The 71,611-nt window shown below is 46.5% G+C and overlaps 3 protein-coding genes and 1 pseudogene across 4 annotated transcripts; 3 read left to right on the top strand and 1 right to left on the bottom strand.

The window, feature by feature from the left end:
- Window positions 1-32,895: 32,895 nt before the first annotated feature.
- LOC127303149 (uncharacterized) lies at window positions 32,896-36,434 on the bottom strand. The gene is made up of 4 exons (XM_071820711.1): window positions 36,426-36,434; window positions 34,001-36,336; window positions 33,805-33,919; window positions 32,896-33,723 (listed from the first exon to the last, which is right to left on the bottom strand). The coding sequence occupies exons 1-4, from the start codon at window positions 36,432-36,434 to the stop codon at window positions 32,896-32,898; spliced, it is 3,288 nt and encodes a 1,095-aa protein (XP_071676812.1).
- An 8,028-nt stretch (window positions 36,435-44,462) lies between these two features.
- On the top strand, window positions 44,463-48,311 carry LOC127298716 (uncharacterized). Of its 2 annotated transcripts, none has more exons than XM_051328565.2 (3): window positions 44,463-45,469; window positions 46,696-47,272; window positions 47,420-48,311. In XM_051328565.2, exons 1-3 carry the CDS (start codon window positions 44,620-44,622, stop codon window positions 48,048-48,050), a joined length of 2,058 nt encoding a protein of 685 aa, XP_051184525.1. In that variant the 5' UTR covers window positions 44,463-44,619; the 3' UTR covers window positions 48,051-48,311. The 2 variants fall into 2 exon arrangements, with proteins under 2 accessions (XP_051184525.1, XP_051184524.1); XM_051328564.2 differs by having other exon boundaries at window positions 46,693-47,272.
- On the top strand, window positions 48,167-50,073 carry LOC127303150 (L-type lectin-domain containing receptor kinase IX.1-like; annotated as a pseudogene).
- A 4,694-nt stretch (window positions 50,074-54,767) lies between these two features.
- On the top strand, window positions 54,768-57,909 carry LOC127298717 (L-type lectin-domain containing receptor kinase IX.1-like). Its single transcript, XM_051328566.2, has 3 exons — window positions 54,768-55,808; window positions 56,465-57,020; window positions 57,133-57,909. The coding sequence occupies exons 1-3, from the start codon at window positions 54,953-54,955 to the stop codon at window positions 57,764-57,766; spliced, it is 2,046 nt and encodes a 681-aa protein (XP_051184526.1). The 5' UTR covers window positions 54,768-54,952; the 3' UTR covers window positions 57,767-57,909.
- Window positions 57,910-71,611: the final 13,702 nt, after the last annotated feature.

The following is a 71,611-nucleotide window of genomic DNA, read 5'->3' as shown; positions in this document are numbered from 1 at the left end:
CACGGCGAGGTGGCGGCGCGTCGGGGCGAGGGAGAGTGTCGATGTGTGTTTGATGAATGGGTACGCGTTGTCGGGATCCCGATTCAGCTTGATCTAGGGTTCTGTGCTTTGCCGTGCGAATCCTCTTTGCCGAGCGCCACGTAGACATTGCCGAGCGAATCCCCTTTGCCGGGCGCCACGTAGGCTTTGCCGAGCGTAACTTTTTTGCCGTGCGCCGGAAGTTCTTTGCCGTGCGAAATATCCCTTTGATGTGCACCCCTACACGGCCAAGTGCTTTTTTTTGGTCATTTTGGCATTCAGTTTTATTTAGCAATTTTTCAGTTTTACAGTCCATCTGAGATCAGAAGTACCCATGTTGTATACCCATCTGAGACCTCTTTGCCGTGCAAATCCAACTTTGCCGTGCGCTTTGGCAGGATAATTTCCCTCTTCACCATTTTATACTTATTGTTAAGATTCAAATATATTTCAAAATTATATTAAACATGTATTTTAGCATGTGTATTATTTAATAATGTCATTATCATGATATTTTAAAACTACACGGATGAAGCCTCGCGTGGTGAAATCTAGGGGGTAGTGACCACTGGGGCACGCAGACCGTCGTTTTCGGGAGAGAACGACCGCCGGTGGCTACAATGTGCCAAAGTGTGCCAAAGCTAGCTTTCCATGTGTATATGGCCTAATCAAAACTAAACCTATCAAAAAGTATGTTGGTGGATCCTCGCGCGGTGAAATCTAGGGGGGTAGACCCCCGAGGCACGCAAACCGCCGTTTTCGGGAGAGAACGACCGCCGGTGGCTACAATGTGCAAAAGTGTGCCAAACCTAGCTTTCCATGTGCATATTACCTAATAAAAACCAAACCTATCAAAAAGTATGTTGGTGGAACCTCGCGCGGAGAAATCTAGGGGGGTAGACCCCCCGAGGCACGCAGACCGCCGTTTTCGGGGGGGGGGGGGTGGGAACGACCGCCGGAGCACCGGAATGCCACCAAAACGTGCATGTAGACCTAGGATATGTGTGAAAGTGTGGTGGAAGGTGTGATTCACTAAATGGTGCAAGGCATTGCTCCCATGTGTGATATTCCTCTCTTTCAGGTGATAACACTTGGAAGATTCCTCGACTTGTAGGCTGAAGTGTCCCGCTGCGGGTATACCGGTGGCTACAATGTGCCAAAGTGTGCCAAACCTAGCTTTCCATGTGTATATTACCTAATCAAAACCAAACCTATCAAAAAGTATGTTGGTGGAACCTCGCGCGGAGAAATCTAGGGGGGTAGACCCCCCGAGGCACGCAGACCGCCGTTTTCGGGAGAGAACGACCGCCGGAGCACCGGAATGCCACCAACACTTGCATGTGGACCTAGGATATGTGTGAAAGTGTGGTGGAAGGTGTGATTCACCAAATGGTGCAAGGCATTGCTCCCATGTGTGAGATTCCTCTCTTTCAGGCGATAACACTTCGAAGATTCCTCGACTTGTAGGCTGAAGTGTCCCGCTGCGGGTATACCGGTGGCTACAATGTGCCAAAGTGTGCAAAACCTAGCTTTCCATGTGTATATTACCTAATCAAAACTAAACCTATCAAAAAGTATGTTGGTGGAACCTCGCCCGGAGAAATCTAGGGGGGTAGACCCCCCGAGGCACGCAGACCGCCGTTTTCGGGAGAGAACGAACGCCGGAGCACCGGAATGCCATCAACACTTGCATGTGGACCTAGGATATGTGTGAAAGTGTGGTGGAATGTGTGATTCACCAAATGGTGCAAGGCATTGCTCCCATGTGTGAGATTCCTCTCTTTCAGGCGATAGCACTTGGAAGATTCCTCGACTTGTAGGCTGAAGTGTCCCGCTGCGGGTATACCGGTGGCTACAATGTTCCAAAGTGTGCCAAACCTAGCTTTCCATGTGTATATGACCTAATAAAAACTAAACCTATAAAAAAGTATGTTGGTGGAACCTCACCCGGAGAAATCTAGGGGGGTAGACCCCTCGAGGCACGCAGACTGCCGTTTTCGGGAGAGAACGACCGCCGGAGCACCAAAATGCCACCAACACTTGTATGTGGACCTAGGATATGTGTGAAAGTGTGGTGTAAGGTGTGATTCACCAAATGATGCAAGGAATTGCTCCCATGTGTGAGATTCCACTCTTTCAGGCGATAACACTAGGAACATTCCTCGACTTGTAGGCTGAAGTGTCCCGCTGCGGGTATACCGGTGGCTACAATGTGCCAAAGTGTGCCAAACCTAGCTTTCCATGTGCATATGTACTAAACAAAACCAAACCTATCAAAAAGTATGTTGGTGGAACCTCGCGCGGAGAAATCTAGGGGGGTAGACCCCCCAAGGCACGCAGACCGCCGTTGTCGGGGGGGAACGACCGCCAGAGCACCGAAATGCCACCAAAACTTGCATGTGGACCTAGGATATGTGTGAAAGTGTGGTGGAAGGTGTGATTCACCAAATGGTGCAAGGCATTGCTCCCATGTGTGACATTCCTCTCTTTCAGACGATAACACTTGGAAGATTCCTCGACTTGTAGGCTGAAGTGTCCCGCTGCGGGTATATCGGTGGCTACAATGTGCCAAAGTGTGCCAAACCTAGCTTTCCATGTATACATGGACTAACCAAAACCAAACCTATCAAAAAGTATGTTGGTAGAACCTCGCGCGGAGAAATCTAGGGGGGTAGACCCCCCGAGGCACGCAGACCGCCGTTTTCGGGAGAGAACGACCGCCGGAGCACCGGAATGCCACCAACACTTGCATGTGGACCTAGGATATGTGTGAAAGTCTGGTGGAAGGTGTGATTCACCAAATGGTGCAAGGCATTGCTCCCATGTGTGAGATTCCTCTCTTGCAGGCGATAGCACTTGGAAGATTTCTCGACTTGTAGGCTGAAGTGTCCCGCTGCGGGTATACCGGTGACTACAATGTGCCAAAGTGTGCCAAACCTAGCTTTCCATGTGTATATGACCTAATCAAAGCTAAACCTATCAAAAAGTATGTTGGTGGATGATACGTCTCCAACGTATCTATAATTTCTGATGTTCCATGCTTGTTTTATGACAATACCGACATGTTTTGTTCACACTTTATGTCATTATTATGCGTTTTCCGGAACTAACCTATTGACGAGATGCCGAAAGGCCAGTTGCTGTTTTCTGCTGTTTTTGGTTCCAGAAAGGCTGTTCGGGCAATATTCTCGGAATTGGACGAAATCAACGCCAAACCTCCTATTTTTCCCGGAAGGCTCCAGAACACCGAAGAAGAGTCGGAGAGGAGCCAGGGGGGCCCCACACCATAGGGCCGCGCGGGCCAGACCCTGGCCGCGCCGGCCTAGGGTGAGGCCACCCTGTCAGCCCTCCTGCGCCGCCTCTTCGCCTATATAACCCCTTTCGACCTAAAAACGCAGTACCAATTGACGAAACTCCAGAAAGACTCCAGGGGCGCCGCCGCCATCGCGAAACTTCAATTCGGGGGACAGAAGTCGCTGTTCCGGCACCTTGCCGGGACGGGGAATTGCCCCCGGAGCCATCTCCACCGCCGTCTTCACCGCCATCTTCACCGCCATCGCTGCCTCCATGATGAGGAGGGAGTAATCCACCCCCGTGATACGTCTTCGACGTATCGATAATTTCTTATGTTCCATGCCACATTATTGATGATATCTACATGTTTTATGCACACTTTATGTCATATTCATGCATTTTCTGGAACTAACCTATTAACAAGATGCCGAAGTGCCAGTTCCTGTTTTCTGCTGTTTTTGGTTTCAGAAATCCTAGTAACGAAATATTCTCGGAATCGGACGAAATCAACGCCCAGGTTCCTATTTTGCCCGGAAGCATCCAGAACACACGAGAACCGCCAGAGAGGGGGCACAGGGCCACCAAACCCTAGGCCGGCGCGGCCAAGGGGGGCCCGCGCCCCCCTATAGTGTGGCCACCCTGTCAGCCCTCCTGCGCCGCCTCTTCGCCTATTTAAAGCCTCCGTCACGAAAACCCTGATACGTTCGACGAAACCCACAGAAACCTTCCAGAGCCGCCGCCATCGCGAAGCCAAGATCTGGGGGACAGGAGTCTCTGTTCCGGCACGCCGCCGGAACGGGGAAGTGCCCCCGGAAGGCTTCTCCATCAACACCGCTGCCATCTCCACCGCCATCTTCATCACCGCTGCTGCTCCCATGAGGAGGGAGTAGTTCTCCATCGAGGCTCGGGGCTGTACCGGTAGCTATGTGGTTCATCTCTCTCATATGTGCTTCAATACAATAATCTCATGAGCTGCCTTACATGATTGAGATTCATATGATGATGCTTGTAATCTAGATGTCATTATGCTAGTCAAGTGAATTTTACTCATGTGATCTCCGGAGACTCCTTGTCCCACGTGTGTAAAGGTGACAGTGTGTGCACCGTGTGGGTCTCTTAGGCTATATTTCACAGAATACTTATTCACTGTTATGAGTGGCATAGTGAAGTGCTTATTTATATCTCTTTATGATTGCAATGTGTTTTGTATCACAATTTATCTATGTGCTACTCTAGCAATGTTATTAAAGTAGTTTTATTCCTCCTGCACGGTGTAATGGTGACAGTGTGTGCATCCGTGTTAGTACTTGGTTTATGCTATGATTATGATCTCTTGTAGATTATGAAGTTAACTATTGCTATGATAGTATTGATGTGTATTATTCCTCCTACATAGCATGAAGGTGACAGTGTGCATGCTATGCTAGTACTTGGTTTAGTCGAATTGATCTTTCATGCACTCTAAGGTTATTTAAATATGAACATTGAATTGTGGAGCTTGTTAACTCTGGCATTGAGGGTTCGTGTAATCCTACGCAATGTGTTCATCATCCAACAAGAGTGTAGAGTATGCATTTATCTATTCTGTTATGTGATCAATGTTGAGAGTGTCCACTAGTGAAAGTCTGATCCCTAGGCCTTGTTCCTAAATACTGCTATTGCTGCTTGTTTACTGTTTCACTGCGTTACTACTGCTGCAATACTACCACCATCAACTACACGCCATCAAGCTATTTTCTGGCACCGTTGCTACTGCTACTATTTATTCATACCACCTGTATTTCACTATCTCTTCGCCGAACTAGTACACCTATTTGGTGTGTTGGGGACACAAGAGACTTCTTGCTTTGTGGTTGCAGGGTTGCATGAGAGGGATATCTTTGACCTCTTCCTCCCTGAGTTCGATAAACCTTGGGTGATCCACTTAAGGGAAACTTGCTGCTGTTCTACAAACCTCTGCTCTTGGAGGCCCAACACTGTCTACAGGAAAAGGAGGGGGCATAGACATCAAGCTATTTTCTGGCGCCGTTGCCGGGGATGAAAGGTAAAAGGTACTCACACTCCGGATCTCGGCTACTAAGCTATTTTCGCCGTCGTAAGTACTCGAAGCTATTTCCTTTAGATCCTGCAATTGCATCTTTTTGTTTCTTGTTTTACACTAGTTAGGCATAATGGAAAACAACAAAAATATGAGAGATCTTTATGAACTTTATCTTGAATTAGGACATGATGTGTTTGAAGAGAGAATTAAAAAACCCATGGAACTTTATATGCATGCTAATGGGAATGTTATTAATATGAATGCTTTGAACACTATTGTTGCTAATGCTATGGAAAATTCTAAGCTTGGGGAAGCTGGTTTTGATGAGCATGATCTTTTTAGTCCCCCAAGCATTGAGGAGAAAATTTACTTTGATGATACTTTGCCTCCTATATTTGATGATGATAATAATAATGATAGCTACTTTGTTGAATTTGCTCCCATTACAACTAATAAAATTAGTTATGCTTATGTGGAGAGTAATAATTTTATGCATGAGACTCATGATAAGAATGTTTTATGTGATAGTTATATTGTTGAGTTTGCTCATGATGCTACTGAAAGTTATTATGAGAGAGGAAAATATGGTTGTAGAAATTTTCATGTTACTAAAACACCTCTCTATGTGCTGAAATTTTTGAAGCTACACTTGTTTTATCTTCCTATGCTTGTTACTTTGCTATTAATGAATTTGTTTATTTACAAGATTCCTATGCATAGGAAGCATGTTATACTTAAATGTGTTTCTAATTTGCCTCTTGATGCTCTCTTTTGCTTCAACTACTATTTCTTGCGAGTGCATCATTAAAACTGCTGAGCCCATCTTAATGGCTATAAAGAAAGAACTTCTTGGGAGATAACCCATGTGTTATTTTGCTACAGTACTTTGTTTTATATTTGTGTCTTGGAAGTTGTTTACTACTGTAGCAACCTCTCCTTATCTTAGTTTTGTGTTTTGTTGTGCCAAGTAAAGTCGTTGATAGTAAGGTTCATACTAGATTTGGATTACTGCGCAGAAACAGATTTCTTTGCTGTCACGAATCTGGGCAAAATTCTCTGTAGGTAACTCAGAAAATTATGCCAATTTACGTGAGTGATCCTCAGATATGTACGCAACTTTCATTCAATTTGAGCATTTTCATTTGAGCAAGTCTGGTGCCATTTTTAAATTCGTCTTTACGGACTGTTCTGTTTTGACAGATTCTGCCTTTTATTTCGCATTGCTTCTTTTGCTATGTGGGATGGATTTCTTTGTTCCATTGACTTCCAGTAGCTTTGAGCAATGTCCAGAAGTGTTAAGAATGATTGTGTCACCTCTGAACATGTGAGTTTTTGATTATGCACTAACCCTCTAATGAGTTGTTTTGAGTTTAGTGTGAAGGAAGTTTTCAAGGGTCAAGAGAGGAGGATGATATACTATGATCAAGGAGAGTGAAAGCTCTAAGCTTGGGGATGCCCCGGTGGTTCACCCCTGCATATATCAAGAAGACTCAAGTGTCTAAGCTTGGGGATGCCCAAGGCATCCCCTTCTTCATCGACAAATTATCAGGTTCCTTCTCTTGAAACTATATTTTTATTCGGTCACATCTTATGTACTTTACTTGGAGCATCTGTGTGCTTTTGTTTTTGTTTGTGTTTGAATAAATTGGATTACATCATTCTTGTGTGGGAAAGAGACACGCTCCGCTGGTTCGTATGAACACATGTGTTCTTAGCTCATAATATTCATGGCGAAGTTTCTTCTTCGTTAAATTGTTATATGGTTGGAATTGGAAAATGATACATGTAGTAATTGCTAAAATGTCTTGGGTAATGTGATACTTGGCAATTGTTGTGCTCATGTTTAAGCTCTTGCATCATATACTTTGCACCCATTAATGAAGAAATACATAGAGCATGCTAAAATTTGGTTTGCATATTTGGTCTCTCTAAGGTCTAGATAATTTCTAGTATTGAGTTTGAACAACAAGGAAGACGGTGTAGAGTCTTATAATGTTTTCAATATGTCTTTTATGTGAGTTTTGCTGCACCGTTCATCCTTGTGTTTGTTTCAAATAACCTTGCTAGCCTAAACCTTGTATCGAGAGGGAATACTTCTCATACATCCAAAATACTTGAGCCAACCACTATGCCATTTGTGTCCACCATACCTACCTACTACATGGTATTTCTCCGCCATTCCAAAGTAAATTGCTTGAGTGCTACCTTTAAAATTCCATCATTCACCTTTGCAATATATAGCTCATGGGACAAATAGCTTAAAAACTATTGTGGTATTGAATATGTACTTATGCACTTTATCTCTTATTAAGTTGCTTGTTGTGCGATAACCATGTTCACTGGGGATGCCATCAACTACTCTTTGTTGAATTTCATGTGAGTTGCTATGCATGTTCGTCTTGCCTGAAGTAAGAGAGATCTACCACCTTATGGTTAAGCATGCATATTGTTAGAGAAGAACATTGGGCCGCTAACTAAAGCCATGATCCATGGTGGAAGTTTCAGTTTTGGACATATATCCTCAATCTCATATGAGAAAATTATTAATTGTTGTTACATGCTTATGCATAAAAGAGGAGTCCATTATCTGTTGTCTATGTTGTCCCGGTATGGATGTCTAAGTTGAGAATAATCAATAGCGAGAAATCCAATGCGAGCTTTCTCCTTAGACCTTTGTACAAAGGCATAGAGGTACCCCTTTGTGACACTTGGTTAAAACATGTGCATTGCGATGATCCGGTAGTCCAAGCTAATTAGGACAAGGTGCGGGCACTATTAGTATACTATGCATGAGGCTTGCAACTTGTAAGATATAATTTACATGATACATATGCTTTATTACTACCATTGACAAAATTGTTTCGTGTTTTCAAAATCAAAGCTCTAGCACAAATATAGCAATCGATGCTTTTCCTCTTTGGAGGACCATTCTTCTACTTTTATTGTTGAGTCAGTTCACCTATCTCTCTCCACCTCAAGAAGCAAACACTTGTGTGAACTGTGCATTGATTCCTACATATTTGCATATTGCACTTGTTATATTACTCTATGTTGACAATTATCCATGAGGTATACATGTTATAAGTTGACAGCAACCGCTGAAACTTAATCTTCCTTTGTGTTGCTTCAATGCCTTTACTTTGAATTATTGCTTTATGAGTTAACTCTTATGCAAGACTTATTGATGCTTGTCTTGAAGTGCTATTCATGAAAAGTCTTTGCTATATGATTCACTTGTTTACTCATGTCATATACATTGTTTTGATCGATGCATTCACTACATATGCTTTACAAATAGTATGATCAAGGTTATGATGGCATGTCACTCCAGAAATTATCTTTGTTATCGTTTAACCTGCTCGGGACGAGCAGAACTAAGCTTGGGGATGCTGATACGTCTCCGACGTATCGATAATTTCTTATGTTCCATGCCACATTATTGATGATATCTACATGTTTTATGCACACTTTATGTCATATTCGTTCATTTTCTGGAACTAACCTATCAACAAGATGCCAAAGTGCCAGTTCCTGTTTTCTGCTGTTTTTGGTTTCAGAAATCCTAGTAACGAAATATTCTCGGAATCGGACGAAATCAACGCCCAGGTTCCTATTTTGCCCGGAAGCATCCAGAACACACGAGAACCGCCAGAGAGGGGGCACAGGGCCACCAAACCCTAGGCCAGCGCGGCCAAGGGGGGGCCCGCGCCCCCCTATAGTGTGGCCACCCTGTCAGCCCTCCTGCGCCGCCTCTTCGCCTATTTAAAGCCTCCGTCGCGAAAACCCTGATACGTTCGACGAAACCCACAGAAACCTTCCAGAGCCGCCGCCATCGCGAAGCCAAGATCTGGGGGACAGGAGTCTCTGTTCCGGCACGCCGCCGGAATGGGGAAGTGCCCCCGGAAGGCTTCTCCATCGACACCGCTGCCATCTCCACCGCCATCTTCATCACCGCTGCTGCTCCCATGAGGAGGGAGTAGTTCTCCATCGAGGCTCGGGGCTGTACCGGTAGCTATGTGGTTCATCTCTCTCATATGTGCTTCAATACAATAATCTCATGAGCTGCCTTACATGATTGAGATTCATATGATGATGCTTGTAATCTAGATGTCATTATGCTAGTCAAGTGAATTTTACTCATGTGATCTCCGGAGACTCCTTGTCCCACGTGTGTAAAGGTGACAGTGTGTGCACCGTGTGGGTCTCTTAGGCTATATTTCACAGAATACTTATTCACTGTTATGAGTGGCATAGTGAAGTGCTTATTTATATCTCTTTATGATTGCAATGTGTTTTGTATCACAATTTATCTATGTGCTACTCTAGCAATGTTATTAAAGTAGTTTTATTCCTCCTGCACGGTGTAATGGTGGCAGTGTGTGCATCCGTGTTAGTACTTGGTTTATGCTATGATTATGATCTCTTGTAGATTATGAAGTTAACTATTGCTATGATAGTATTGATGTGTATTATTCCTCCTACATAGCATGAAGGTGACAGTGTGCATGCTATGCTAGTACTTGGTTTAGTCGAATTGATCTTTCATGCACTCTAAGGTTATTTAAATATGAACATTGAATTGTGGAGCTTGTTAACTCCGGCATTGAGGGTTCGTGTAATCCTACGCAATGTGTTCATCATCCAACAAGAGTGTAGAGTATGCATTTATCTATTCTGTTATGTGATCAATGTTGAGAGTGTCCACTAGTGAAAGTCTGATCCCTAGGCCTTGTTCCTAAATACTGCTATCGCTGCTTGTTTACTGTTTTACTGCGTTACTACTGCTGCAATACTACCACCATCCACTACACGCCATCAAGCTATTTTCTGGCACCGTTGCTACTGCTACTATTTATTCATACCACCTGTATTTCACTATCTCTTCGCCGAACTAGTACACCTATTTGGTGTGTTGGGGACACAAGAGACTTCTTGCTTTGTGGTTGCAGGGTTGCATGAGAGGGATATCTTTGACCTCTTCCTCCCTGAGTTCGATAAACCATGGGTGATCCACTTAAGGGAAACTTGCTGCTGTTCTACAAACCTCTGCTCTTGGAGGCCCAACACTGTCTACAGAAAAAGGAGGGGGCGTAGACATCACCCCGAGGCTGAGGGCTTCGCTGTAGCTATGTGGTTCATCTCTCTCCCATGTACCTCAATACAATAATCTCATGAGCTGCTTTACATGATTGAGATTCATATGAGATTTGTATCACAATTCATCTATGTGCTACTCTAGTGATGTTATTAAAGTATTCTATTCCTCCTGCATGATGTAAAGTGGACAGTGTGTGCATCATGTAGTTCTTGGCTTAGTTTATGATCGTGATCTCTTGTAGATTATGAAGTTAACTATTACTATGATGGTATTGATACGATCTATTCCTCCTTTCATAGTGTGAAGGTTACGGTGTGCATACTATGTTAGTACTTGGTTTAGTCGAATTGATCTTTCATGCACTCTAAGGTTATTTAAATATGAACATTGAATTGTGGAGCTTGTTAACTCCGGCATTGAGGGTTCGTGTAATCCTACGCAATGTGTTCATCATCCAACAAGAGTGTAGAGTATGCATTTATCTATTCTGTTATGTGATCAAAGTTGAGAGTGTCCACTAGTGAAAGTGTAATCCCTAGGCCTTGTTCCTAAATACTGCTATCGCTGCTTGTTTACTGTTTTACTGCGTTACTACTGCTGCGTTACTACTGCTTGTTTACTGTCCTAGGCAAAGCACTTTTCTGGTGCCGTTGCCACTGCTCATATATATATTCATACCACCTGTATTTCACTATCTCTTCGCCGAACTGGTACACCTATTAGGTGTGTTGGGGACACAAGAGACTTCTTGCTTTGTGGTTGCAGGGTTGCATGAGAGGGATATCTTTGACCTCTTCCTCCCTGACTTCGATAAACCTTGGGTGATCCACTTAAGGGAAAACTTGCTGCTGTTCTACAAACCTCTGCTCTTGGAGGCCCAACACTGTCTACAGGAAAAGGAGGGGGCGTAGACATCAAGCTATTTTCTGGCGCCGTTGCCGGGGAGGAAAGGTAAAAGCTACTCACACTCCGGATCTCGCCTACTAAGCTATTTTCGCCGTTGTAAGTACTCGAAGCTATTTCCTTTAGATCCTGCAATTGCATCTGTTTGTTTCTTGTTTACACTAGTTAGGCACAATGGAAAACAACAACAAAATTGGTGAGCTTTTTAATCTTTTTCCTGATTTAGAATTGTTTGATGCGAAAATTAAAAAACCTATGGAACCTTATTTGCATGTTAGTAGCGATGTTATTAGTATGAATGCAATTACTGCTAATGCTATGGAGAAGTCTAAGCTTGGGGAAACTAGTTTTTGTGATCTTTTTAGCTTCCCATCTTTAGGGGAGAAAATTTGCTCTGATAATACTTTATCTCCCATATGCAATAACTCTAATGATGCTTGTGATATTTTAAATGCACCTACTGAAAGTATTCCGTATAAAATACCTATGAAAATTATTAAACGTGTTATGGATAACCACTATAAAGGGGATGGAACTGTCCACCCTAGAGATCATTTACTGTTTTTGCATGAATTATGCGGGTTATTCAAGTGTGCAGGTATCTCTATGGATGAAGTGAGGAAGAAGCTATTCTCTGTTTCGCTGTCTGGTAAAGCGGCGCATTGGTATAAATTGTTGGAGAATAGTCATTCTCTTGGTTGGGAGGAAATTACATCTCTCTTTTATTCTAAATTTTATCCTCCTCATGAAGTGCATATTGATAGGAATTATATTTATAACTTTTATCCTCGTGATGGAGAGAGTATTTCTCAAGCGTGGGGGAGATTGAAATCACTAATGCTCAAATGTCCCATTCATGAGCTCCCCCGTAATGTTATTGTTAATAATTTTTATGCGAGGCTTTCAGGACAACACAAGGACTATCTGGACGCGTGTTCGGAGGGATCTTTCACAAGCAAGGAGGTTGAAGCTAGGTGGGATCTTCTTGATCGGATTGAGGAGAACGCTGAAGGATGGGAGAACAACAAAGGTAAAGAGTCAGGTATAAATTATGATTATGAATGCATTGAAGCTTTTATGGATACCGATAAATTTCGAAATATGAGTGCTACTTATGGTCATGACTCTCAAGTTGCTGCAAATCTTTATAAAGCCTTTGCTTCTCATTTTGAATTGCCTAAAAAGAATTCTGATAAGTATCATGAACCTTTTAAAGAGGCTTGCATGAAGAATGAAATTGTTATTAATTATTGTAATAAGCATGCTCAAACCCCTAAGAATGCTATTTCCTATAAGCATGTTAATTTTTGTGGAATACATAGACCTTGTGGAATTAATCAAATCAAAGATGAATATTGTATCCATCATGCTAATGAAAAAACTAGAAAGTGGCTTAGGGCTCTAGATGATCTTGGTAAAAAAGTTTGTGCCCTCTATCCTTTTATTTGTGAAGTTTGCCATGAAGTGGGTCATTTTAATTTTCAATGCTCCTCCAATGATAATTTGAACCCAATGAGTGCTGCAAATTTGTATTGTGATGATGAAATTACTCCTAATCAGCATGATGAACTTACTTTATTTTTGGGGTGTGAAGAACTGTCGAGAAAAATCTCTTTGTTACATATGAGTGATCTTGATATTGATGATGTCCTGCATGGGTGTTTTTCTTATTGCATTGATAATAGCCATACAAATACTTACATACAAAATATTTTAGAAGATGGCACCTTGCCAAAATATGATAGGACCGCTGTGTGTTTTCAACTAATTAATGAAAAGGAGGGATCCTCCCAAGTTTCTTCTATTGTTTCTGAAAGTAAATCAGGTTATGCGGACAAGCCACCCTTCAAGCCTCTTCCTCCTAAAGAAGGGAACGAGGAGAAGGAAGAGGAGAAGAATAAGAAGGGAACGAAGAAGAAGAAGAAGAAGAAGAAGAAGAAGAAGAAGAAGAAGAAGGAGAATAAAAAGAAAGAGGTAACGGCGTATCCCCGCGTGAATGAGATAACGCTAGGTAACCGTAAGTATGTTGCTCCTAATGATTATTTTGATAATGAATCTGAATACGATGATCTTCCTATGCCCTTTACATACATTAGCAATCATGATTTGAATGAGCACACTACTTTTGATATTGCAAATCTCTGGGAAACTAATTCTGAAAATGATAATGATAATAATTGCCATAGTGTCAGTGCTATCCATGCTTCCTCTCATAATGATATAGAAAGCTCTAAGCTTGGGGAAGAGGTGTTTGAAAATCCTTTAGCTACTGGTCATTATGTTCTTGATACATCTCCTTCTAATAACAATGATGGTGTGGACACAGATAAACCGACTGTGAAAGATAACTATTCTATTTCCTATGATGACACTGTGCCTCCGATCTCTGATGATTATTATAAAGAATGCTATGATATAGGTTCTAACTATCCTTATGAAACTTGTCATAGTCATGATTGGATTACCAAAAACAATTCCCTTAATATGCAACTTGTTTACCATGTTCAAATTCTTGATAATAATCTTGCTCCAATTACTATTAATGAGAATAACTCTTCTTATGCCAAATTTAATGATACTTCTATGCATATGAACCATGATAAGAATGTTTTAAGTGATGGGTATATTGTGGATTTCATCAATGATGCTACTGAAAGCTATTATGAGAGAGGGAAATATGGTTATATGCATCTTAATAATATTAAGTTTCCCCTCTTTAAGTTGAGAATCTTGAAGTTACTCGTGTTTTATCCTCTTATGCTTGTCACTTTGTTCTTCATGAATTCATTTGTGTACAAGATTCCTCTGCATAGGAAGCATGTTAGGCTTAAATGTGTTTTGAATTTTCCTCTTGAAGCTCTCTTTTGCTTCAAATATTATTTCTTGCGGGTGCATCACCAAAACTGCTGAGCCCATCTTAATGGCTATAAAGAAAGAACTTCTTGGGAGATAACCCATGTGTTATTTTGCTACAGTACTTTGTTTTATATTTGTGTCTTGGAAGTTGTTTACTACTGTAGCAACCTCTCCTTATCTTAGTTTTGTGTTTTGTTGTGCCAAGTAAAGTCGTTGATAGTAAGGTTCATACTAGATTTGGATTACTGCGCAGAAACAGATTTCTTTGCTGTCACGAATCTGGGCAAAATTCTCTGTAGGTAACTCAGAAAATTATGCCAATTTACGTGAGTGATCCTCAGATATGTACGCAACTTTCATTCAATTTGAGCATTTTCATTTGAGCAAGTCTGGTGCCCTTTTAAAATTCGTCTTTACGTACTGTTCTGTTTTGACAGATTCTGCCTTTTATTTCGCATTGCCTCTTTTGCTATGTGGGATGGATTTCTTTATTCCATTAACTTCCAGTAGCTTTGGGCAATGTCCAGAAGTGTTAAGAATGATTGTGTCACCTCTGAACATGTGAGTTTTTGATTATGCACTAACCCTCTAATGAGTTTGTTTCGAGTTTGGTGTGGAGGAAGTTTTCAAGGGTCAAGAGAGGAGGATGATATACTACGATCAAGAAGAGTGAAAAGGCTAAGCTTGGGGATGCCCCGGTGGTTCATCCCTGCATATTTCAAGAAGACTCAAGCATCTAAGCTTGGGGATGCCCAAGGCATCCCCTTTTTCATCGACAAATTATCAGGTTCCTTCTCTTGAAACTATATTTTTATTCGGTCACATCTTATGTACTTTACTTGGAGCGTCTGTGTGTTTCTATTTTTGTTCTTGTTTGAATAAATGCTTGTGTGGGAGAGAGACACGCTCCGCTGGTTCGTATGAACACATGTGTTCTTAGCTTTTAATTTTCATGGCGAAGGTTGAAATTGCTTCGTTAAATTGTTATATGGTTGGAATCGGAAAATGCTACATGTAGTAATTGGTATGATGTCTTGAATAACTTGATATTTGGAAATTGTTGTGCTCTTGTTTAAGCTCTTGCATCATATACCTTGCACCTATTAGTGAAGAAATACATAGAGCTTGTTAAAATTTGGTTTGCATGAGTGGTTTCTCTAGAGTCTAGATATTTTCTAGTGAGGTGTTTGAACAACAAGGAAGACGATGTATAGTCTTATAGTGCTTGTAATATGTCTTTTATGTGAGTTTTGCTGTACTAGTTCGTGCTTGTGTTTGCTTCAAACAACCTTGCTAGCCTAAACCTTGTATCGAGAGGGAATACTTCTCATGCATCCAAATCCTTGAGCCAAACAACACTATGCCATTTGTGTCCACCATACCTACCTACTACATGGTATTTCCTGCCATTCCAAAGTAAATTGCTTGAGTGCTACCTTTAAACAATTCAAAATTTATCACCTCTGATTTGTGTCAATGTTTTATAGCTCATGAGGAAGTATGTGGTGTTTATCTTTCAATCTTGTTGGGCAACTTTCACCAATGGACTAGTGGCTTCATCCGCTTATCCAATAATTTTGCAAAAAGAGCTGGCAATGGGATTCCCAGTCCCAAATTAAATAACAAAAATAGACACTCCTCCATGGTATGTGATTGTTGGACGGCACCCGAAGGATTCGGTTAGCCATGGCTTGTGTAAGCAAAGGTTGGGAGGAGTGTCATCATAATAAAACTAAAATAAAAAGGCACTCCTTCATGGTATGAGATTGTTGGCAGGCACCCGAGGATTCGGTTAGCCATGGTTTGTGAAAGAAAGGTTGGAAGGAGTGCCACACAAAAATAAAATAAAATGGGAGCCGCTCTTTGAAGGTTTGACTGGCAAGGGGGTTAGAGTACCCGCTACCATTCGTTGACAACAACATACACCTCTCAAAACTTTATTTTTATGCTCTCTTTATGTTTTCAAAATAAAAGCTCTAGCACAAATATAGCAATCGATGCTTTCCTCTTTGAAGGACCATTCTTTTACTTTTATTGTTGAGTCAGTTCACCTATCTCTTTCCACCTCAAGAAGCAAACACTTGTGTGAACTGTGCATTGATTCCTACATACTTGCTTATTGCACTCGTTATATTGCTTTGCATTGACAACTATCCATGAGATATGCATGTTATAAGTTGAAAGCAACCGCTGAAACTTAATCTTCCATTGTGTTGCTTCAATACCTTTACTAAGAATTTATTGCTTTATGAGTAACTCTTATGTAAGACTTATTGATGCTTGTCTTGAAAGTACTATTCATGAAAAGTCTTTGCTATATGATTCAATTGTTTACTCATTGCATTTACATTGTTTTGAATCGCTGCATTCGTCTCATATACTTTACAATAGTATGATTAAGATTATGTTGGTAGCATGTCACCTCAGAAATTATCTTTTATCGTTTACCTACTCGAGGACGAGTAGGAACTAAGCTTGGGGATGCTGATACGTCTCCAACGTATCTATAATTTCTGATGTTCCATGCTTGTTTTATGACAATACCGACATGTTTTGTTCACACTTTATGTCATTATTATGCGTTTTCCGGAACTAACCTATTGACGAGATGCCGAAAGGCCAGTTGCTGTTTTCTGCTGTTTTTGGTTCCATAAAGGCTGTTCGGGCAATATTCTCGGAATTGGACGAAATCAACGCCAAACCTCCTATTTTTCCCGGAAGGCTCCAGAACACCGAAGAAGAGTCGGAGAGGAGCCAGGGGGGCCCCACACCATAGGGCCGCGCGGGCCAGACCCTGGCCGCGCCGGCCTAGGGTGAGGCCACCCTGTCAGCCCTCCTGCGCCGCCTCTTCGCCTATATAACCCCTTTCGACCTAAAAACGCAGTACCAATTGACGAAACTCCAGAAAGACTCCAGGGGCGCCGCCGCCATCGCGAAACTCCAATTCGGGGGACAGAAGTCGCTGTTCCGGCACCCTGCCGGGACGGGGAATTGCCCCCGGAGCCATCTCCACCGCCGTCTTCACCGCCATCTTCACCGCCATCGCTGCCTCCATGATGAGGAGGGAGTAATCCACCCCCGAGGCTGAGGGCTTCGCTGTAGCTATGTGGTTCATCTCTCTCCCATGTACCTCAATACAATAATCTCATGAGCTGCTTTACATGATTGAGATTCATATGAGATTTGTATCACAATTCATCTATGTGCTACTCTAGTGATGTTATTAAAGTATTCTATTCCTCCTGCATGATGTAAAGTGGACAGTGTGTGCATCATGTAGTTCTTGGCTTAGTTTATGATCGTGATCTCTTGTAGATTATGAAGTTAACTATTACTATGATGGTATTGATACGATCTATTCCTCCTTTCATAGTGTGAAGGTTACGGTGTGCATACTATGTTAGTACTTGGTTTAGTCGAATTGATCTTTCATGCACTCTAAGGTTATTTAAATATGAACATTGAATTGTGGAGCTTGTTAACTCCGGCATTGAGGGTTCGTGTAATCCTACGCAATGTGTTCATCATCCAACAAGAGTGTAGAGTATGCATTTATCTATTCTGTTATGTGATCAAAGTTGAGAGTGTCCACTAGTGAAAGTGTAATCCCTAGGCCTTGTTCCTAAATACTGCTATCGCTGCTTGTTTACTATTTTACTGCGTTACTACTGCTACGTTACTACTGCTTGTTTACTGTCCTAGGCAAAGCACTTTTCTGGTGCCGTTGCCACTGCTCATATATATATTCATACCACCTGTATTTCACTATCTCTTCGCCGAACTAGTACACCTATTAGGTGTGTTGGGGACACAAGAGACTTCTTGCTTTGTGGTTGCAAGGTTGCATGAGAGGGATATCTTTGACCTCTTCCTCCCTGAGTTCGATAAACCTTGGGTGATCCACTTAAGGGAAAACTTGCTGCTGTTCTACAAACCTCTGCTCTTGGAGGCCCAACACTGTCTACAGGAAAAGGAGGGGGCGTAGACATCAGTGGATGATACGTCTCCGACGTATCGATAATTTCTTATGTTCCATGCCACATTATTGATGATATCTACATGTTTTATGCATACTTTATGTCATATTTATGCATTTTCTGGGACTAACCTATTAAAAAGATGCCGAAGAGCCAGTTGTTGTTTTCTGCTGTTTTTGGTTTCAGAAATCCTAGTAAGGAAATATTCTCGGAATTGGACGAAATCAACGCCCAGGGGCCTATTTTCACACAAAGCTTCCAAAAGACCGAAGAGTCAACGAAGTGGGGCCATGAGGTGGCCAGGAGGTAGGGCGGCGCGGCCCAGGTCTTGGCCGCGCCGGCCTGTCTCCTGGGCCCCTCGTGTGGCCCCCTGACCTGCCCTTCCGCCTACAAATAGCCTTCGTCGCGAAACCCCCAGTACCGAGAGCCACGATACGGAAAACCTTCCAGAGACGCCGCCGCCGCCAATCCCATCTCGGGGGATTCAGGAGATCGCCTCCGGCACCCTGCCGGAGAGGGGAATCATCTCCCGGAGGACTCTACGCCGCCATGGTCGCCTCCGGAGTGATGTGTGAGTAGTTCACCCCTGGACTATGGGTCCATAGCAGTAGCTAGATGGTTGTCTTCTCCTCATTGTGCTTCATTGTCGGATCTTGTGAGCTGCCTAACATGATCAAGATCATCTATCTGTAATGCTATATGTTGTGTTTGTTGGGATCCGATGGATAGAGAATACTATGTTATGTTGATTATCAATTTATATCTATGTGTTGTTTATGATCTTGCATGCTCTCCGTTATTAGTAGAGGCTCTGGCCAAGTTTTTACTCTTAACTCCAAGAGGGTGTATTTATGCTCGATAGTGGGTTCATGTCTCCGTGAATCTGGGGGAGTGACAGAAACCTCTAAGGTTATGGATGTGCTGTTGCCACTAGGGATAAAACATTGATGCTATGTCCGAGGATGTAGTTATTGATTACATTACGCGCAATACTTAATGCAATTGTCTGTTGTTAGCAACTTAATACTGGAAGGGGTTCGGATGATAACCTGAAGGTGGACTTTTTAGGCATAGATGCATGCTGGATAGCGGTCTATGTACTTTGTCGTAATGCCCAATTAAATCTCACAATACTCATCATAATATGTATGTGCATGGTCATGCCCTCTCTATTTGTCAATTGCCCAACTGTAATTTGTTCACCCAACATGCTATTTATCTTATGGGAGAGACACCTCTAGTGAACTGTGGACCCCGGTCCAATTCTCTATACTGCAATACAATCTACTGCAATACTTGTTCTACTGTTTTCTGCAAACAATCATCTTCCACACTATACATCTAATCCTTTGTTACAGCAAGCCGGTGAGATTGACAACCTCGCTGTTTCGTTGGGGCAAAGTACTTGGTTTGAGTTGTGCAGGTTCCACGTTGGCGCCGGAATCCCTGGTGTTGCGCCGCACTATGTCTCGCCGCCATCAACCTTCATGTGCTTCTTGACTCCTACTGGTTCGATAAACCTTGGTTTCTTACTGAGGGAAACTTGCCGCTGTGCGCATCACACCTTCCTCTTGGGGTTCCCAACGGACGCGTGTCGAACGGAAAGATAATACGTCAACCACGCGCATCAAGCAAATTTCTGGCGCCGTTGCCGGGGAGATCAAGACACGCTGCAAGGAGAGTCTCCACATCCCAATCTCTTTACTTTGTTTTTGTCTTGCTTTATTTTATTTACTACTTTGTTTGCTGCACTAAATCAAAATACAAAAAAAATTAGTTGCTAGTTTTACTTTATTTGCTATCTTGTTTGCTATATCAAAAACACAAAAAAATTAGTTACTTATATTTGCTTTACTTGTTTCAACATGTTTCCTTTTAATTTTACCGTAAAAGACATGCCGGTAGGACGTGGGTCTATAATTGGAAGAAATAATATAGAAGAATTTTTCAATCATGTTAGTACCGTTGAAGATTTTGAAGATAGACACTTGGTAGAACTTGCTCCTACTTATGAAATTGCTGCTGCTGCTTTAGTTCGCATGTTGGAAACTAAATTTGTTAATCTCAATCCTATAATCCAACACATGTTTCTTACACTCGGTGATATGGAAGAAGGGGAAAAGAAAGATTTTGTTTTAGAAACCCTTCTTAGGGAATTTGGTGGTATAGCAAGAGAGGCTAGAAAGGTCTTTATTAAATATAAGATGCTTGATTTTTATACCAATTTTGTTAGTCTCCTTGAAAACATGGACATGGAGAGAATAAGGTACACTAATAATATTAATGATGGTGGGGAGATCAAAGCACCAATACCATGTAAGCTCCTAGCGATGAATGACGCACTAGAAAATAACTATGCTTGGCTTGTTCCTGAAAATTTGTTTGATGAGAGTAGCAAGCCCAAGACTAATGAAAAGGGAGCCGCTAAAACTTATGTATCCAATATACTATGCATGGTTGAGAAAACTCCAAACCCCGCTGTAGATGCACCATCCTTCGATAATTCTTGATATACACTTTCTGCGCCTAGCTGAAAGGCGTTAAAGAAAAGCGCTTATGAGAGACAATCCATGTTTTTTTTACTACAGTACTTTGTTTTTATTTTGAGTCTTGGAAGTTGTTTACTACTGTAGCAACCTCTCCTTATCTTAGTTTAGTGTTTTGTTGTGCCAAGTAAAGTCGTTGATAGTAAGGTTCATACTAGATTTGGATTACTGCGCAGAAACAGATTTCTTTGCTGTCACGAATCTGGGCAAAATTCTCTGTAGGTAACTCAGAAAATTATGCCAATTTACGTGAGTGATCCTCAGATATGTACGCAACTTTCATTCAATTTGAGCATTTTCATTTGAGCAAGTATGGTGCCTCAATAAAATTCTTCATTACGAACTGTTCTGTTTTGACAGATTCTGCCTTTTATTTCGCATTGCCTGTTTTGATATGTTCGATGGATTTTTCGATTCCATTGACTTTCAGTAGCTTTGTGCAATATCCAGAAGTGTTAAGAATGATTATGTCACCTCTGAACATGTATATTTTGATTGTGCACTAACCCTCTAATGAGTTGTTTTGAGTTTGGTGTGGAGGAAGTTTTCAAGGATCAAGAGAGGGAGATGATACAACATGATCAAGGAGAGTGAAAGCTCTAAGCTTGGGGATGCCCCGGTGGTTCACCCCTGCATATATCAAGAAGACTCAAGCGTCTAAGCTTGGGGATGCCCAAGGCATCCCCTTCTTCATCGACAACATTATCAGGTTCCTCCCCTGAAACTATATTTTTATTCCGTCACATCTTACGTGCTTTGCTTGGAGCGTCGGTTTATTTTTGTTTTTGTTTTGTTTGAATAAAATGGATCCTAGCATTCTTTGTGTGGGAGAGAGACACGTTTCGCTGTTGCATATGGACAAGTATGTCCTTAGGCTTTACTCATAATATTCATGGCGAAGGTTGAATCTTCTTCGTTAAATTGTTGTATGGTTGGAAACGGGAAATGTTGCATGTGGTAGTGTATAATAAAATACTTGTAGAACATTGAGCTTTGATAACTTGATTCTTTGCAAATGTTTTGAGGTATTTAGATGATAAGGCTTGCTGGATAAATAAGTTAAAATTAGTAGTGGATTGTTGTCTTTAAGCTTGTGTCGTACTACAAACTCTATTTAAATAGTTGAAGGCGTAGTTGGACTTGATAGCTTTCCATGTCTGAGAGTTCATCGTAATAACTAAGTTGTGCTGAAGGTCGAGGGAGCTAGCGGGGTACTTGTGCCACCGTGAACGGCCCTCCTTGGAGTAAATTTTAATCATGCTCTTAATGATGAACCTGCTAGTTGTTTGCAATAAGCTTGTGAGTTCTTTTTGACTAATGTTAAGCTACGGTTTTTGGCACTTCCACCATCCAAATTTGCTAGCCTCTTCGGTACTGTGCATTGCCTTTTGCTCACATTGAGAATTGTGCATACTTCGCCGGTACATCCAAACCCGTGGGAGAACTTTCTCTTGTTCTCCTACACATAAGCTCATACATCTCCTCAAAACAGCCACCATACCTACCTACCACAGCATTTCCATAGCCGTTCCGAGATATATTGCCATGCAACATCCATTTTTACATTACATGCCATGTTGTCATTTATTATTTATATATTGCTTTGCATGATCGTATACAGCTGATGTGTGGTTTACCCATGTTACGCTAGATCATTGCACATCCTGCTACACTGGCAGAAGCATACAGTTTCATACATCATGTTTCATTCATTATGAGTTATTTGTACCAAAAAGTGTGTTGTCATAATTAGGATGTTGCCCCTAAAAATGAAAAGAGCCGTGGAGGCCATCAAAAAGAAAAAAAAAGAAAAAGAGAAAGAAAAAATGAAAAAAAAGAAAAAAAAAAGGAAAAAAGAGAATAAAGAAAAAGGGGGCAGCATTACTATCTTTTATCCATACTTGTGCTCATGTTTTAGCACCCACATTATTCATAGTCATCATTTGTGCTCATGTTTAGCACCTACATTCATATGAGAGAGTTTTCATGTTTTACTAGTATAACTATGTGGGGAATTTACACTATAGAACTTGGGTTGTATATTCCAATGATGAGCCTCCTCAAAAGTGCTCTAGGTCTTCGTGAGCAACCAAGTTGGATGCACCCCCACTAGTTCCATTGGAGAGCTTTCATATACATATAGCTCTATGTGCATCCGTTGCATAGCAATCACTACTCCTTGCATTAGCTTCGATCATAAGGCTTCCTCTTGTCTAATGGTCATTTACAGCTTTGCAAGCCTTTCTTCCATTTGGCCTTCCAAACCCCCATTAACGTTCTTTATACCATAACATCCTGGTGCTAATACCAAATGCTTGCGCTCACCGGTTGAGTAGACTTCAAAACAGTTGATTCATGACGTTCATGTTTATGTTTACTTGACTGAATCCTTCTTATGTTGTGAAAATTTACTTGATGCTTGGAATGAAGGATAGAACTTCTATGCTGAATACTTAATACATCTTTAATGAACTTTGTACGGTTGCATGTCTTTAAAGCAATAGTTCATGAAAACTTCTAGCTTGTCTAACTCTTGCATTATCATCTCTTATATCAATATAGATACTTGCTTTGAATGATTTGATCTCAGCTCATATGCTTTACAATAGTATGATCAAGGTTATGATGGCATGTCACTCCAGAAATTATCTTTTTTATCGTTTACCTGCTCGGGACGAGCAGAAACTAAGCTTGGGGATGATGATACGTCTCCGACGTATCGATAATTTCTTATGTTCCATGCCACATTATTGATGATATCTACATGTTTTATGCATACTTTATGTCATATTTATGCATTTTCTGGAACTAACCTATTAACAAGATGCCGAAGAGCCAGTTGTTGTTTTCTGCTGTTTTTGGTTTCAGAAATCCTAGTAAGGAAATATTCTCGGAATTGGACGAAATCAACGCCCAGGGGCCTATTTTCACACGAAGCTTCCAGAAGACCGAAGAGTCAACGAAGTGGGGCCAGGAGGTGGCCAGGAGGTAGGGCGGCGCGGCCCAGGTCTTGGCCGCGCCGGCCTGTCTCCTGGGCCCCTCGTGTGGCCCCCTGACCTGCCCTTCCGCCTACAAATAGCCTTCGTCGCGAAACCCCCAGTACCGAGAGCCACGATACGGAAAACCTTTCAGAGACGCCGCCGCCGCCAATCCCATCTCGGGGGATTCAGGAGATTGCCTCCGGCACCCTGCCGGAGAGGGGAATCATCTCCCGGAGGACTCTACACCGCCATGGTCGCCTCCGGAGTGATGTGTAAGTAGTTCACCCCTGGACTACGGGTCCATAGCAGTAGCTAGATGGTTGTCTTCTCCTCATTGTGCTTAATTGTCGGATCTTGTGAGCTGCCTAACATGATCAAGATCATCTATCTGTAATGCTATATGTTGTGTTTGTTGGGATCCGATGGATAGAGAATACTATGTTATGTTGATTATCAATTTATATCTATGTGTTGTTTATGATCTTGCATGCTCTCCGTTATTAGTAGAGGCTCTGGCCAAGTTTTTACTCTTAACTCCAAGAGGGGGTATTTATGCTCGATAGTGGGTTCATGTCTCCGTGAATCTGGGGGAGTGACAGAAACCTCTAAGGTTATGGATGTGCTGTTGCCACTAGGGATAAAACATTGATGCTATGTCCGAGGATGTAGTTATTGATTACATTACGCGCAATACTTAATGCAATTGTCTGTTGTTAGCAACTTAATACTGGAAGGGGTTCGGATGATAACCTGAAGGTGGACTTTTTAGGCATAGATGCATGCTGGATAGCGGTATGTGTACTTTGTCGTAATGTCCAATTAAATCTCACAATACTCATCATAATATGTATGTGCATGGTCATGCCCTCTCTATTTGTCAATTGCCCAACTGTAATTTGTTCACCCCACATGCTATTTATCTTATGGGAGAGACACCTCTAGTGAACTGTGGACTCCGGTCTAATTCTCTATACTGAAATACAATCTACTGCAATACTTGTTCTACTGTTTTCTGCAAACAATCATCTTCCACACTATACATCTAATCCTTTGTTACAGCAAGCAGGTGAGATTGACAACCTCGCTGTTTCATTGGGGCAAAGTACTTCGTTCGTGTTGTGCAGGTTCCACGTTGGCGCCGGAATCCCTGGTGTTGCGCCGCACTACATCTCGCCGCCATCAACCTTCACGTGCTTCCTGACTCCTACTGGTTCGATAAACCTTGGTTTCTTACTGAGGGAAACTTGCCGCTGTGCGCATCACACCTTCCTCTTGGGGTTCCCAACGGACGCGTGTCGAACGGAAAGACAATACGTCAACCACGCGCATCAAGCAAATTTCTGGCGCCGTTGCCGGGGAGATCAAGACACGCTGCAAGGGGAGTCTCCACATCCCAATCTCTTTACTTTGTTTTTGTCTTGCTTTATTTTATTTACTACTTTGTTTGCTGCACTAAATCAAAATACAAAAAAAATTAGTTGCTAGTTTTACTTTATTTGCACGGCAAGGGGAGTCTCCACATCCCAATCAAAATACAAAAGAATACGACGATTTTAATTTTTTTTGCACGGCAACGATTTCTTTGCCCTGCGCGAGCACACGGCAATAGGTGGTTGCACGGCAGCGGCTGTTTTTCCCGTAGTGGAGAGAGTACTGCTACGATCCTTCCGATCGTCAACAGAGCAGACGAGGAACGATAAGTTATATACTTCAGACAAGATTAGTAGAGTGTCACATGGTGGAACAAGAATCAACTGAAGCCTGATGATGATGGGACCCCCGAACCTGATTATTGAAGGCCTCCATGCTGTAGCTGAAGCTGCAAGTCTGTGCGACCTACTCCACTGAGTGCTACGACAACTTCCACATCAGTGTTGACCTCCTCAGTTCGTCCATCGACTGTTCATTAATCTGGCACGGCATGCTTTCAGCGTACGCTTAATTATCTGCCTTTGGGCAGCTGGCGCGCTTGTCTGAACATGATTAAGATGCGTTTAGCGTGATCATTCGGGTGTGGAACTGACGAACAGGCTAACCAAGTAGCTGCCTCGCGGGCGGCCCAGCGCCCACTGAGATTTGGGGCTGATGCGGACACCCGGCGATGCCGACGGTATCTTTTGTTTCGTCTACTTTGGCTGCGCCTTCGCAGACACCGCGAGTTAGTGGTGTTATTTGTTTGTCATTAGTCGCTGTCTAGGGGGAGAAATCTTGTTTGTTCATGCAATCATGCTTCTTTGCGTAAATCAGCGCATATGTATTTCCCTTGTATCCTCATGAATACGACGATTTTAATTTTTTTGCACGGCAACGATTTCTTTGCCTTGCGCGAGCACACGGCAATAGGTGGTTGCACGGCAGCGGCTGTTTTTCCCGTAGTGGAGAGAGTACTGCTACGATCCTTCCGATCGTCAACAGAGCAGACGAGGAACGATAAGTTACATACTTCAGACAAGATTAGTAGAGTGTCACATGGTGGAACAAGAATCAACTGAAGCCTGATGATGATGGGACCCCCGAACCTGATTATTGAAGGCCTCCATGCTGTAGCTGAAGCTGCAAGTCTGTGCGACCTACTCCACTGAGTGCTACGACAACTTCCACATCAGTGTTGACCTCCTCAGTTCGTCCATCGACTGTTTATTAATCTGGCACAGCATGCTTTCAGCGTACGCTTAATTATCTGCCTTTGGGCAGCTGGCGCGCTTGACTGAACATGATTAAGATGCGTTTAGCGTGATCATTCGGGTGTGGAACTGACGAACAGGCTAACCAAGTAGCTGCCTGGCGGGCGGCCCAGCGCCCACTGAGATTTGGGGCTGATGCGGACACCCGGCGATGCCGACGGTATCTTTTGTTTCGTCTACTTTGGCTGCGCCTTCGCAGACACCGCGAGTTAGTGGTGTTATTTGTTTGTCATTAGTCGCTGTCTAGGGGGAGAAATCTTGTTTGTTCATGCAATCATGCTTCTTTGTGTAAATCAGCGCATATGTATTTCCCTTGTATCCTCATGAATACGACGATTTTATGTTCTACCGGAGGCAAAGCGGCAACTGATTTGCGCCCACTTCATAGTCAAAACCAGTTGCATTAGTTCTACTAGCTTTTTTTCGCTATTAGTTCAATTTGAAATAGCCCATATTTTCGAGGGCTTATGCGGGACGTCGGCTTGAAACCCTAGCGTCTACTCGAGAGAATGTCGATCTAAGCTACAGGAGTTGATTAAAAAGTACTGGTAATGATGGACTACATACATACGGTGGCGAGTATGCGTGTTTGGTGAGATATGCAAGAGATTTGATTTGACCTGGGCGTTACATGCCGTATCATTCCTTGATGCACCTGATGACTAAGTTTAGTATAGAATAACATGTTGTAGTAGTGGAGATGGTGAGGGGGCGAATTGACAGTGCAAGACTCATGTTGGTCTTGGCGCGTTCCGTCTCGGTTTCATGTTTTAAACTCTACAAAACAGTACGAGGCTAGATTTCATGTTTTAAACATACTACAATGTCTAGCATAATTTTTAAAAATAAAAATTAATTTAGGTGGTGAGGAGGTTCGAACTCATGACCTGGGATTGGGAAGCGCTTCACCCTAGCGTCTACTCAAGTTGCCGTAATTGCATCTGTAAACTATACCTGCCCCAGCGTATTCATGACTCGAGAAAATGTCGATCTAAGCTACAGGAGTTGATTAAAAAGTACTGGTAATGATGGACTACATACATACGGTGGCGAGTATGCGTGTTTGCTGAGATATGCAAGAGATTTGATTTGACCTGGGCGTTACATGCCGTATCATTCCTTGATGCACCTGATGACTAAGTTTAGTATAGAATAACATGTTGTAGTAGTGGAGATGGTGAGGGGGCGAATTGACAGTGCAAGACTCATATTGGTCTTGGCGCGTTCCGTCTCGGTTTCATGTTTTAAATTCTACAAAACAGTACGAGGCTAGATTTCATGTTTTAAACATACTACAATGTCTAACATAATTTTTAAAAATAAAAATTAATTCAGGTGGTGAGGAGGTTCGAACTCATGACCTGGGATTGGGAAGCAAAGGCTTCACCCTAGCGTCTACTCAAGTTGCCGTAATTGCATCTGTAAACTATACCTGCCCCAGCGTATTCATGACTCGAGAGAATGTCGATCTAAGCTACAGGAGTTGATTAAAAAGTACTGGTAATGATGGACTACATACATACGGTGGCGAGTATGCGTGTTTGGTGAGATATGCAAGAGATTTGATTTGACCTGGGCGTTACATGCCGTATCATTCCTTGATGCACCTGATGACTAAGTTTAGTATAGAATAACATGTTGTAGTAGTGGAGATGGTGAGGGGGCGAATTGACAGTGCAAGACTCATGTTGGTCTTGGCGTGTTCCGTCTCAGTTTCTTTTAAACTCTACAAAACAGTACGAGGCTAGATTTCATGTTTTAAACATACTACAATGTCTAGCATAATTTTTAAAAATAAAAATTAATTTAGGTGGTGAGGAGGTTCGAACTCATGACCTAAGCTAGAGGAGTTGATTAAAAAGTACTTGGGAAGCACCTGATGACTAAGTTTAGTATAGAATAACATGTTGTAGTAGTGGAGATGGTGAGGGGGCGAATTGACAGTGCAAGACTCATGTTGGTCTTGGCGCGTTCCGTCTCGGTTTCATGTTTTAAACTCTACAAAACAGTACGAGGCTAGATTTCATGTTTGGCGCGTTACGTCTTGGTTTCATGTTTTAAACTCTACAAAACAGTACGAGGCTAGATTTCATGTTTTAAACATACTACAATGCACTACGGGAAAACATGCCTTTGCCGTGTTGGCCAAATACACGGCAAAGCCTCTTCGGAACACGGCAAAGTCCACACGGCGAAAAACAGCACGGCAAAGGATCTTTGCCGTGTGCCTTTCCGCGCGGAACACGGCAAAGCCTTTGCCGTGTGCCTTTCATCCAGGAGCACGGCAAAAATACAGTTGATGGAACCTCGACTTAACAGACGGCGCCACGTCAGATGGTTTTTGCCGTGTGCATCAAACCAGAGAATACGGCAAATATTTAAATATTCGCCGTGTGCCTACAATATAGGACCACGGCAAAATATTTTCTTTGCCGTGTGCCACACCATGAGACGAGCACGGCGAAGAAAAAGCCCCGGCTCACCCCTTTCCCTGCTTTGCCGTGTGCCACAGACTGGGGAACACGGCAAAGATCCTCCCTCTTTGCCGTGTGCCACCAACTACGGAGCACGGCAAAGGCCGTTTGGCCTGACCAAATGGGCGCTCCGGGTGCACAGGCTGCTGCCACGTGTGATCTTTGCCGTGTTCATGCACACGGCAAAGATCTTTGCCGTGTGTATGCACACGGCAAAGGGCACACCCAGTTTTTTTTTTGATTGTTTCCTTTTAATCCCTGCATAGAAAGCAATAAACATACATACAACAGTTTAAAACTCACAAATATCATCATATATCGCCATATATTCCCATATCATCAAAGCCGGTGTCACCATATCATCATAACCACATAAATAACAACAAAATAGATCATCAAATGTCCATACAAGTCACATAGAAGTCACATATATAGTTCATCCAATGTCCATACAAGTCACATAGTCCATCAAATGTTCAAAGAAGTCATATAGTCCATAGTGGTTACATATCCATAGTGCAAAGTACATAAACACCATTAGATAAGGCAAAGCTAGCCACATGTCCACCGCAAACACATGAAAACCTTGATGATCAAGGGCTCTACATGTTGGCCACGCCGGTGATGATCAAGGGGCATCATGTTGCGCATCCTACAAGTTTCAAATCAAGAGGGCATTGTGAGATTGGCACATCATATATTTTTGACAAGTTGCAATTTTGACAAGTTTGGACAATAAAGTGAGATTGACAAGCCATATATGTTTGATAAGTTGCAATTTTGAAGAGTTTGAAGACTAGAGCGAGTGAGGCTAAACTTAGAAGCGTGTGAGACACCAATTTAGGAGAACTAACCTGGAACAACGCGCGTTGGTTCCCCATGTTCGCGCTTTGCTGAGCTGACGTACGAGGCGTCGGTGTGATTTCAACTTCACCTTGGGCCGCATGGTTGGAGCCGCCAACCGAACTCTGTGACTACAACAACAAATGGTGAGCATTATTTAACAATAGATGCAAAGACAGCAAAATGGCATATGTACTGACTACTTACCCAAGGGAAGGTGAAAGGAGGAGGATGAGGACCAGTCCCGCCAGTCGGTATCAAGGATTGCATCTGGACTCTCATAACCTCCAGCATCTGCTGCTGCTGGATCAGGGCCTGCTGTTGCTGGGCCAGCTGCTGCTGCTGCTGGCTCACCAAAGTCTCCATGTCCTCACGTCGCCTCCTTTCTTCAGCCACCTCATTCTACGTTGTGCCATTTGTTTTGTCATGATTGTTGCAGCAGAAAATATGAAACGAAGTGTAGATTGGGAAGGATAAAGAACATACCCGAATCTCCTCCATAGCTATGGTCCCAAGCCGTGGGCGTTTCTCAATAGCGGGCTGGGAGCTCGTCCTGCCCCTTCGGAGCTGGGAGAGAGTAGGAATGGTCTCAGGGGGAATGTTGCCATCTGCAATCCATAAGCGCCCATTCCTCTGGCCTTCTCCCGCTAGCACAGCAACCTCAGGGTCAAAGTCGGAAGTGCGAGGGTCGGCGTCGTCCCCGTGTACCTCCTTGAACTTCTGCACGAACTTGGTACTCCGCAACTCTGATCCTTTATTCACCCACATCGACCCCGTTGTAGGATGAGGCTTTTTCCTTGTATGCATTGTTTCCCAAAACTCGAATACGTTGGGATCCACGCCTGTCTTTTTAGCCTACAAAAGAGATAGCATTTTAATACATGTAGTAGCTAGTCCGCGAGCATGCATCGTTCCATGGACCATCAGGTTAATTATTGCACTAACCTGCAGGCTAGCTCCATGGACCATGCATGCACGTAGCTAGTTGGTAATGGCTGATTAGTTAAGATTGATTATTTGGACCATGCATGCACGTATATTTTTTTGTTTAATTGTAGCTAGTACTACGATCTAAGTGTGTATATTGTATTGTTGCCTAAATGATTAGAGAAAATTCCTTATATGACACTGCCTTTTAAGACCACAAAGTTAATGCCATAGCACATTATATATTGGTTTCATGTCTTTGACAGCCAAGATAATTTTACTTGCATCATTTAAAAGAACCTGCTGACTATAAATGTTATAATATACGTATGTCTCAACTACTGTGTGCACTTTCATGGTAGGAAAAATTCCATCAGTTGCCAATTCTATTGTATACTTTATTTCAGGTTGCTTCCTTAAGGGAACAATTATATGAAAGAATTTTGCCATACTGCCCCCAGCTAGAATTTAGCATCTCTACCATATCAACAGTAGTTTGTTATGTTGGATTACTGTTTATTTCAAAGAAGTGCAGTGCTCACCTCTCTTCTCCTGGCGACCTCGAGAGGGAGGCTGCCCTGGACGTGTGAAGCACCGTCCATCATCGCTCGGTAGGTCTGTCCCTCCTCGTGCTTCTTCTTGTACTCGTCGCTTGTCCAGCGCTTCACCATGGCCGCGTAGCATTTCTTGTTGGAACTCACATACTGAGGAACCACCTGCACAAAACACAAATATTAATGAAACGGGATGTTTTTAACAAGTCAAAAATTCACATTTGTATGAAAATACACAGATTGTTAGCTGCATGTAGGTGTGGGAATGTTGCGCAGGCCTACCTGCATGTACTGCCAAGCATGCAAATGCTTATTTCGAGCTTGCGACTTGCTAATGCGGACGTTGCGCTTCTCGGCGTACCAATTGAGAACGCAGCTCACACGCGCATCATAGTGCATGTCCGTGACCATCTTGGTACAAATATTGAACAACACGGCCTTGCATTTTTCGTGCTTCCCCGGCTGCATGGTAAAGTACTTCTGCAAGCATGCACAAAGGTAAAAAGGGTGAAAGCTATTATAGTGCTGCTATTGTCAAAGGCATTACTAAATGAGGAGAAGTGAATGGAACTTACCCAGAAAAGACATTGCACTTGCTCCTGCATGTCTCTATACTCGGGGCTCGGGTTCTTTGCATACTTGTAGTCCTCCCAGTACCAAGCTACAGTTCTTTCACCACTAGGGAGCTTCACAATCCCAGGAAAATTTCTTCTCATGATGCAGCCAAGAATGCTCGAATAGGTGCGAGGCGGCGTGACATCATTCTTATATGCAAACACCCTGCACAATGAAAATAAAATAAACACATTAGAATAAAAATGAGTAGAGCAAAAAAATATTAGAATGCAAGCACAATTGATACGTACCTAGATCCAACGGGTTCGAGCTCAAGATGGCTGTGAGCGTAAGGTAGGTCGGGGAGCCCGCTGGCCCCACGCTGCCTACGAGTGATAGCCGGGGCATTCAGCAACTCCTCTTCAGACTCAACGTACTCCTCTGGCTCTACCCATTGCCTCCCATCATCATCATCATAGGTCATAGCCTCGTCCTCAGAGCTGCTCTCCACCTCCTCCTCCTCCTGAGAGGCCCTAGTCTCCGCATGCCGCTCCTCATCTGAGTGACAAATAAAACTAGGGTGAACAAGCTCGTGCAATTCCTCCTCTCCACCATCCTCCACGTCCGCCTCCACCTCCTCCTCCTCGGCTAAGGGGCGACTAGTCGGACGCCTCGTCCTCCTCCTCCTACGTGGAGCGTCGGCTGGGGGAGAACTAGCTGGGGGAGGACTGTCTCGAGGAGGACTGTCTCGAGGAGGACTGTCTCGCTGTCTCGAAGTGGATCCTGAAGGGCCCCCAACAACCTTCTTGACGGATGTCACAATATTCGCCAATTTCTTGACTCTCTTCTTGGCGGTCTTTGCCGCCCCCTTTCCTTTTCCGCCTCCTCCCCGTGGCATCTTTCAATCACCTGCATTGACAAAAAAGATTAGTTTCATTAGTACACATGATACAAAAGTGATATAAGTAGATGAATATTAATAAGGACATCAACAAGTAAATTAAGAATATTATAATGCAACAAATTATGTACAAAACCATCCACAAGTCGATAATGCAAAATTATAGGGTAGCCTAACAATCACATAGAGTTCTCACAAATAGGCTAGTTTTACAATAATTATTACATAGAGTTGCTACAAACTTTAGTATCCATTGTCCGGCTCATCGCGAGCAATTGTGCGAGCAGTTGTGTCATCATCGCTATCATCGTTGCCCCACCAATCATCCACGTAACCTGGCGGTGGTCCCACGGGATCATCGGCGTCAAGGCCTGCACGAAAGCGCTCAAGCAATGTCAAGTCTTGTTGGTTCTCGACATCCTCAACTTCATCTTGCGCCGTGTCTTCATCCATGCCCGTAGCTTCGTGTTCTTCCTCCATGTCCTCATTTGAAGGCAAGTCGATAGTAAATTTCCCTGGTAGCCCTTCTTCCTGATAGAAGTCGCCGTCGTATGTAGAGGGGTCTAGGCGACGGTAATCTTCACTGTTTGGCAAAGGAGGCCTGTTGTGCGTCGGTACCGTGATCACAACATCCCAATTCAGTAGACCTTTTCTCGGGTTCTTGCACGCGTATGGGAGATAGAATACTTGGAAAACCTGGGTAGCCAATATATATACATCATCTCCAGCATATACCGAGCTTCGGTCAACTTCAACCAACCCAATCTCAGGTTTCCGTTTCACCCGACGTGGGTCGAACCAATGACATTTGAATACAACAGGATTTAGCCCTTTGCCAAAGCCATAATTCAGCTCGTATATACCCTCGACTCTTCCATAGTAATGGAGTCCATCCGAGCCTTCACATAAGACCCCGCTATTTATTGTCTTCCGGTTGGGACGGCTCTGTGTGTACTCGTGGGTATGGAAGCGATACCCATTCACGTCATAAGCATTGTATGACGCCGTGGAATACTCAAAGCCATTGGCAATTTTTCGCAGCTCGGGATTCATCTCTCTATCCCTTTTTGCCTACAAGTTACAACGCCAAGTTTAGTACGAAAAGTGTTCGATGGGTGTCGATACTACAATCGAAGTTAGATAGAATAGTACCAAAGACGAGAACCAACTAATGAAACCGAATCCACCACCCTTTTTAAAGAGCTCGTCCTTTTCTTTGTAGTTAGGACCCCTGCTCCGTACCTTCCAGTATTTTTCATTGAATTGTCTATGGCAATGAAAAGGAGAAGAGTTAGCCACGAACTAATAACGAGTAAATGTTTGCAACAACTAAGCATTTAACACTTACTCGATGTACGGCTTCACTTCGTCCATGCTTTTCAGAACATATGTGTGGATCTCTTCCCACTCTTGATTTTTGATACACTTTTTCTGTGTGCCACTTGATTTGCCACCCAGCCCGATGAAGATGCTAAGTTGTGCAACATCTTTAGGGTCGGCAGCATTGTAACGAAGCACTGGATTGTGTCGAGTAGCAATGTTTTCATCATAGTACTTTGTCGTGAAGTTTGACACTTCCACCTTAAGAACAGCCTCGGCAATGGATGCCTTGATCTTGCATTTGTTGCCACACATTTCACGAAGCTTCTTCGTTTCTCTCTCAGGCCCATACTGCCAACGGGTTTGCACAGTGCCCCCCAGCAACGCCTCCCACGGGAGATGCAGGATCATATGCTGCATCGGATTAAAGAACCCTGGCGGAAGGAGCATCTCTAGCTTGCAAAGCAACTCCGGTGCCTGGTCATGCAGCTTCTCAACCACTTTACGGTCTAGCTCCTTAGCACAGAGCTGGCGGAAGAAAAAGCTCAACTCTGACAGCACTAGCCAAGTCTCCTCGTCGACAAAGCCTCGAATCATCACCGGCATTATCCGCTCTAGCCATACGTGATAGTCGTGACTCTTGAGCCCTCCTACTCGCAACGTGTCAATGTTTGCACCCCTCGCCCAGTTAGCTACGTACCCATCAGGAAAACACAAGCAGTCCACGATCCACCTGAATATGTCTCTCCGATCGGACCGTGAAGGGCAGAATCGGGCCTTTGGCTTAGACCACTTGGGGCCTTTGACTCCAGGAGGCTTCATGTCGTATTCTGGCCTATCGCACCACTGTTGTTGATCGATTCGTGCCTTAATGTTATCTTTCGTCTTCTCAGTGTCCATGATGGTGCTCCAAAGGGCCTCAGCGATATTCTTTTCAGTGTGCATTACATCAATGTTATGCGGGAGCTCGAGCTGATGAAAATAAGGGAGTTTCCATAAGCATGGAATGTGAGTCCACTGGTGTGTCTCTCCATATCCTTCGAAACCATTCCCATTGGCATTAGGGCGGAGAGCTTCCAACTTAGCCTTGATTTCGGCGCCGGTCCTCAACCGTGGTCGTGGAGTAGTGATAGCAACGCCTTTCTTGAACCTCTTTTTGTCACTCCGGAATCTATGATTCTGGTCAAGGAACTTTCGATGTTCGTCAAAGCAGGAATACTTGCCTCCCTTTGTCAGCCAGAAGAAAGTCACTGCCTGCCTACACACAGGGCAAGGCCACTTCCCATGTGTACACCAGCCGCAGAACAAAGCACGTGCCGGTAGGTCATGCAGAGATGTGTGGTACCAGACATACATATCAAAGTGCTTTTTTGTTACGGCGTCATATGTGCGCACCCCGCGCCCCTCCCATCCAACAAGCAAGTCATCCACCAACGGTTCCAGGTACACGCTCATGTTCTTACCCGGGTATTTTGGCCCTGGGATTATGAGCGACACAAACATGTTCTGCGATCTCATGACAACGCCAGGGGGCAGGTTCAGGGGAATAACAAATACGGGCCAACAACTATATGTCGCAGCTGACATGCCATATGGATTGAACCCATCCGTGGATATCGCAATTGCCACACTCCTTGGGTCGCCTGCTTTCTTCGGATGCAAAGCTGCGAACTTCTGCCATGCTGCACCATCCGATGGATGTATCATCTTCTCCTTACGATATCTATGCCCCAATGAGGGCCAGCGCATCTGTTGGGCAGATTCCTCCGTCATGAAAAGCCGTTGGATCCTCGGGAGAAATGGAAGGTACCGGAGGATCTTTTGGGCAACCCCTGTCTGCCTTTTCTGACCATTACCGGAGTCCACCTCGAAATACCTAGAGGATTTGCATTTGATGCAATACTTTCCTTCAGCATGTTCTTTCCTGAATAGCATGCATCCCTTTGGACAACAATGTATCTGCTCATATGGCATCTTAAGTGCACTGAGGATTTTGTTAGACTCATACATGTTCTTCGTTAGGAGGTGCCCTTGCGGCAGAATGCTGCCAATGATAGTCAGAAGATCATCGAACCCATCTCTACTCAAGTTCCTATCGCTCTTGAAGACCATTAGGCGAGCGATTGCATCCAGCTGGGTAACCTCTGTAAGTGAATGAAGAGGTTTTTGCGCGGCAAACAAAGTCTCGTAGAACTTCTTTGTGCTCGGCTCCGGCACCTCAGTTGTGTCCGCCTCCTCAGGGGTCTCCGCCTCCTCATGTGTCTCCACCTCCTCAGGTGCGTTTGCATCAAGAAAGTCATCCAGGCAGTTATCAAACCCAGCACGAAAATGTCCCGCTGGCTGACTCTGTTGTGACTGCTGTGACTGCGTTCTCGCACGTTTAGGCGGCTTTTCGCCATGGAATTTCCAAACATGGTAGAACGGTGTGAACCCTTCCTTGATCAAGTGTTTACTAACGTCATCCTTATTCTGTCGTTTCTCGTTACGGCATTTCTTGCATGGGCAGAATATTTTTGCGGGCTTGCTGGGGTCTGCAAACGCATTTTCCACAAATTGCTTGGTCTTGTCTCTCCATTCAACTGTAAAGTCCCACTTGCTGTTTCTGCCCGTGTACATCCAATCGCGATTCTCCATCCTTCATTAGTGCCAAAACATTCATACAATCCTTTCAATCCACATTTCACAAATAATTGCAACCGGTATTAGTTCCATGGTTTGTCACAAGTTTTACGTCACTCATCCTATGGCTGTACTAGGATCCTAATCCCACCCGAGGATGTGCAGATTGGATACGTTCTCCATGCTCTAGCCGTACCAAGACAGAATTTCGGCAGCACCTCCCCGTTGTTCTCCAGATACACGTCTCGGCGAATAGTCGAGAGGTTGTGCATCCGGAGAACAACGGGAAGGCACCGCCGAAATCCTGTCTCGGAACGGACTAGAGCATGGAAAACGTACCCAATCTACACATCCTCCGGCTGTCCAAAAAACGTGGACAATCCGGAAGAGTTACGGTTATAAATATGCAACTTAAAGCATATTTATTCGCGTAGCCCTTCCGAACGGGAGACACCTAGGTTTCGCGACCGACTTGGTTGTCTAGACACAAAAAAAATCCTAGGCACGAGAGGTGGAAAGGCCTTACCCTCGAAGCGTAATCGATCGCCGCCGAAGATGCCCTGCGAAGACGGCGCCCTACCCTCAAACTCGACGCAGATCCTGCAAAAATAATTATGTAAATACTCTTCTTCTATTTAAACAAAAAAAATATACAGTGTCCTACTGCTTGAGCGTAAATAAAAATTAGTACACTTCTATAGCCAATTATTTGCACAAACAGTGTAAACAAAACGAAGGCACTACAGCATGAGGAAAATCTGCACCAAAAATAGACACAATAGTGTAGTGGCATAATAAACACCTTGAAGAATACGAATGTTCTGTTACCCAATGTCATAACATAAGCAGACACTCCAGAATGCAAGTATTTGCATACTCTGGAACAACAACTGCTTGTCTATGAATAGAGGAGATTTGGGAACAAATGGGAAGACACATACCTGCCTGTGTCGGCGGCGTGCCGAGGCGGAGCAGCGGGGCCGAGCCGCAGCGGGGCCGACAGGCAGCAGCAACAGCACGTCAGCTAGCCCGGGCCGCCACGGTGCCGCATGGCGGCGGCGTGCCGGAGCAGCAGCAGCGCGCAGCCGTTGCAGCACCGCGGAGCAGCAACACCGGCCGGGCGACGGGCTCGCAGCAGCAGCTCCGGGCGGCGTCCTCGCAGCAGGCGGAGGGTCGCGCAGCAGCTCCGAGTGACGGCCTCGCAGCAGCAGCCCCGGGCGGCGGGCTCGCAGCAGCAATTCACCGGCCGGGCGACGGGCTCGCAGCAGCAGCTCCGGGCGGCGGCCTCGCAGCAGGGCGGAGGGGTCGCGCAGCAGCTCCGAGCGACGGCCTCGCAGCAGCAACTCACCGGCCGGGCGACGGGCTCGCAGCAGCAGCTCCGGCGGCGGCCTCGTGGGCGCGGGCGCGGGCAGGGGCAGGGGCAGGGGACGGCGGGCGTGGGCGCGGCAGGAGCAGCAGCAGGGGCGGCGGGCGGCGGGGGCGGGCAGGGCCAGGGCGGCCGGCGGCGGGCAGCGGGGGCGAGCTAGGGCGCGAGGAGGCGGTGGCGCGGAAGCGAGGTTGGGGCGCGGCCATGGTCGACAGCGGCGCGAGGTTGGGGGCGGCGGCGTGGGGGCGCGAGGTTGGGGACGGCGGCGTGGGGTCGCGAGGTTGGGGACGGCGGCGCGGGGGGTCGGGTGCAGGAAGATTGCGTTTTTTTCCAATCGAACACTTCCAGCCATAAAACCCTAAGTCCCTCGCCTTTGCACACGGCAAAGGCCCCTTCGCCGTGAACCCATCAAGAAAGCACACGGCATATCCCATTTGCTGTGTTCCCACCAAAAGTGCACACGGCAAAGGTTATTTCAATTTTTTTTTGATTTCCCTTCCTTCTTTTACTAAAATGAACGGAACACGCCAATCGGGTTAGGAACGCGCGAAATCGAGGTTACCTTTACACATAAAATAACGTGTCCCGGTTCTAAAAATGATTTTTCCAAAAAATTTGGGGCGACAGAAAGTGGACGCTTAGTTCAAATCCGGACCGTTTCCAGCGGAATCGGCAGGACACCGCACGGAGCCGCGTGTCTACCCAGAAAGCTAACCCGTGCGGCACGCATGTGATCTGTGGTGTATATGCGTTCCTCTATCAACTTGCAGAGGTCCCGTTGAATTATTGAATGCGCCCTCTGTAGGTGCTTCACAAAAATAGCCCGCTTCGGCACTCGGGAAATGGGAAACGGGTTTTTCGTTGCACCGAAAGGGAAACACTGCATACGGTGTTGCTTCCCTTCCCAAGGCACACGCACGTGCCCGATATGGGCTCGTTCCGATGAACTATGCGTGTCCGGAGGGCAATACCTAGCTCTTTTGCCCTAATAGCCATGTAACTCCGGACATGATAGCTCATTTCGTGAAGGGTTTTTCAGAAGAACATCCGTATCCCGCATCCGTCTTTTGTTCTCGCTACTAGGTCACATAAAACGACGCCCCGCAACGTCTCGCATATTTCCGACTTTGTTTCGATACATTTCTGCCCAAAATGGGACCCACATGAAATGACGAACCACCACAACCGCAGGCCGGGGTTCACCGGGTTAGGAACGCGCGAAACCGAGGTTACCTTTACACATAAAATAACGTGTCCCGGTTCTAAAAATGATTTTTCCAAAAAATTTGGGGTGGCAGAAAGTGGACGCTTAGTTCAAATCCGGACCGTTTCCAGCGGAATCGGCAAGACACCGCACGGAGCCGCGTGTCTACCCAGAAAGCTAACCCGCGCGGCACGCATGTGATCTGTGGTGTATATGCGTTCCTCTATCAACTTGCAGAGGTCCCGTTGAATTATTGAATGCGCCCTCTGTAGGTGCTTCACAAAAATAGCCCGCTTCGGCACTCGGGAAATGGGAAACGGGTTTTTCGTTGCACCGAAAGGGGAACACTGCATACGGCGTTGCTTCCCTTCCCAAGGCACACGCACGTGCCCGATATGGGCTCGTTCCGACGAACTATGCGTGTCCGGAGGGCAATACCTAGCTCTTTTGCCCTAATAGCCATGTAACTCCGGAAATGATAGCTCATTTTGTGAAGGGTTTTTCAGAAGAACATCTGTATCCCGCATCCGTCTTTTGTTCTCGCTACTAGGTCACATAAAACGACGCCCCGCAATGTCTCGCATATTTCCGACTTTGTTTCGATACATTTCTGCCCAAAATGGGACCCACATGAAATGACGAACCACCAGAACCGCAGGCCGGGGTTCACCGGGTTAGGAACGCGCGAAACCGAGGTTACCTTTACACATAAAATAACGTGTCCCGGTTCTAAAAATGATTTTTCCAAAAAATTTGGGGTGGCAGAAAGTGGACGCTTAGTTCAAATCCGGACCGTTTCCAGCGGAATCGGAAGGACACCGCACGGAGCCGCGTGTCTACCCAGAAAGCTAACCCGCGCGGCACGCATGTGATCTGTGGTGTATATGCGTTCCTCTATCAACTTGCAGAGGTCCCGTTGAATTATTGAATGCGCCCTCTGTAGGTGCTTCACAAAAATAGCCCGCTTCGGCACTCGGGAATGGGAAACGGGTTTTTCGTTGCATCGAAAGGGAAACACTGCATACGGCGTTGCTTCCCGTCCCAAGGCACACGCACGTGCCCGATATGGGCTCGTTCCGACGAACTATGCGTGTCCGGAGGGCAATACCTAGCTCTTTTGCCCTAATAGCCATGTAACTCCGGACATGATAGCTCATTTCGTGAAGGGTTTTTCAGAAGAACATCCGTATCCCGCATCCGTCTTTTGTTCTCGCTACTAGGTCACATAAAACGACGCCACGCAACGTCTCGCATATTTCCGACTTTGTTTCGATACATTTCTGCCCAAAATGGGACCCACATGAAATGACGAACCACCACAACCGCAGGCCGGGGTTCACCGGGTTAGGAACGCGCGAAACCGAGGTTACCTTTACACATAAAATAACGTGTCCCGGTTCTAAAAATGATTTTTCCAAAAAATTTGGGGTGGCAGAAAGTGGACGCTTAGTTCAAATCCGGACCGTTTCCAGCGAAATCGGCAAGACACCGCACGGAGCCGCGTGTCTACCCAGAAAGCTAACCCGCACGGCACGCATGTGATCTGTGGTGTATATGCGTTCCTCTATCAACTTGCAGAGGTCCCGTTGAATTATTGAATGCGCCCTCTGTAGGTGCTTCAAAAAAATAGCCCGCTTCGGCACTCGGGAAATGGGAAACGGGTTTTTCGTTGCACCGAAAGGGAAACACTACATACGGCGTTGCTTCCCTTCCCAAGGCACACGCACGTGCCCGATATGGGCTCGTTCCGATGAACTATGCGTGTCCGGAGGGCAATACCTAGCTCTTATGCCCTAATAGCCATGTAACTCCGGAAATGATAGCTCATTTCGTGAAGGGTTTTTCAGAAGAACATCCGTATCCCGCATCCGTCTTTTATTCTCGCTACTAGGTCACATAAAACGACGCCCCGCAATGTCTCGCATATTTCCGACTTTGTTTCGATACATTTCTGCCCAAAATGGGACCCACATGAAATGACGAACCACCAGAACCGCAGGCCGGGGTTCACCGGGTTAGGAACGCGCGAAACCGAGGTTACCTTTACACATAAAATAACGTGTCCCGGTTCTAAAAATGATTTTTCCAAAAAACTTGGGGTGGCAGAAAGTGGACGCTTAGTTCAAATCCGGACCGTTTCCAACGGAATCGGCAGGACACCGCACGGAGCCGTGTGTCTACCCAGAAAGCTAACCCGCGCGGCACGCATGTGATCTGTGGTGTATATGCGTTCCTCTATCAACTTGCAGAGGTCCCGTTGAATTATTGAATGCGCCCTCTGTAGGTGCTTCACAAAAATAGCCCGCTTCGGCACTCGGGAAATGGGAAACGGGTTTTTCGTTGCATCGAAAGGGAAACACTGCATACGGCGTTGCTTCCCGTCCCAAGGCACACGCACGTGCCCGATATGGGCTCGTTCCGACGAACTATGCGTGTCCGGAGGGCAATACCTAGCTCTTTTGCCCTAATAGCCATGTAACTCCGGACATGATAGCTCATTTCGTGAAGGGTTTTTCAGAAGAACATCTATATCCCGCATCCGTCTTTTGTTCTCGCTACTAGGTCACATAAAACGACGCCCCGCAACGTGTCGCATATTTCCGACTTTGTTTCGATACATTTCTGCCCAAAATGGGACCCACATGAAATGACGAACCACCAGAACCGCAGGCTGGGGTTCACTGAGTTGGGAACACACAAAGAAAACACATGGGTATATATAGGGAGGGCGAGTGCTGAAATGGCGGGAAAGAAACGGCGGGAAAGAAGAGAGAAATGGCGGGAAAGAAACGGCGGGAAAGAAGAGAGAAATGGCGGGGAAGAAGAGGGAAACTGACCTTTGCCGTGTTCTTTTTGTTTTGGCACACGGCAAAGACCCCTTTGCCGTGTTCCTTCCTCTTTTGAACACGGCGAAGGTTTCACGCCAAAATACTGCCGACGTTCTACTACGCGCGGGAAAAGTTGGCGGGAGGGGAGGGGTGTGCGCGGGAGATGGATCTTTGCCGTGTGTCCGTTAGGGACACACGGCAAAGGCACACCGTTATGACGGCGCCGTCCTGAGAGCTCCCTCCGGACACGTGGCACAGTCTTTGCCGTGCCGTCGACCTTTGCCGTGTGTCCTGGCCGAAGTTCGCCGTGTTCGACTCTTTGCCGTGTTCTTTTTCGGACCTTCGCCGTGGTTGTTTTTTTGCCGTGTTCTTTTTTGTGATGTTGCCGTGTTTTAAATCTTTGCCGTGTTCTTTCTCCCTGGTACACGGCAAAGCTTGTGATTGCCGTGTTCCGAGGCTCTTGGCACACGGCAAAGGTTTGGCAACACGGCAACTTCAGTTTTTCCCGTAGTGATGTCTAGCATAATTTTTAAAAATAAAAATTAATTCAGGTGGTGAGGAGGTTCAAACTCATGACCTAGGATTGGGAAGCAAAGGCTTCATCCAATTGAGCTACCACAATCTTCCGTTATCTCTAGACAGACATTATATATAAAGAGTAGTGTGGCGCCCCTCCCATGGGCGCCACACATGCTGCCACGCCGGATCGGCGCACCAGCTTAGCGTCGAGGGCGCCAGGTCGGCTGGGAGAGTGGCGCCCATGGGAGGGGCGCCACACAAAAGGGTTAGATAGGTGAAATAGTTTGCTCGGAGGATCAGTCTGTGCTATAGTTGCAATAAAGGGTTATTTTTGTGTAACTCGCTCATCCATGAGGCAGGCCATCAGCGTTATGCGGTTGGAGACACCACTGCCGAGCCTCCCAGCAAAGATGCCGGTCCCCGCCTGCATGAGGCCACCACTGGGTGATGACTCTTTCGGTTCTCCAGGGACTACCGGCCACATCAGCAGCTGGGATGCCAGCACGACCCATTCAACTCGAAACAAAGTTGAATAGACGATCGCCAATCTTGGCATTTAGGATTGTTTCAGTAAATTTCAAGTACTACTTGTAACTAACGGAATTACTCTATATGTATGCTTGAACTGAACCAAGGTCAACAAAACCTGAGCTACTTGAGATTTTGATCCGTTCTCTGTGCAGGCATGTAATTAAGCTTGATTTCCTGCTTATTGCCATCGTATCTGAGTGAGTTTGTTTCCGAGTGAGCTCGTTTCGAGTATTCATGAATCTTGGTCATGCTTGCTTACAATTCGAGATGCACGATGCAGCTCGGTGGAGTTCAGCTCTCACATGCCCTGAATTTTAGGACCCGGCAGCTTGTGTTGGTCATTTGAGTTCTGCTGCTGCATTTGCATGGTCGGCTCTCCATGTGCCTGTAGAGATCGTCCATCATGCAGAGTGCCGTCGATGTGCTGTGATGTGCTGTGCATGTGTTAGAGGTGCCGGTGCCGGAGAAGATGCTGCCGGGTAGAGGTTCTTTGGTCTGCCAAACTTCTTGACGTCCAAGTCAGTCTCTCCATGCCTTGGTCTGAAATTTCCGAGTCTGACAAGGACAAAGGATGACTCTGAAGTCCGAGCTGAAGAATAGTCCATCTGACACATGGCCACTTCCAATTTGGTCTCGCCATATCCAGTCGCGCTATATTAGGGTCCATGTTTGCTTGAATTCAACCGAGCTCTAAAAAGATCTGAGCTACTTGAAAATGACGTATGCATCTTTGATCATGTAGGATGTTTTTCCAGCAATCGAAATGATGACAGTCACCTTTTCTATTCGATTTGGATGAAAATTTTGATCTGTCTGTGTGCATGATTGTACTGTAATTGAGTATTCATGAATCTTTGTCATGCTTGCTCGATCAAAATTCGAGATGGACGCTGCAGCACGGTGGACTTAACTCCGGCACATGCCATGAAATCTTTGGGACGCGGCAGCTTGTGTCGATCATCTCCGTTGTCGGCTGTGCACCCGGAGCTTGAAAAATAACGTATGCATCTTGAATGTTGAACTCTTGATCATGTAAGGATGTTTTTCCACCAAATGGTATGATTTCCTTTTCCATTCGATTGAGATGAGATTTTGATCCCCTCTATACTCAGCTATTTAACTAAACTGGATTTCGTGCTAGAGTTGTCTTCATGAATCTTTGTGTTGCTTGCTTAATCGAAAATTTGAGATGCAGCTCGGTGGAGTTAACTCTCCGTGATGGTAGCTGGTGTGTGTGTCGATTGGAGGACTTGCGCTGCGCCGCTGCATTGGCTTGCCCGGTGTACTATGGAGCGGATGTGCTACGCGGGCACGTTAGAGGCGCCGGTGCCAGAGAATATGCCGCTGGACAGTGTTCTTTAGTCTGCCAAACTTCCTGAGGTCCAGGTCACTCCCTCCCTCTATGCCTAGCTTGGTCTGAAATTTCGTGTCTGACAAGGACAGAGGGTGACTCTGAAGTCTGCGCTGAAGAATAATTGCCTTCTACCTCTAGCTGAGAAAAATCGGTCTAAATTTGTACCTACAAGATTCGCCAAGAAGACTGACTTCATCAATGCCGTAGCTCATGCTCCTTTTGCACCATGAGATCGAATACGCACCTCTTCTTCTTCTCGTCCCTCATCCTCCTCGTTTGCTTTCTTACCCATGAAACCTTCGCCGGCACAACTGAAACCAGCTACTCCGCCGTGGCCGCAGATTTCGGTGGGTGCGAACGCCGGTGTGGTGGCGCCACACCCGTCCCTTACCCTTTTGGCTTCTCTGACGGCTGCCCCATCGCCCTCTCCTGCAACGCCAGCACCTCCGCGCCGAGCCTCCCATCCGGAGGAGGAGACAATGGCACGTCCTACGGCATCGTCGCCTTCAACTCCACAATCGCCACCATCCTCGTTGCCATCCCATCCTCGTGCAGACGAAGCATCCCCGACGCTAGAAGGGTGCTCTCCGGCACCAACTATGGGGTCTCGGCCCGCACTGGGCTGATCCTCCGTGGCGGATGCCGAGAGACCAACTCCACCTCATGCGCTGTGCCCGTGGCCGTCATGTCCAGGCTGCTGCGCACGGCGCAGTGCGGTGACAATGACACGGCTTCGGCCGCTGGCGCTGTGGCGTGCGTCACGTCCTCCTCGCCGAACGCCACTTCTGCGGGCGTTTTCCTGCAGTGGGATAAGACGGATAATACAGAGTGCGACGACATGCTGACCTCCGCGTTGTTCGGGGAAACGCAGGACGGAACAGCGTCGATGGAGTTCGGCCTGGCAGAGCTGGCCTGGTGGCTCAACGGGACGTGCGCCGGTGAAGACGAGCGTTGCGCGGCGAACGCGACATGCTCTGACATAACAACGCCGAGCGGGTCGGCGGGGCACCGGTGCGCGTGCGTGCCGGGCATGGCCGGCGACGGGTTCCTAGCTGGAGATGGGTGCTACTTTCTAGGTGAGGACTGCTTTCACTTGAATGAAAACTCATGTTTGAATACTTTGCATAACCTTAAACTTACCGAATAGTGGAAAGTTTCCGTAAGAAAAAACCCATTTAAAGAGCTCTTTCATATAAGAGTCCGTATTATTCGGCAGACGAGCTGCATAATAAAACTACTCATAGTAGAAATAAGAACAATAATCCTACACTTATGGCTTGAGTTTTACGGACTATGCCTACGGACAAACAAACGTGGCTTGTTACGGTTGGATGATAACTACTGGAATCGGTTAATTTTCTAGCAAATCATGATGTACCCCTGCTGTCCACCTTATTCTTTAAGTCAATTCCGTAAGCAAACTGTCTGTCTGTATGGGTAGCATTACTTGAGTAACATATTTAACCGATACTTTAGTTAATAAAATATAAATTATATGTCTAAAAATCTATACCATTGGATTCGTATTTAAAAATTGTTTCCAATGATATAATTCTTGTAACATATATTTCATATTTTATTAACAAAAATAATGGTCAAACTAATTTCTTAAACTACGTGCGCGCATGTTAAATAACCAGAGGGAGTAGTAACATCACATTTCTATGCAACTGCAATGGAATATGTAATTGCATTTTTCGAGGGATACATGTAATTGCATATATGTGCGCTATATTAAACTTTGTATGCAATATCTTTTTCACATTTTTTCCATGGTAACTTGTAATTGGACTTGTAATTGTTTTGTTTCTTGCGCTTTGTTACTCCTACTGGGCTTAAACTTAAGCAGGGAAGAAGAGCCCATAAGAGGTAAACACGCTGACGCTAGAGGGATTAGTCGGTGTGGATGACATGCTCGACCGAGAACTAACATAGTTTCAGGTCGATCGAGTGCTAGCCAACTCCTATAATAATAGACTTATAGTTATAATTCGACTGGGTTTCTTAGGTCTAACGTCTAGGTCGATGTTGTTAGCTGCCCCATTGTTGACCATCAATCCATGTAGGAGTCACCATATATGGAGATGTTAGACTGCCCTGCAGGGCGTTGACTTGATTTTGATTTGAAATTAGCAAAAATATTCCTTGAAATGAGCTTGTGATAGTAGAAAAATCTATATTGTACTATCTCTGTTCCGTAATATAGTACGTTTTTAGTTTTCCAAAACATACTATCCTAAGGAACATGGGTAGTACTTCAAAAGCTTAACTTTGATGTCTCTTCTCGTCTTTTTGGAAGAAGGTAGATCAAGGTTGAACGTCAAAGGAATCGTCGAACGAATCCTACTATTCAGCATGTTTGCCCTGATCTTGCTTTCTATCGGCATCTCTATGGGCATCTTGGCTTGTTTCCTCATCAACCGGCGAAAAAGGCACAATGCCACCACGAAAAGAACCAAACATCTACGGAAAGCTGGGGCGGCTACACTCTTCCGCGGAGCACCTGTGGAGGATGAACTTGACCAAGGAGTTGGTGGCCCCCGGCGATTTTCCTACAACGAGCTAACTACCGCCACCAATAACTTCTCCGAAGACACGACGCTCGGGAGAGGTGGATTTGGGTCCGTGTACCAAGGATTTCTGAGCGACATGAACCGAGAAGTGGCCGTCAAGAGGGTGTCCGAGACCTCTCGACAGGGTTGGAAGGAGTTCATCTCCGAGGTATGCATCATTAGCCGTCTCAGGCACCGGAACCTCGTGCAGCTCATCGGCTGGTGCCACGGTGGCAACGAGCTCCTCCTAGTCTATGAACTGATGCACAATGGCAGCCTTGACACTCATCTGTACAGAGCGGACTTTGTGCTGGCATGGCCGGTTAGGTATGTATTTCAAATACATGTTTTACTTACGGACAGTCTGCCTAGTTCCATACTTCCATATAATCCTGCATGAATTTACTCTTTCTTCTGAGAACTTTGCGGATTTTGCATTCTCACTTTATTGTGATACTGTTTTACATTATTCAGGTATGAGATAGTGCTCGGCGTAGGTGCCGCGCTTATGTACCTACACCAAGACACGGAGCAGCGCGTGGTGCACAGGGACATAAAGCCGAGCAATATCATGCTGGACACCTCCTTCATCGCCAAGCTTGGTGACTTTGGGCTCGCGAGGCTCATCAATGACGGAAGAAGATCGCACACGACCGGCATGGCTGGCACATTGGGGTACATCGATCCAGAGAGCGTTATGGCAGGTAGGGCAAGTGTGGAGTCGGACGTCTACAGCTTCGGGGTCCTCCTCCTCGAGGTTGCCTGCGGGCGGCGCCCAGCTGTGGTCCATGAAAATGGTGATGTCGTCCACCTGGTTCAATGGGTGTGGGACTTGTACGGCGGTGGAGGGATCCTTGGTGCCGCCGATGAGCGGCTTAGGGGCGAGCTCGATGATCGGGAGATGGAGTATGTTTTGGTCGTCGGACTCTGGTGCGCGCACCCGGATCGCAGCATGAGACCATCCATCAGGCAAGCTGTGAACGTTCTGCGATTCGAAGCGCCATTGCCGAGCCTGCCGGCGAGGATGCCTGTGGCAACCTATGGGCCACCGACAAATCTTGTGAGTTTTGGGACGCTGGTCTTAAGCAGTGCCAACGGCCGGTGACGATGATCTCTTTGGAACACACGGACAACCAGGGACATCGGTCACTAACTAAATTCAGAGCGACAACTTCTGTAGTCATTCTACACCATATTATAGCTCAATGTAACTACTGAAACATGGTTGATGTGGTTTTTTTCTGAATCCTTCTGTCAGGATTTAGGATCGGAGTGATATTAATGAAGCTTAATGAGTTCTTTTGTGGTACCCTCAAATGAATGACAACTGTTGGTTTTCGTCCATCAAATGGACTAACTAGTTTTATACTACAGTCAAAAATTTGAGAGGTATGTTACACACCTACTATAATTTTCGCACCTCAGTAAAGAAAAATAGACGGGCCCAGCCCAATAGACCGTACAGCCCCATGATCTGCCGACCGCAGCGGGTGGGAAGACCTCACCCTCCTGGTCGCCACCACTCTCTCCATTCAAATAATTAAATCGGAAGTCTTTAACGTTTGTACGCCTCCACCATTACCGTGTGCCATGTCATCCTGCAAGCAGGAGCCTAGTTATTAAACCAATGTTATTGGTGAATCAGTGCTACCTGCGACGTGTTAGCGTTACATGTTAGCGCTGAAGTGGTGGGTTTTTGAAACTCTAACATAAAATGCTGTTTTTTTTTGTTACACATGCTTAAAATGTGGTGGTTTTTTTGTAATTATCTCTATCTGAAAAAAGATGTTGGACCGCTTTGCAGGGCATAATTTTAGATTCAGTGAAACCATCTATCTATCTATTATATACTAAAAGCACAATACGAATTTGTCTAATAGAGACACCACATTACATACCATGAGCTCGTAGCTGCCACCGACGGCTTCTCCAGCGGTAATAAGCTAGGTGAAGGAGGCTTCGGGTCCGTCTACCGGGGGTTCCTCACGGATGCAAACCTCCACATCTCCGTAAAGAAAGTGTCCAAGAGTTCCTGCCAGGGTTGGAAGGAGTTTGTTTCTGAGGTGAGGATAATCAGCCAGCTCCGGCATAGAAATCTTGCGCAGCTCCTTGGATGGTTCAACGGTGGCAATGACGAGGATCTCCTGCTCGTCTATGAACTGATGCCCAATGGTAGCCTAGACGCTCACTTGTACAAGCCAGACCACCTGCTGCCATGGACAGTTAGGTATGAGGTTGCGCTTGATCTTGGCTCCGCGCTGTTGTATCTGCACCAAGAGATGGAGCAGTGTGTCGTCCACAGGGACATCAAGCCGAGTAATATCATGTTGGACGCGTCCTTCAAAGCCAAGCTCGGTGACTTTGGGCTGGCAAGGTTTGTGTGCGATGGCCGAGGCTCGCTCACGACGGGTGCAGCTGGGACGCTCGGATACATGGACCCAAGGTGCGTTCTCTCATGCACGGCCAGCATGGAGTCCGACGTGTACATCTTTGGGGTTGTACTGTCAGAAATCGCCTGCTGCCGAAGGCCTGTCGTGGCCCCAGTGGGTCTGGGAGGCGTACACCCAAGGGGCCATCCTCGAGGAAGCAGATGTGCAGCTGGACGGTAACTTCGTCGAGCAGGAGATGGAGCGTGTCATGGTGGTCGGGCTCTGGTGCGGGCACCCTGACCCAAGAAATGCAACTCCTCATGTAAGAAGGTCCCGGCACTACCTTTACCATCGATTTGTTGGAGATTCGTGCCAGTAAATTTATGAACAGCCCCTCCCACCTCATTCTTAGGTCCACACATTTTTTTCATGACACCCCCTATTGTTTCACATTTCTGCATAATGATTGGCTGATTGCGTCGCTCCTCTCCCCTTTCAATCCCGCCGGCAGGGTCTGATTCGCGACGTCGCTGCTACCCCCGCCGAGCTCGCCCCTACCTTCAGCTTAATCGGCATCGAGGCCGCCGCGTCGAGCAGCGGGACTCCGACCAGAGGAGTTGCATTAGGGAAATCCGCTCTCACCCTGACCCTGGCCTGAGGCCGTCCATCAGGCAGGCCGTCAGTGTTCTGCGGCTGTCGATAGTGCCTGCAGAGTGCCGTCGATGTGCGGTGCCAGAGAAGATGCCGCCGGGTAGATGATCTTTCTCCTCGATGCCTTGGTCTCAAATTCCGAGTCTAACATGGACACAAGGCGATTCTGAAATCTGTGATGAAGAATAGTCGATCTGACAAGTGGAGACTTCCAAATTGGTTGCGCCATATATATCCAGTTGCGCTACATTAGGGTCCATGTTTGCTTGAATTCAACCGAGCTCTAAAAAAATCTTAGCTACTTGAAAATGACGTATGCATCTTTGATCATGTAGGATGTTTTTCCAGCAATCGAAATGATGACTACAGTTGCCTTTTCTATTCGATTTGGACGAAATTTTTGATCTGTTCTGTGTGCATGATTGTACTGTAATTGAGTATTCATGAATCTTTGCCATGTTTTTTTTCGATAAAGAGTACTCCGTATATATTAATATCGTGGAGATACTAATTACATTCAGCCTCTGCAACAACGCATTGCCCTAGCGGCACTATGGATGCACACAACCCGAAAAAAAAAAGAATTACAAAAAAAGAAAAGTTCCTCTACAGCAATCTATTCCTTGAAACAATATCACTAACACCATCAAGATAGCACCAAAAGTTCAGCTTCTCTAAAAGAGACACCTCTAAGAAGAAAACAGTGCACAAACGTCATCGTCGTCCGATCATAGATTTTAGGTTTTCACCTAAAGAAAATCCTCACTCTTTAAACAATGCCTTCCAGATCTTGGATTTTCACCCGAGAGGTAAGACTTTGAACTTCTCTTGTATAGTCACCTCCACTTGCATACCGCTGCTTCAGGTCACGAATCACCAAATCAATTCCTCATCACCACCCAGACTCGAACCACCATAGCTGGTCCCCAGATCTCGACTTTCATGTCATTCTCCGCCAGCATCACGGAACAAAAACGTGCTCCATGATATTAACAGCAGTAGAGCTTCAAAACGCTCCTTCTGAAACCAAATGGCCAGAGAAAAACATGGGTGTGCACGACTAAATCCACCCGATCCAGCAATCTCCAGGCATGCCATCCATTTGGAGTTTGCCGACGGAACCTTCCGGAACACGACAATCCAGCCAGATCGTTGAAGACACGCAACCGGCGGATTAACATCTTCGCGCGAATTGGAACCCTAGGATAGCCACCTTTATGCGGCCAGACTAGCAGCCCCCCTCGCCGCCGGCTGGCTTCTGGCGAACGGAAGGAGCGGTCCAACCTCTACAGATCGAGCCCTAAGGATGGCCCTAGATCGGCTCACGCAAGGATGGATCGGGCTAGCGCCTCCGTCAAGGTCACGCCGCCGCCGGCCCACCATCGAGAACGCGGATGGGGATCCGGTTGTGCCGTGCCGGCCCTTGGAATCGGCCAACTACGCTACACGGTCAGATCGGATAAGGGAAAGCCCGCTATATTATAGTATATAGTAATCACCTGCCAAAAGGAAAGCCTGACCGATAATCGCCTCTGCCTCCTCCGCGCCTCGCTGCCGCGCGCCGGCGAGCGCCGCACACGGCAAGCGCCGCACACGGCAAGCGCCACCGCCCTGCCGCCATGACTCCACCTACGCCACCCAGAAGGACCCCCGCGCGAAGGAAAATCGACGGGACACGCCATCCCCGTCTGTCGTCTTCGACAGCCAGGCGTGGCCGCCACCACCGGCAGCAGCCCTCACGCACAAACGGCCCGAGAGCAGGCGGTGGCAGCGGCCGGCGGGCGGGATCTCGATCTGCCGCTGACGAGTTTGAGAGTCGCCTCCGGAGCCGCCCTCGCGCGAGCGGTCCGGGAGGTTAGATGTGAGAGAGCATTGATTCTGTGAAGATTGTGTACTTGAGAAGCCATCTTTGTCATGCTTGCTCGATCAAAATTCAAGCTGCAGCACGGTGGACTTAACTCCGGCACATGGCATGAAATCTTTGGGACGCGGCAGCTTGTGTCGATAATGTCCGTGGTCGGCTGTGCACCCTGAGCTTGAAAACTAACGTATGCATCTTGAATGTTGAGCTGTTGATCATGTAAGGATGTTTTTCCACCAAATGGCATGATTTCCTTTTCCATTCGATTGAGATGAGATTTTGATCCCCTCTATGCGCAGCTATTTAACTAAACTGGATTTCGTGCTAGAGTTGTCTTCATGAATCTTTGTCTTGCTTGCTTAATCGAAAATTTGAGATGCAGCTCGGTGGAGTTAACTCTCCGTGATGGTAGCTTGTGTCGATTGCAGGACATGCGCTGCGCTGCTGCATTGGCTTGCCCGGTTGCAGATGTGCTACGCGGGCACGTTAGGGCATCTCCAACCGGGCGACCCATCCCGCGCCCGCGCGTCCGGATGGGTCGAAACGGACAAAAACCCGGCCCAACGCGGAGACGCACCGCAAAAGCGGACGGCCGCGGCGTCCGGAACGACGCAAACCCGGCCCAAATCTGGGCCGGGTTTGCGTGGCCGCGGATGGCACGCGGCGTCCTCGCGTGTCCGCCCTGTCCGCCTGGCTGGCCCACCTGTCGGTGCCCCAGTCCTATTAAATGTGGATCGGGAAGGGACTGTCCCTATCCAGTCCCCACTTTCCACTCCGGCCGCACGCGCGAGCTCGAAGGCTTCCGCGCCGCCATGGCCCCGAAGCGCGAGTTCGAGCCGTCCGCCAACGACCACGAGGCCGGCAGCACGGCAAGTCGCGCCGCCGGCGTTCGCAATGGGGTCGCCGGCGCCTCCCGTGACGCGACCGGATCTACGTCACCGTAGCGGTGGCGCAGATGTTCCGGGACGCCGGCGTCCCAATGCCGTGGGGGACGTGCACCTCCCCACGGCCGGCACCCGAGCCCGCATCGGGTTCCGGTGCCGCCCATCCCGGCGACCGGCCGCGCCCGCTACGCCGAGATCCGGAGGCGCCGCGCTCAGCTGCCGGCGCACCTCCGGCAGGACCCCGCGTACGGCGACGCAAGTCCCAACTGGGACTTGTGGTTCGAGGTGGAGCACGATGCGCGCCGGCGCACATGCTTCACATCCGCGACGGCGCGGCCTCGCGCGCAGCCAGCCACACCTGCTAGGCGGGCTGGCCGCGCCCGGCGGCCTCTACATCAACGAGCCCGCGCCCGCGCCCGGCCCCAGCCACGCAGCCCCGGGAGGAGGAGAACGACCCGGAGGCTGCAGGCGGCGCTCGCGGCGTCCCGCGAGCAGCAGGACCTCGACGAGCTGGCCAAATGGCCGCACCTCACCGAGGCGCTGCGCACCTCCGCGCCGGAGGAGGCAGCCGGGAAGGCCCGGGAGGACGCCTGTGCGGAGGCGTGGGCCTTCCCGGAGCCGGCGCGCCGTCGGGAGGAGGCTACGCGTCGCGGCGCTCCGGGAGGAGGAGCGCCGGCCGCGCGCCCGGCGGAGGAGGAGCGCTCGGCGGAGGAGGAGCTCCGGCAGCAGTCCGCGCGCAGGGCACGGCCGCACAGCCGGCGAGCCCGCAGTCCGCCCGGGAAAGGGCGCGGTGGGACCCCGGCCGGAGTCCCCGGTGCCCTCCGGCGTGTCGAGCCGAACCGCGTCGCCGCCGGGGCGTCGTCGTCATCGACGCCCGACGATGACGAGTACTACTGGGGGTAGTACTGCCGGCGGCCACCGCGTGCTCGCAAACCCTGGCTAGGGTTTGCTTTTTTTTTAGTTTAAAGCCATATATGGCTTTCTTTTGTGTAAAATTTGCCCAAAATAGGGCTAAGTTTAATGACCAACTAGTTTAAATTTATGTTTTGTTCTTTTCCTTTTTTATTTTCATTTTTGTTTTATTTTATTACCAATGCGCTGCGTCCGCGCGTTGGGCGCAGCGTGCGACCCAAACGGACACGCGGACGCGGGGCGCTGTCCGGGTGTCCGTTCGGCCACGCAAACGGCCCAAAACGGACGGTCCAGCGCGTCCGTTTGGGTCGCCCGGTTGGAGATGCCCTTAGAGGCGCAGGTGCCAGAGAATATGCCGCTGGGCACGGGTTCTTTCGTCCGAGAAACTTCCTGAGGTCCAGGTCTGAAATGAGAAAAGTGTGGTGGCGCACCTGCACGCGCGCATACAGGTTTAGAAGGTCTAGGTAATTAACAGCTGTAGGTCACTGTATTAGGATTTGACCTGCCATTTTCTTTGTCTTGTTCCATGCACTGCTCATCCACCATCGAAGACACGATTTTCGCTCTCTCCCGGCCCTCGCTGTCGCTCCCCGCGGGCGACAGGAGGGCCCCCCAGACCCTAGCGCCCCCTCGACCCCCTCCTCCGGCCTCCCCGCTCGCCGCCGTCGGCGCAGGCCGTCCGGGAAAAGCCCCGGGCGGTGCCGGCGGCGACGGACATGCTCCTACCCGCGCGAGGCGGGCGACGCGGGTCGCCGGTGGCCGGGCGCGGCGGTGCGCTCCGGCAAGGTGGTTCCGGCGGCGGCGCGCTCCTCCCGGGTGGCGGCGGCGTTGGGTGACATGGTGGCGACGGCGCGGCCCCTTGGCGGCGGGGCGGCAGGGTGGTCAGCGGCGGCGCGGGCGGCGCAGCCCTGACCCAGATCTGGGCCTGTCTGGGCCCCATCTGGGCTTGGGCGGGCCTGGTCTGGCATCCCGAGGCCTGCTCCCGGCGGCTGGTGGAGCGTTTCCTGCTACATTATTTTTCACTTTTGTCTTCATGTGTATACAGTAGCCTATGCTGCTAGTAGGTAGGTCAGATCACAGAGCCATGACTCTCGCTAATAATTCACAAACCAGCACATGCAGATAATGTAGATAGGGTGCGTAGACTCTAAAAGTTCAGTCTCGGTCTGAAATTCCGTGTCTGACAAGGACAGAGGGTGACTCTGAAGTCTGAGCCGAAGAATAGTCGCCTTGTACCTCTAGCTGAGAAAAATCGGTCTAAATTTGTGGCTACAAGATTCGCCAAGAAGACTGACTTCATCAATGCCAAAGCTCATGCTCCTTTTGCACCATGAGATCGAATATGCACCTCTTCTTCTTCTCGTCCCTTATCCTCCTCGTTTGCTTTCTTACCCATGAATCCTTCGCCGGCACAACTGAAATCAGCTACTCCGCCCTGGCCGCAGATTCCGTCTTGTGCCAACGCTGGTGCGGCGGCACCACCGTCCCCTACCCTTTTGGCTTCTCTGCCAGCTGCCCCATCGTCCTGTCCTGCGATGTCACCACCTTCAGGCCGATCGTATTCCTCCCATCCGGAGGAGGAGACAATGACACGTCCTACCGCATCGTCGACTTCAACTCCACAACCTCCACCATCCTCCTTGAAATCCCATCGTCGTGCAGTCGCAGCATCCCCGACGCCAGAAGGACGCTCTCCGGCGCCAACTACGGCGTCACGTCCCGCACCGGATTGTTCCTCCATGGCGGATGCCGCGAGACCAACTCGACCTCCTGCGCCGTGCCTGTGGCCGTCATGTCCAGTCTGCTGAGCGCGGCGCAGTGCAGGGACAACGAGACGGCGTTGGCCGCCAGCGCCGTGGCGTGCGTCGCTTCCAACTCGCCGACCAGGTCCGCGGGTGTTTTCCTGCAGTGGGATAAGTCGGATAATACAACATGCGACAACATGCTGTCCTCCGCGTTGTATGCGGAAACGGCGGAGGGGACAGCGTCGCTGGAGTTCGGCGTTGCGGAGCTTGGCTGGTGGGTCAACGGGACGTGCGCCGGCGGCAGCGAGCGATGCGTGGCGGACGCGACCTGCTCCAACGTGGCAACGCCGAGCGGGACGGAGGGTCACCGGTGCGCGTGCGTCGCGGGGATGGGCGGCGACGGCTTCTACGCTGGCGAGGGATGCTACCTCACAGTCAAAGGTGAGTCATGTTGAGCCAGTGCTTCCAAATGCATCCCTCGCAGACTTATTACTCAATCATTGATTATTATTAATCAATTATTGATGTTTACTTAAATAATTATTTTTAATAAAAAATAATTAATAGTTGATATCACGGTCTAAAGGTTAATAGGATTGATAAGGAACGGAGAAGTTAATCGTGCTTGAGTTGGAGTAGTGTGAGGATAAGTGACAAATTGAGAAGTTAGATCATAAGTGTAATTTGACATAAGATTAAATGCAGATAGAGTAAAAAAAAATGATCAATATGAGAAAATAAAAAATTTGAATATTTTTCTGAAAAAAACTTAAAAAATTTGAACAAAAATTCTCAAACGGCTATCAATTCTATGCTAACGGCTTTACCATCGGTACAAGATGCTAACATAGGCCTGTGCTGACGCCATGGCAGCACCTTATCTGTTTCTAGTAGTTGCTCTTAGCTCTCTCAATGTTGGCCCTCTATCCCTGTCTGAAACCCCGTACGTACGAAGATGTCGGACCGCTCTGCAGGGCATCCACTTGATTTAGATTCAACGAAACCATTCCTCATAATAAGCTTGTGATAGTATCAAATTTGTAATCTAGTTCAAAAGCGTAACTTTGATGTTTGTTCTTATCATTTTAATGGAGAAGCTGGTGGTGCATCAAGCTGGATGCGCCACAAACTACCCCTGCTTGCTGGCGTGTGTGGCGTTCTGCTTTCGCTCGGCATCTCGGCCCTCTTCATCATCCACCGGCGAAAAAGACACAATGGTATGACAAACACAACCAAACAACAGCCCACAAAGGCAGTGACACTCTTCCGCGGAGAACACGTGGAGGACGAGCTAGAGCAAGGAGCCGGCGCCCCCCGGCGGTTTTCCTACGATGAGCTCGCCGCTGCAACTGACAACTTCTCCAACGACAGGGCGCTCGGGAGAGGAGGTTTCGGATCTGTGTACCAAGGATTCCTGAGCGACATGAACCGAGAAGTGGCCGTCAAGAGGGTGTCCGAGACCTCTCGACAGGGCTGGAAAGAGTTCGTCGCCGAGGTGAGCATCATTAGCCGGCTCAGGCACCGGAACCTCGTGCAGCTCATCGGCTGGTGCCACGGCGGCGACGAGCTGCTCCTGGTTTATGAGTTGATGCATAATGCTAGCCTCGACACTCATTTGTACAAACCAGACTGCGTGCTGGCATGGTCAGTTAGGTATGTATTTCGTAAGCTAGTTCCACTCCACATAATCATGCATGAATTTAGCGTTTCTTGTGAGACTCTTGCATTTTCCTCACTCTATTGTGATACTTTTGACATTTTTCAGGTATGAGATCGTGCTCGGTGTAGGTTCTGCACTTCTATATTTACACCAGGACACGGATCGACGCGTGGTTCACAGAGACATCAAGCCAAGCAACATCATGCTAGACTCCTCCTTCATCGCCAAGCTTGGCGACTTCGGTCTCGCGAGACTTATTAATGACGGCAGAAGATCTTACACGACTGGCTTGGCCGGCACATTGGGGTACTTCGATCCAGAGAGCATGCTGTCCGGCAGGGCGAGCGTCGAGTCAGACGTCTACAGCTTCGGGGTCCTCCTGCTAGAGGTTGCCTGCGGGCGCCGGCCTGCCGTGGTTCAGGCGAATGGTGATGTCGCTCACCTAGTTCAATGGGTGTGGAACTTGTACGGCGATGGAGGGATCCTTGTTGCCGCCGACGAGCGGCTTATTAGGGGCGAGTACGACGGTAAGGAGATGGAGCAAGTGATGGTCGTCGGGCTCTGGTGCGCGCACCCCGATCGCGGCATGAGGCCGTCCATCAGGCAAGCTGTGAACGTGTTGCGATTCGAAGCACCATTGCCGAGCCTGCCGGCGAGGATGCCTGTGGCAACCTACGGGCCACCCACAAACCCTTTGAGTTTTGGGACGCTGGTCTTAAGCAGTGCCGACGGCCGGTGACGACGATCTCATTGGAACACACGGACCACCCAGGACATCGCTCACTGATTAAATTCAGAGCGACAACTTCTGTAACCATCCTCAATCTTAAAAAGAGATGGTTTTCCCATTAATGAGTAAGCCAGCAAAATAGTTGTACGAGAGATTTAGACGCACTGCTGAAATGGTTGATGTGTGTGTGCTTTTTTTTTTTTTTTTTTTAAACCCTTGCGTCAGGATTTAGGATCGGAGTTATACATTAATGCAGCTTAATTTTGGGCCGTATCAAGGTAAGTGGGGTTGTTCTTACTATACAATTTCCTCCCTCGGATGATAGGCAAGGTTTAAAATAGCGTGCTAAATGAAATAGCGGCAGCCTCCTTTAAGCGTTGTGGACGCTATATCGTGCTAATAGCGTGGTATATTTCAAATAGTGTTATCAAAATAATACTATATTTAGTCTAAAAATAAATAATTTTACTAGAACGAATGGATATATAGTCCAAAACTGACTGAATCATACATACATAACCACACATAAAGATAGATCACACATATTTTAGAAGGATAGCATCAGCATGTCACAGGGAACAACATAGTATAAATTATTTATCAAAAAATATTAGCATTAGCGATATTATCTTCTGATTTAGAAGTGGAACCGACAAATTGCACTTCATCACCACAAAAAAGTGAAAGCAACTTGCCCGAAAAAATAGCGCTAACGCTAAGAAGTTTTAGCGCGATATAACATCCTATTCGCAAATAGCACCACAACGAGCAAAATTACTAAAATTTAACGTGGATCCTCTAGATATGCTATAGTGCGCTATTAGCGGAGAAATAGCGTGCTATTTTAAACCTTGATGATAGGTAGTACCATCTTCTTCCTTCAATTCCTTTTATCAATGATTTTATGTGGTGTGGCTTGTCCCACTTCCACTTTTCCTTTTTCTGCTCACCTCGACACTATGGGAACCCGCCGAGGGGCCGACGGCTGGCAGCCGTTGATACGTCTCCGACGTATCGATAATTTCTTATGTTCCATGCCACATTATTGATGATATCTACATGTTTTATGCACACTTTATGTCATAATTATGCATTTTCTGGAACTAACCTATTGACAAGATGCCGAAGGGCCAGTTGCTGTTTTCTGCTGTTTTTGGTTTCAGAAATCCTAGTAAGGAAATATTCTCGGAATCGGACGAAATCAACGCCCAGCATCTTAGAATCCCCGGAAGCATCCAGAACACCCGAGAGCCGCCAGAGGGGGGCCACAGGGGCCCCAGATGATAGGCCGGCGCGGCCCAGGCCCTGGCCGCGCTACCTTATGGTGTCGTCGCCTCGTTGACCCTCTGACGCCGCCTCTTCGCCTATTTAAGCCCCCTCGACCTAAAACCTCGACACGGAAAAGCCACGGTACGAGAAACCTTCCAGAGCCGCCGCCATCGCGAAGCCAAGATCTGGGGGACAGGAGTCTCTGTTCCGGCACGCCGCCGGGACGGGGAAGTGCCCCCGGAAGGCTTCTCCATCAACACCACCGCCATCTTCATCAACGCTGCTGTCTCCCATGAGGAGGGAGTAGTTCTCCATCGAGGCTCGGGGCTGTACCGGTAGCTATGTGGTTCATCTCTCTCCTATGTGCTTCAATACAATAATCTCATGAGCTGCCTTACATGATTGAGATTCATATGATGATACTTGTAATCTAGATGTCATTATGCCAGTCAAGTGGATTTTACTTATGTGATCTCCGGAGACTCCTTGTCCCACGTGTGTAAAGGTGACAGTGTGTGCACCGTGTGGGTCTCTTAGGCTATATTTCACAGAATACTTATTCACTGTTATGAATGGCATAGTGAAGTGCTTATTTATATCCCTTTATGATTGCAATGTGTTTTGTATCACAATTTATCTATGTGCTACTCTAGTGATGTTATTAAAGTAGTTTTATTCCTCCTGCACGGTGTAATGGTGACAGTGTGTGCATCCGTGTTAGTACTTGGCGTAGGCTATGATTATGATCTCTTGTAGATTATGAAGTTAACTATTGCTATGATGGTATTGATGTGATCTATTCCTCCTACATAGTGTGAAGGTGACAGTGTGCATGCTATGTTAGTACTTGGTTTAGTTGTGTTGATCTGTCATGCACTCTAAGGTTATTTAAATATGAACATTGAATATTGTGGAGCTTGTTAACTCCGGTATTGAGGGTTCGTGTAATCCTACGCAATTAGTGGTGTTCATCATCCAACAAGAGAGTGTAGAGTATGCATTTATCTATTCTGTTATGTGATCAAAGTTGAGAGTGTCCACTAGTGAAAGTCTAATCCCTAGGCCTTGTTCCTAAATACTGCTATCGCTGCTTGTTTACTGTTTTACTGCGTTACTACTGCTTGTTTACTGTCCTGGGCAAAGCACTTTTCTGGTGCCGTTGCCACTGCTCATACTTATTTATACCACTTGTATTTCACTATCTCTTCGCCGAACTAGTGCACCTATTAGGTGTGTTGGGGACACAAGAGACTTCTTGCTTTGTGGTTGCAGGGTTGCATGAGAGGGATATCTTTGACCTCTTCCTCCCTGAGTTCGATAAACCTTGGGTGATACACTTAAGGGAAACTTGCTGCTGTTCTACAAACCTTTGCTCTTGGAGGCCCAACACTGTCTACAGGAAAAGGAGGGGGCGTAGACATCAAGCTATTTTCTGGCGCCGTTGCCGGGGAGGAAAGGTAAAAGGTACTCACACTCCGGATCTCGGCTACTAAGCTATTTTCGCCGTTGTAAGTACTCGAAGCTATTTCCTTTAGATCCTGCAATTGCATCTTTTTGTTTCTTGTTTACACTAGTTAGGCATAATGGACAACAATGAGATTCTTATTCTATTTCCTGATTTAAGACATGGATGGTTTGATGCGAAAATTAAAAAACCTATGGAACATATTAGTATGAACGCTTTGAACACCATTGTTGCTAATGATATGGAAAATTCTAAGCTTGGGGAAGCTGGTTTTGATGAGCATGATATTTTTAGTCCCCCAAGCATTGAGGAGAAAATTTACTTTGATGATACTTTGCCTCCTATTTATGATGATTATAATGATAGTAGTCTTTTAGTACCGCCTGTTATGGAGGATAAATTTGATTATGATTACAATATGCCTCCTATATTTGATGATGAGAATAATAATGATAGCTACTTTGTTGAATTTGCTCCCACTACAACTAATAAAATTGATTATGCTTATGTGGAGAGTAATAATTTTATACATGAGACTCATGATAAGAATGCTTTATGTGATAGTTATATTGTTGAGTTTGCTCATGATGCTACTGAAAGTTATTATGAGAGAGGAAAATATGGTTTTAGAAATTTTCATGTTACTAAAACACCTCTCTATGTGCTGAAATTTTTGAAGCTACACTGGTTTTATCTTCCTATGCTTGTTACTTTGCTCTTCATGAACTTGTTTATTTACAAGATTCCTATGCATAGGAAGCATGTTAGACTTAAATTTGTTTTGAATTTGCCTCTTGATGCTCTCTTTTTCTTCAACTACTATTTCTTGGGAGTGCATTATTAAAACTGCTGAGCCCATCTTAATGGCTATAAAGAAAGCACTTCTTGGGAGATAACCCATGTGTTTATTTTACTACAGTACTTTTGTTTTATATTTGAGTCTTGGAAGTTGTTTACTACTGTAGCAACCTCTCCTTATCTTATTTTATTGCATTGTTGTGCCAAGTAAAGTCTTTGATAGCAAGGTTGATACTAGATTTGGATTACTGCGCAGAAACAGATTTCTTGCTGTCACGAATCTGGGCCTAATTCTCTGTAGGTAACTCAGAAAATTATGCCAATTTACGTGAGTGATCCACAGATATGTACGCAACTTTCATTCAATTTGAGCATTTTCATCTGAGCAAGTCTGGTGCCATTTTAAAATTCGTCTTTACGGACTGTTCTGTTTTGACAGATTCTGCCTTTTATTTCGCATTGCTTCTTTCGCTGTGTTGGGTGGATTTCTTTGTTCCATTACCTTCCAGTAGCTTTGGGCAATGTCCGGAAGTGTTAAGAATAATTGTGTCACCTCTGAACATGTAAGTTTTTGATTATGCACTAACCCTCTAATGAGTTTGCTTTGAGTTTGGTGTGGAGGAAGTTTTCAAGGGTCAAGAGAGGAGGATGATATACTATGATCAAGAAGAGTGAAGACTCTAAGATTGGGGATGCCCCGGTGGTTCACCCCTGCATATTCTAAGAAGACTCAAGCGTCTAAGCTTGGGGATGCCCAAGGCATCCCCTTCTTCATCGACAACATTATCAGGTTCCTCCCCTGAAACTATATTTTTATTCCGTCACATCTTATGTGCTTTGCTTGGAGCGTCGATTTGTTTTTGTTTTTGTTTGAATAAATGGATCCTAGCATTCATTGTGTGGGAGAGAGACACGCTCCGCTGTTGCATATGGACAAATATGTCCTTAGGCTTTACTCATAGTATTCATGGCGAAGGTTGAATCTTCTTCGTTAAATTGTTATATGGTTGGAATTGGGAAATGCTACATGTAGTAATTCTAAAATTTCTTGAATAATTTGATACTTGGCAATTGTTGTGCTCATGTTTAAGCTCTTGCATCATATACTTTGCACCCATTAATGAAGAAACACTTAGAGCTTGCTAATTTGGTTTGCATATTTGGTCTCTCTAAAGTCTAGATAATATCTAGTTTTGAGTTTTGAACAACAAGGAAGACGGTGTAGAGTCTTATAATGTTTACAATATGTCTTTTATGTGAGTTTTGCTGCACCGTTCATCCTTGTGTTTGTTTCAAATAACCTTGCTAGCCTAAACCTTGTATCGAGAGGGAATACTTCTCATGCATCCAAAATCCTTGAGCCAACCACTATGCCATTTGTGTCCACCATACCTACCTACTACATGGTATTTCTCCGCCATTCCAAAGTAAATTGCTTGAGTGCTACCTTTAAAATTTCATCATTCGCCTTTGCAATATATAGCTCATGGGACAAATAGCTTAAAAACTATTGTGGTATTGAATATGTACTTATGCACTTTATCTCTTATTAAGTTGCTTGTTGTGCGATAACCATGATTCCTGGGGACGCCATCAACTACTCTTTGTTGAATATCATGTGAGTTGCTATGCATGTCCGTCTTGTCTGAAGTAAGAGAGATCTACCACCTTAATGGTTGGAGCATGCATATTGTTAGAGAAGAACATTGGGCCGCTAACTAAAGCCATGATTCATGGTGGAAGTTTCAGTTTTGGACATATATCCTCAATCTCATATGAGAACACTAATTGTTGCCACATGCTTATGCATTAAAGAGGAGTCCATTATCTGTTGTCCATGTTGTCCCGGTATGGATGTCTAAGTTGAGAATAATCAAAAGCGAGAAATCCAAAATGCGAGCTTTCTCCTTAGACCTTTGTACAAAGGCATGGAGGTACCCCATTGTGACACTTGGTTAAAACATGTGTATTGCGATGATCCGGTAGTCCAAGCTAATTAGGACAAGGTGCGGGCACTATTAGTATACTATGCATGAGGCTTGCAACTTGTAAGATATAATTTACATAACTCATATGCTTTATTACTACCGTTGACAAAATTGTTTCATGTTTTCAAAATAAAAGCTCTATCACAAATATAGCAATCGATGCTTTCCTCTTTGAAGGACCTTTCTTTTACTTTTATGTTGAGTCAGTTCACCTATTTCTCTCCACCTCAAGAAGCAAACACTTGTGTGAACTGTGCATTGATTCCTACATACTTGCATATTGCACTTGTTATATTACTCTATGTTGACAATTATCCATGAGATATACATGTTATAAGTTGAAAGCAACCGCTAAAACTTAATCTTCCTTTGTGTTGCTTCAATGCCTTTACTTTAAATTATTGCTTTATGAGTTAACTCTTATGCAAGACTTATTGATGCTTGTCTTTAAGTACTATTCATGAAAAGTCTTTGCTATATGATTCACTTGTTTACTCATGTCATTTATATTGTTTTGATCGCTGCATTCACTACATATGCTTACAAATAGTATGATCAAGGTTATGATGGCATGTCACTCTAGAAATTATCTTTGTTATCGTTTACCTGCTCGGGACGAGCAGAAACTAAGCTTGGGGATGCTGATACGTCTCCGACGTATCGATAATTTCTTATGTTCCATGCCACATTATTGATGATATCTACATGTTTTATGCACACTTTATGTCATAATTATGCATTTTCTGGAACTAACCTATTGACGAGATGCCGAAGGGCCGATTCTTTGTTTCTGCTGTTTTTGGTTTCAGAAATCCTAGTAAGGAAATATTCTCGGAATCGGACGAAATCAACGCCCAGCATCTTAGAATCCCCGGAAGCATCCAGAACACCCGAGAGCCGCCAGAGGGGGGCCACAGGGGCCCCAGATGATAGGCCGGCGCGGCCCAGGCCCTGGCCGCGCCGCCTTATGGTGTCGTCACCTCGTTGACCCTCTGACGCCGCCTCTTCGCCTATTTAAGCCCCCTCGACATAAAACCTTGACACGGAAAAGCCACGGTACGAGAAACCTTCCAGAGCCGCCGCCATCGCGTAGCCAAGATCTGGGGGACAGGAGTCTCTGTTCCGGCACGCCGCCGGGACGGGGAAGTGCCCCCGGAAGGCTTCTCCATCAACACCACCGCCATCTTCATCAACGCTGCTGTCTCCCATGAGGAGGGAGTAGTTCTCCATCGAGGCTCGGGGCTGTACCGGTAGCTATGTGGTTCATCTCTCTCCTATGTGCTTCAATACAATAATCTCATGAGCTGCCTTACATGATTGAGATTCATATGATGATGCTTGTAATCTAGATGTCATTATGCTAGTCAAGTGGATTTTACTTATGTGATCTCCGGAGACTCCTTGTCCCACGTGTGTAAAGGTGACAGTGTGTGCACCGTGTGGGTCTCTTAGGCTATATTTCACAGAATACTTATTCACTGTTATGAATGGCATAGTGAAGTGCTTATTTATATCCCTTTATGATTGCAATGTGTTTTGTATCACAATTTATCTATGTGCTACTCTAGTGATGTTATTAAAGTAGTTTTATTCCTCCTGCACGGTGTAATGGTGACAGTGTGTGCATCCGTGTTAGTACTTGGCGTAGGCTATGATTATGATCTCTTGTAGATTATGAAGTTAACTATTGCTATGATGGTATTGATGTGATCTATTCCTCCTACATAGTGTGAAGGTGACAGTGTGCATGCTATGTTAGTACTTGGTTTAGTTGTGTTGATCTGTCATGCACTCTAAGGTTATTTAAATATGAACATTGAATATTGTGAAGCTTGTTAACTCCGGCATTGAGGGTTCGTGTAATCCTACGCAATTAGTGGTGTTCATCATCCAACAAGAGAGTGTAGAGTATGCATTTATCTATTCTGTTATGTGATCAAAGTTGAGAGTGTCCACTAGTGAAAGTCTAATCCCTAGGCCTTGTTCCTAAATACTGCTATCGCTGCTTGTTTACTGTTTTACTGCGTTACTACTGCTTGTTTACTGTCCTGGGCAAAGCACTTTTCTGGTGCCGTTGCCACTGCTCATACTTATTTATACCACTTGTATTTCACTATCTCTTCGCCGAACTAGTGCACCTATTAGGCGTGTTGGGGACACAAGAGACTTCTTGCTTTGTGGTTGCAGGGTTGCATGAGAGGGATATCTTTGACCTCTTCCTCCCTGAGTTCGATAAACCTTGGGTGATCCACTTAAGGGAAACTTGCTGCTGTTCTACAAACCTCTGCTCTTGGAGGCCCAACACTGTCTACAGGAAAAGGAGGGGGCGTAGACATCAGCCGTCGGCACAGCCTGCCTCGCCGTCGGCCCACGGCTGTGCCGACGACAATCATCGGCACCTCGTCGTCGGCACAATGTGGCCTCGGCACAGCCTCAGTGGCCGTCGGCACAGACGCCAGCCTGATGGTCGGATGACGCCGTCGACACAGTCGTCGTCGGCACCGTCTTCGAGGGCCCCACAACGCCCAAACGGCCGTTAGCCCAGCCTAGAAACTGTGCCGACGGCTGCACATCCGCCTCGCTCGGACATCCTGCGCCTGCCACGCGTCCCCAGGTCCACCTTCTGTGCCGACGGCTAGGCCGTCGGCCCATGTCCATCGGCACAGCTCCGCCGCGTCGCGTCGCCAGCAGCTGCACCGCGCCACTCTCCTGTGCCGACGGCATAGCCTGTGCCATTTGGCACGTCCAGGGGGCTGTGCCGTCGGCACAGACTGTGCCATTTGGTTTTCCTGCATAATTTCTGGCGCAGCATAGCCTGCCAGCAAAAATACCAGCAATATACATTGAAATGCATCACAAATGTAGCACATCACATAATCATCATCGTCATCATATCAAATGTAGCAACAACATCATCGTGATACAAATATGTGGCATGGCACACACACGATCATCATACATTTTCGACACATGGCACACACGATCGACGCACGCCTGCTAGACACCTAGCTAAGGGAAACTAAGATCAGGGGAACCAACCAAGTTCCTGACTCGTCCATTCAGGCGTCCGGCCTTTGTCGAGGTAGACAGAGGTAGAAGCATGGCCTGAACCATCGCCAGCAGGAGAAAACCCTGAAGCACCGGGAGAATGGCGGCCGGGGTGCACCGGTGTGCCCTCGCGCGACGAACCAGGAGAGGGTCGGTTCCGCAAACTTCCTGTGCCCTACATGTTTGACAAGAGTTAGCATCTTAGACATGGGAAAGGAAAGCGGTGACAACTGGTTAGGCACAGGACTTACCGGAGTTCGTGCGTAGTATGTGGCCGTGAAAGCTTCCCTCGATGGGCACACTGGAGTCGGCCCCGGCCTAGGTGGCTCCTCTCCCGGAAGTGCGATCCTCTCTCCAGTCTGGAAGAACGTCCTGAGCGCCTGCAAGATAGTTTAGATGTCAAGCGCTGCGGAAATAAAATAAAGGGGAGGTGGGACTTGTCATGTCTTTGAACCATAAAAGATTGGAACTTACACGACTCGTCGCCTCCTGGTACTCTTCCCAAGCCGCTCTCTTGAGGTCCCAGTCTGCTACAACCATCAAGTACTTCTCATAAGTGGCCGCGTAGGCGGCCTCAAAGTTAGCCTACAATTTCCAAGAAAAGGAGTCTCGTCAATTTAGCCATTCAGGAATGAATGTTGGAAAGAAGATGAAAATGAGAAAACTTACATCAGTACGACGGTGTCGAGGAGGCGCGATCGGTGGGTGGCCGACGGTGAGGGTAGACCTGATCTGCGTGAGGGTCCCCTGCGGCTTGATCACCCCACTAAGAAGCTTTGTACGGCCATGCTCCGAGCCGCGCCCCGCCACCATAATCGCCGTCAAGTCGGTCTCCTGCTGAATAGGATCATCCACCTCCGGATGAAGACCCTTGAACACCGAGCAGTAGTTCTCCAACTCCTCTTCGGCAAAGCCAAAGTACTCGGGCAGCGAGGGCTGAGGCTGACTCAGATCGGGCTGCTTCAGCTTCATCTTCTGCCATCCTCCCACCTCGGTGAGAGGCTCCCCGAGTTCCGCCTCCTGCACAGCAAAATAAATGTTATGTGTATAAGGTAGTAATATGAGGGGAAATAAATGCAAGTTGTTCCATGTATGTATGTACCTTGTGCTTCCTGTAGCGCTCAGTGCTGCGGCTTCCCGCACTTTGTGTTCCTCCGGTGCCCCGGTTTGCCTTGTTGCGCGCGCTCTTGGCGTTGAAGTCGGCGTCTTCGCCAACCCACCTCGCTACCAACGCCTCAAATGTGTCTTCCTTATTTTCGCACCATAGGGGCATAACCTAAAAAACCAAAACTCATTTGAAGAACACATAATGCAATCCCAACTATGCAGCAACATAGAATCTCATTGACAATTTACTTACCATCATGTAATCATCCTTCGTCAGCTGAGTATCGTCCCTGATATTGTCAGCTTTCTTGACCCTCGTGCCCTGCTCAGCCTTGAAGTGCTCGATGCAGGTATGCTTCTGATTGTACCACTGTTTCCATGTCAACCTCTGACAAGCCCTAGTCAGTACCACCTTCCCATGCTCAACCATATCATCAGGCACCTTATAATGGGTCTGCAATCATGCATAAAAATAATTGTGAGAGAGGCATGAGTTATCATAGTGGGTTCATCAACTATGAAGTAAAGTCGAGAAGCATGCTTTACCCAAAACTTGGTGTACACGGCGTCAGAGCCCGGGCAAGGAGCTGCCTGATACGTCTCCAACGTATCTATAATTTCTGATGTTCCATGCTTGTTTTATGACAATACCTACATGTTTTGTTCACACTTTATATCGTTTTGATGCGTTTTCCGGAACTAACCTATTGACGAGATGCCGAAGTGCCAGTTCCTGTTTTCTGCTGTTTTTGGTTTCAGAAATCCTAGTAAGGAAATATTCTCGGAATTGGACGAAATCAACGCCCAGAACCTTATAATTCCACGAAGCTTCCAGAACACCGGAGAGGCACCAGAGGGGAGCCCTGGGGGCCCACACAAGGTGGCGGCGCGGCCCAAGGGGGCGCGCCCCCCTAGTGTGAGGGGGCCCCGTGGCCCCTTCGACTCCGCCTCTTCGCCTATAAGTTGCCTCCTGACCTAAAACATCGACACGGATTGACGAAACTCCAGAAAACCTTCCAGAGCCGCCGCCATCGCGAAACTCCAATTCGGGGGACAGAAGTCTCTGTTCTGGCACCCTGCCGGGACGGGGAATTGCCCCCGGAGCCATCTCCATCGACATCACTGCCATCTTCATCGCCATCGCTGTCTCCTATGATGAGGAGCGAGTAATTCTCCCCCGAGGCTGAGGGCTCTACCGTAGCTATGTGGTTCATCTCTCTCTTTGTGATCTAGTTGAATATCATCTATGTGCTACTCTAGTGATGTTATTAAAGTAGTCTATTCCTCCTCCATGATGTAATGTTGACAGTGTGTGCATCATGTATTACTTGGTATAAGCTATGATTGTGATCTCTTGTAGATTATGAAGTTAACTATTACTATGATAGTATTGATGTGACCTATTCCCCCTTTCATAGCCTGTCGGTGACGGTGTGCATGCTATGTTAGTACTCGGTATAATTGCGTTGGTCTATCATGCACTCTAAGGTTATTTAAATATGAACATCGAATGTTGTGGAGCTTGTTAACTCCGGCATTGAGGTGCTCTTGTAGCCCTACACAATTAATGGTGTTTATCATCCAATAAGAGAGTGTAGAGTGGTTTTATTATGTGATCATTGTTGAGAGTGTCCACTAGTGAAAGTAGGATCCCTAGGCCTTGTTTCCAAGCATCGAATCTCCGTTTATTTACTGTTCTGTTGCATGTTTACTCGCTGCCATATTTTATTCAGATTGCTATTACCACTCATATACATCCATATTACTTGTATTTCACTATCTCTTCACCGAACTAGTGCACCTATACATCTGACAAGTGTATTAGGTGTGTTGGGGACACAAGAGACTTCTTGTATCATGATTGCAGGGTTGCTTGAGAGGGATATCTTTGACCTCTTCCTCCCTGAGTTCGATAAACCTTGGGTGATCCACTTAAGGGAAACTTGCAGCTGTTCTACAAACCTCTGCTCTTGGAGGCCCACGCTGCGCGTGGTTGACGTATGTCTTTCCGTTCAACACGCATCCGTTGGGAACCCCAAGAGGAAGGTGTGATGCGTATAGCAGTGAGTTTCCCTCAGTAAGAAACCAAGGTTTATCGAACCAGTAGGAGTCAAGAAGCACATCGAAGGTTGATGGCGGCGGAGTGTAGTGCGGCGCAACACCAGGGATTCCGGCGCCAACGTGGAACCTGCACAACACAACCAAATTACTTTGCCCCAACGTGACAGTGATATAGGATAACGTTGCATAGAAAACAAAAAAATTCCTACCGCGAACACGCAATCCAAGCCAAGATGCAATCTAGAAGACGGTAGCAACGAGGGGATTATCGAGTCTCACCCTTGAAGAGATTCCAAAGCCTACAAGATGAGGCTCTTGTTGCTGCGGTAGACGTTCACTTGCCGCTTGCAAAAGCGCGTAGAAGATCTTGATCACGGCGCCACGAACGGGCAGCACCTCCGTACTCGGTCACATGTTCGATTGTTGATGAAGACGACGTCCACCTCCCTGTTCCAGCGGGCAGCGGAAGTAGTAGCTCCTCTTGAATCCGACAGCACGACGGCGTGGTGTCGGTGGCGGTGGAGAACTCCGGCGGAGCTTCGCTAAGCGTGCGGGAGCTATGGAGGAGAGAGGGGGCGGATAGGGTTTGGGAGGGGGTGGCCGGCCACTAAGGGGGTGCGGCCAGGCTATGGTCTTGGGGTGGCCAGCCCCCCTCCCCTTGGCCCTCATTATATAGGTGGAAGCCCCAAGTGTTGGACTACAAGTCTCCGAATAAGACCCGAACCCAAAACCTTCCATGTGATAGGGAAACCTACCCAAGGTGGGAATCCCACTTGAGGTGGGATTCCCCCCTTCCATGTGGGGGGGTGGCCGGCCCCCATAGGGGGAGTCCACTTGGGACTCCTCCCCCTCTAGAGTTGGCCGGCCATGGAGGTGGAGTCCCTCCGGGACTCCACCTTCCTTGGTGGTTTCTTCCGGACTTTTCTAGAACCTTCTAGAACCTTCCATAGAACCTTCTGGATCATTTTAAATCTCATAAAATGACTTCCTATATATGAATCTTATTCTCCGGACCATTCCGGAACTCCTCGTGATGTCCGGGATCTCATCCGGGACTCCGAACAAATATTCGAACTCCATTCCATATTCAAGTTCTACCATTTCAACATCCAACTTTAAGTGTGTCACCCTACGGTTCGCGAACTATGCGGACATGGTTGAGTACTCACTCCGACCAATAACCAATAGCGGGATCTGGAGATCCATAATGGCTCCCACATACTCAACGATGACTTTAGTGATCGAATGAACCATTCACATACGATACCAATTCCTTTTGTCACACGATATTTTACTTGTCCGAGGTTTGATCATCGGTATCACTTCATACCTTGTTCAACCTCGTCTCCTGACAAGTACTCTTTACTCGTACCGTGGTATGTGGTCTCTTATGAACTTATTCATATGCTTGCAAGACATTAGACGACATTCCACCGAGAGGGCCCAGAGTATATCTATCCGTCATCGGGATGGACAAATCCCACTGTTGATCCATATGCCTCAACTCATACTTTCCGGATACTTAATCCCACCTTTATAACCACCCATTTACGCAGTGGCGTTTGGTGTAATCAAAGTACCTTTCCGGTATAAGTGATTTACATGATCTCATGGTCATAAGGACTAGGTAACTATGTATCGAAAGCTTATAGCAAATAACTTAATGACGTGATCTTATGCTACGCTTAATTGGGTGTGTCCATTACATCATTCATACAATGATATAACCTTGTTATTAATAACATCCAATGTTCATGATTATGAAACTAATCATCCATTAATCAACAAGCTAGTTAAGAGGCATACTAGGGACTCTTTGTTGTTTACATATCACACATGTACTAATGTTTCGGTTAATACAATTATAGCATGACGTATAAACATTTATCATAAACATAAAGATATATAATAACCACTTTTATTATTGCCTCTTGGGCATATCTCCTTCAGTCTCCCACTTGCACTAGAGTCAATAATCTAGATTACATTGTAATATACCTAACACCCATGGCATTCTGGTGTTGGTCATGCTTTGCCCTAGGGAGAGCTTTAGTCAACGGATCTGCTACATTCAGATCAGTGTGTACTTTGCAAATCTTTACTTCTCCATCTTCGATG

The sequence above is a fragment of the Lolium perenne genome, chromosome 5, assembly GCF_019359855.2.
Source record: "Lolium perenne isolate Kyuss_39 chromosome 5, Kyuss_2.0, whole genome shotgun sequence".
Lineage (NCBI taxonomy): Eukaryota > Viridiplantae > Streptophyta > Magnoliopsida > Poales > Poaceae > Lolium > Lolium perenne.
Note: the sequence above shows the minus strand (reverse complement) of the source record. Positions and strands in the feature narration are given on the sequence as shown.

What these genes read in the sequence shown, in the direction of transcription:
- LOC127303149 (XM_071820711.1), bottom strand. An exon ending in GAAGTGAAGCCGTACATCGA is followed by an intron (nt 33,920 to 34,000) that starts GTAAGTGTTAAA and finishes TCATTGCCATAG; the next exon opens with ACAATTCAATGAAAAATACT. An exon ending in TTAGTTGGTTCTCGTCTTTG is followed by an intron (nt 33,724 to 33,804) that starts GTACTATTCTAT and finishes TGTAACTTGTAG; the next exon opens with GCAAAAAGGGATAGAGAGAT.
- LOC127298717 (XM_051328566.2), top strand. Translation starts at nt 54,953, where the DNA reads ATGAGATCGAATATGCACCTCTTCTTCTTCTCGTCCCTTATCCTCCTC. An exon ending in ATGCTACCTCACAGTCAAAG is followed by an intron (nt 55,809 to 56,464) that starts GTGAGTCATGTT and finishes TTAATGGAGAAG; the next exon opens with CTGGTGGTGCATCAAGCTGG. An exon ending in GTGCTGGCATGGTCAGTTAG is followed by an intron (nt 57,021 to 57,132) that starts GTATGTATTTCG and finishes GACATTTTTCAG; the next exon opens with GTATGAGATCGTGCTCGGTG.
- LOC127298716 (XM_051328564.2), top strand. Translation starts at nt 44,620, where the DNA reads ATGAGATCGAATACGCACCTCTTCTTCTTCTCGTCCCTCATCCTCCTC. An exon ending in AGATGGGTGCTACTTTCTAG is followed by an intron (nt 45,470 to 46,692) that starts GTGAGGACTGCT and finishes TCTTTTTGGAAG; the next exon opens with AAGGTAGATCAAGGTTGAAC. An exon ending in GTGCTGGCATGGCCGGTTAG is followed by an intron (nt 47,273 to 47,419) that starts GTATGTATTTCA and finishes TACATTATTCAG; the next exon opens with GTATGAGATAGTGCTCGGCG.